The sequence below is a fragment of the Sinohyriopsis cumingii genome, chromosome 1, assembly GCF_028554795.1.
Source record: "Sinohyriopsis cumingii isolate HCF-2022 chromosome 1, ASM2855479v2, whole genome shotgun sequence".
NCBI lineage: Eukaryota > Metazoa > Mollusca > Bivalvia > Unionida > Unionidae > Sinohyriopsis > Sinohyriopsis cumingii.
In genome coordinates, this window is record NC_142961.1 from 72679102 (window position 1) to 72751190 (window position 72089).

Here is a 72089-nt window from a genome sequence, read left to right on the forward strand (position 1 = left end):
CAGCCTGTGCACTGGCGGTACATGTCCCCACTTGGGTTGTAATCCGAAGCCCCCCCCCCCCTTTCCCACTCCTTTGGTATAATTTCATTAAAAAAACATAATTATTGTGCGAGAGCAGAAACTCAAAATTTTGTCATAGTGTTCATTCACATATAACTCTTTTTGTTATAATTTCATACCTAATTTCTTATTACAAATATTTAAATATTAAAATACCGGTACTGACGGTACAAACCCCTAATTCGGTTGTAAACCGAAGCCCTCGTCCCATATCCCTCCCCTTTGGTATACATTTCATAAAAAAAACATAGTTGTTATACTATAGCAGAAACTCAAAATTTATTTTATTACAAACTTGTTTATAGGTCGCGTTTTTCCCTGCATGTATTATTTTATAAATCTTATTACTTGCCCGCAGGCTAACATTGTTGTTATAATGTAATAAATAATTTTTAAAACTACTTTATTTTCATAATTTACATCTACATATAATATATTATTTCTATGGCATTTATACTTTTTGTTTTATCACATTGGGCAATTGTACAGAGTTTTATAAAATTTGCTGCTTTACATAAAGGGCACTTCGGTATTATTCTAATCATACGACGTCTAACAGCTTCATCGTATGTAAGCTAGGGGTTGTGCAGATATTTAAAGATTATGCTATGATTTTAAGAGATCTTTTTTTCCCCCAATTTTTCTAAAAAATTTTCCCAGTTTACACCCCGCCACACCCGTTGTCTTGCTCTACTCTACATCTGATTTTCTTTGCTACATCCTCCCTTATTTAATCATACGTGTTTCCTATATCCAATTGCCGTAACTCTGCTTTATCTCTGTATTTTAAAAGTATGTCCTTAATATATTTGAATTTTCTTGGCACTTTGAGTTTATTCGTCATTTTATTATTTCTATATAAGTAGTAAATGGGGGCGAATCAGGGACAATGGGACTTACCATTAAAAACAGGGTCCCGGCACTTTGGGGACTATGTAAATTTAACATGGGGAAAACTGGCCAGGCACTTTGGGGACAATGGGAATTAACATGGGAATCTATTTTGGGTCAGTCTGGGGACAAGGGAAATTTAACATGGGAGAAAAAAGCAATTCTAGGGACAAGGGGAATTGAACATGGAGTTTTTTTGTTGTTTTTTTTAAAAAAAATGAAAAAAAAAATGAGGTAAGCAATTGAAAGTCGATCTCTTTTCGAGAAATGTGGGTGGCTCTCTAAAGGGCCTTTGGGTTTATGTTAATGTATCCATTAACATAAGGGGCACCGCATTGGTCTTCTTCTTGTCCTTAGGCTGCGTCTCACTGTAGGACCGTAAATCAGGACTCTTTTGAGGCATCCTTGTCCTTCTACGTAGATCCTACGTATCCACAGACTGGTGTCTGTCCTGTGGACAACTGTCCAGTTGGATCGGACATACATGGGTATGTCCGTCCGGAACATCATTGAAGACACAAGCGTAGAAGATTGCACATCTGTCCACATCTTGAGGCGCCGAGAACAGGTGAATCAATGCAGTGAACTGCGCTTATTTATAGGTGGAGGTAGGATTGAAACGGATTGAGTTTGTTGACCAGTCCAAAGACGCGTTACAAAATTCAGTCAGCCCGCATCCAATCCGAAGAGAGCAGTCTGTGACTTCACGTGGTCTATATAGATTCGCTAGCGCCTGTGTGCAGTCAATCTATGCGGCAGTTATTCAACATGACGGAAACTCAGAAACCGATCCATTGGGGTGCACCAGCAGTGACTTACTTTCAGGAGAGGTGAATTGGGATTTTGTGGATTTTCTTACCTCGCAAGAATTTGTTCCGGAACCTTCGTCATTTTCATTACCACACGTGGAGAATTTTAGACAGAGACAGAAAGAAGAATTGGAGAAATTTATACAACGACAAAAGGAAGCGGAACAAGCTTTTCTTTTACAGCAACAACAGCAAGAAGAGGTAAGAAAAAAAAACAACAAGAAGAAGAAGAAGCAGCAGCAAAGAAACAAGAGGGTGAAATTCAAACGGTCACGGTACTGTTAGACATTTTAGCGGAGTTAAGAAGTCTGAAACAAATGTATCAGACTTCTTTATCACGACCGAAGAGAATACGACCTTCCCGAGCTAAACACGCCAACCCTGTGACTAAGCCTACCATACCACCCTTAGTGATTTCAACTCAATCATCATCATCAGAAGTAGGCCTCGGCCGTGGCAAAGGCTTAAAGCAGTTAAAGTTGATTGCTTAAACTCACCCCTACACCAAAAACCAAAGGCCCTTTTCAGGGCCACCCACTTCTCTCCAAAAGAGATAGTTTTTCAATTGCCAATTAATAAAAAAAAAAAAAAAAAAACATTTTACCCCTATAGTACGTGTATATAAGTGCGTGAGTGTAGCTTCTTATTTAAAATCAAAACTCAAAGACACTTACCTTTTTAAACCTAATTTATTCTTTTATAAATAGTTACAATCGAATTCACAATTCACAACAGAGAACTTTAAAAAGTACATACACTTCTTCTGTCTCACTGTTTAGTCTCTCTGTTTTTTAAATTTCTTCACCGTCACAGTCTTTTCCTCCTCTTCCTCCTCACTTTCTTCCCTTCTTCTTTTCTTCTCCTGTTTCTTTTTCTTCACCTGTCTGCTATCTTCCTCCTCTTCTTCCTCTGAAGAATCCCTCTCTTCTTCTGACTCCTCTTGTTTCTTTTTTGGGCAATCTGGAGACCAATGTCCTTTTTCTTGACAATAATAACAGGTATCTTGACTTTTGTCTCTTTTAACCCCTGTTTTTCTTTTTTGACGGTCTGGACACTCTGAAGACCAATGCCCTTTCTTTTGACAGATATAGCAAGTATCTTCACTTTTATCTTGAAAAGAAGGAGAGTAGTCCGAAGGCTGGTCTGAAGAAAATTTTCTAATGACCCCTCGCAAAGCTCTGATGAAATGTTCCATTTGGCTAGTCTCTTCCATCGTTGTGCTCGGTTTGAGAGTGAAATGAATAGTGAAAGGACAAGACACACACCCTTTTATATACGCTGGTCTGCCATGACTATAAATTAGACTATGGTGTTTAAACTTGAGTCATTTGACGTTTTGCACTCAAGATGAAACGATCCAATTCATTTGAGAAGAAAGAAGAAGAAAGTAGGAGGCAGAAACGTGATCTATCGCCTCGTACCAGGGCTGAAGTCTTGGCACAAATTCATGCCAGTGATTTTGAAGAGGACATGAGTGAACCAGAATCCAAACCCCCTAAACAAAGTTCACCACCCTTATTCAACCCTGAAAAATACTATTCCATTCAAGAGACGGAAAAGCGCTCCTCTAGAAAATTTTGAACCACGGCTTACAAATACACGGTGAAGTTTAAAGATTTCAAGTCCGAAGTACCGTTAGAGAAAGCAGAAGGGTTCATCACCGGGGTGTGGGATTCTTCGCTCACCACACTCAAGCGACAATGTCAATCCAAAGAAGACGATCGCTTGAGACTCTCCATACAACACGACGGTTTGAAATCCCCTGTTTGGATCGAGTTTAGCACCCCTGCAGAATTGACCGCTTCCAAAGTCATAGACAAGATTCAACACGTACAACAATCTAATGACCAGTTTGACATCACCGATGGAAAAGCCACACTCGACATGACCCACGTCTCTCCTCCTCAAGGGACCGGACAACGCAATAAGGTGTTATTGGTGAACGACCTTCGCAGCACCAAAAAGAGTCTCGTCCAAATTCACAATTCTCAAGACCAGATGTGTTTAGCCGAGCCATCGTGGTGGGACGAACCTATGCCGACAAGAACGACACGGCAGAATGGAAAAGAGACTGGGAGAACATTCGAAAATCGAACCGAGCCAAACAACGAAGTGAAGCAGAACTCCTGTTGCAACAAGCCGGCCTGTCCAAAGACACACCCTCTGGCATTCCTGAAATGCAAAACTTGCAAGATGTCCTAGCTCCACGCTACACCTTGAAAGTGCACCCTCAAGAAGTGCCCGGGCCTCTGTTGTTTCGAGGGAAAGACTTTAAGGATGGAAAATACATTCATGTCTATTATCACGATGACCATTTCGATACCATTACCAGTATCACTGCATTCCTTGGATACAGTTATTACTGTGAGAAATGTGACTATGGCTATAAAAATCGAGAGCAACACAAACATTGTGGATGGAAATGCTCAGGATGTTTGGCCTCTCAACCCTGTCTGGACGAAGGACAAGAACCAGTGCATTGTCCAGCTTGTCAGCGCACGTTTGTCAGTCCTACCTGTTACCAACAACATTTGAAAACACAAGGTTCACAGAAGAAATGTGCTTGTCAACTGCTGAGATTGTGCCCTACGTGTGGACAAGGCATACGTACCAACAGTGCCAAGGTACACGTATGTTCAGGAAAGAAAAAATGTCACATTTGTCACCACATCGTGGACTTGGAACACCAATGCTACGTGCAAAAATACCAATCCCCACCAGAGAAAGAGGATGGACACAAGAAGAAAGGCAATTTCATCTTTTTCGATTTCGAATGCATGCAAGAGACCGGTATTCACATTCCTAATTTCTGCGTGGCTCATCGAGCGTGCGAGAAGTGTATTCAAGAACCTATCTTCAGTCATTGCCCTCACTGCAGCAAGATTCCCGGAGGGCGTGAAAAAATCTTTCGGGGACCGAACACGCTAGCCGATTTTGCCCAATGGGTCTTAGACCCCATCAACAAGACGTGGAGCCAAGAGGACATCGAACGTTACGGAGATTGTCATCGTCATGCCACAGTGATGTCTCACAATTTCTCCGGATACGATGGACAATTTCTTTTGAGATACTATACGGAACAAGGCACCGAACGTCCTAAAGTGACTTTGAACGGAGCCAAAATCATTTTCATGCAAGTGGGACAAGTGCAGTTTAAAGATTCGATGAGTTACTTAGCCATGCCTTTGAGTCGAATGCCTAAAACATTTGGAATGACAGAAATGGCTAAAGGGTACTTTCCACACTTTTTCAATAAGGAAGCCAATCAACACGCCGTTCTACCCCATTTGCCTGAGGCTCACTTCGACCCTGACAACATGCGTACCGAACAACGAGAAGCTTTCTACCCTTGGTACCAGGCTCACGCCTCGGACCCTTTCGACTTTCAGGAAGAAATGCTAAAGTATTGTCGTTCCTACGTGGACATTTTACGAAGTTGCTGTGGAAAATTTCGAGAACTGTTCATGGAACACGGAGGGGTCGATCCTTTGAAAGAAGCTTGCACCATTGCCAAAGCGTGTTCCTTAGTGTACCGGCAACGATTCATGCCTGAAAACACTGTAGCTGTCATCAGTCCTCAAACGACCAACTATGTCAAACGTCAATACTCGGTCAAAGCCCTACGCTGGTTACATTACTTGTGCGACAAGGAAGACAAATGGATTCAGCATGCCCGCAACGGAGGAGGCGAAAAGACCATCGGAACGCATTCGGTCGATGGTTGGGACTTAGAAAACCTCAAGATCGTGTACGAGTTTAACGGTTGCTTATTTCACGGATGTCCCGTCTGTTATCCTGACCGTGGCACTTAAAATCAGTTTTTACAACGAACCATGGAAGACTTGTACCAGGCCACTTGTCAGCGACGCCTAAAGTTAGAGCAGGAAGGATACCAAGTGGTGGAAATGTGGGAGCACGAATACGATCACCGTTTGAAAACCGATCCCGAGTTTAAACGCCTCGTAAAAAGTTACCAGTTCATGGACCCCTAGAAACTAAGGGATAGTTTGTAAGGAGGAAGGACAAATGCCACATGTTTGCTGTACCAAGCCGACGAAAAGAAAGGAGAAGAAATCAAATACTTGGACGTGTGTTCGCTGTATCCCTACGTGTGCAAATATTGTCGCTTTCCTGCAGGACACCCACAATTGTTCACGGAACACATCGACCTGTAAAACATTCGACAATGCGAAGGTCTGATGAAGTGCAAAGTCTTGCCTCCCACTAACTTGTACCATCCCGTGCTACCTCACCATTGCCAAGGCAAACTGATGTTTCCTTTGTGCCGTACTTGTGCCGAAACGTGCAACCAAGACCAGCCTTGTCAGCACACCCAGAAAGAACGGGCCTTGACGGGGACGTGGGTCAGCGTAGAATTGTTCAAAGCTCTGGACATGGGATACCAACTGTTAGAAGTGTACGAAATTTGTCACTTTCCCAAGACACAACAATACCACAAGGGTGACCCCACGCAGAAAGGCAAGTGTTTCAGTTGCGGTGTGTCACTTCACCACTGGGAACCGCAAGATTCGGCCTACGTAGAACATGCTCGATGGTCATCGAATTTTCATTACTTACCCTTAGTGGGACCGAGACATTGAAGTAACTTACCATGTCGTTGAAGAAGAAGAAACCAGATTGGCTAGGAGTGAAATGTTGAACATCACCGAGACCGGTATTTAAACTTCATTTTAAAAACGATATTGAATCATTACCTAAAGAACTGCAAGAGAAGATTTACAAGGAAGTTTGGCAGGGACTTGCCAGAGTGAAATCTCAATGGGTGACTGTAGAACTTTTGTGCCGAGAAATTCACAAGAGGAAAGTGAAAAAAAGCCAACCAGTGTGTTAGATTTCTTTGGGTCAAGTGTGCATTCGTCTTATTATATCGCTCTAGACCGTTTACATCAAAAGAGTTCAGTGAGATTTTTGGACGTTACCCTGAATGGCAGTGGTCAGAAATTACTCACTATGTGGATTACTTTTGCTCTAGGAGAAGATTGTGAATTGTACGGACTGACCTATTCATGGATACTTTCAAGAGAACATTCGTGCTTTGCCTGTGGAGTTGAGAGAACACATTTACCGAGAGCTGGTCAAAATACAAGTGAAACGTAAAGAACAGTTGCATCCGTTACGTCACCAGATCTTTAACCACTGGTACCTGAATGGTATAAGAGGACTGATTCGTCAGAAATTGTTTCAGTGGTCAGACCTTGTTGAACACTTTCAGTTAGTGAATGAACTAAACGTTCGTAATTTTGGTTACTTCGAGATTCACCTAGTGCAACGTATTGAGGAAGACGAGTTAAAGGATTACCAAAATATTTTACGTGGAATCTGCTTAGCGGAAGACGAAACATCTAGACAAACTCTGACGTTTCGCTTACAGTATGCAAGATTTAGATTCCCTACTGGAGAACGAAGATGTCTAGTTAGAAAGTACCTTTATTCCTTCCGAAACAAAGAGACTATAAAATCAGGCTGTCATGCCACGGCTTATGTCACATGTAATTGAACAGATTCCGTGGAAGGAACTCAATGACCATATTCAAACCGTGGATCATTACCATCAATTATTACAAGAACTGTATCCATTCAATTTGGGTCGACAATTGGTGTGTGTCTTAGTGACATGTTTTCTGGGATTTCGTTTACCAGCCGATTCCTTGTGGACTCTTTACGACGAGTACTTACCACCTCAATGGCCTTAAATGGTCACGAAAGACTCCTTTTGCTCAAAGCCTTGCGTTTTCATCTGAATACTTCTCGACCTCTACGGGAAAAAAAGATTCGTCAACTTTTAGCTACCGAAGACGTGTATGACGATGTGTGTGTCGCTTGTGACTTACACCCCCATTGGACAGATGTTCGTGACTGGAAAAAGGGGGGTTTTGAGGCTTGGACCCAAGAAGTGGCCCAGTATGCACAAGAGTTGCTCAAGGAAAAAAGTTACTTTTCAACCTGTATTAGTGACAGTGCAAGAAGAGCCCGTCACCGAGAACAACCACTCGCTTCAGGACAGGACTGTCATGGACGTTCCTGAAAGGTCATTCCGGGAGGACACTTGTGTGACAATACCTCATGTAGAGACTGTAAGAACATTACACACTGTCCCTTGGACATCTTGGTTACCCAAAACTTGTTGTACAGAGACTTGTTTATATTCCACTTTGATCGTTTTGATCTGTTTTTTATTCCTGTACATAACTGTTTGACTTTTATGTATTTTTGTCTTTCGTGTTGTTCATATTTGAAACATTCAATAAACGTGTCCTGAAAAAAAGTATATAAACTCTCGTCTTGTTTGTTTTCGTGTCACAAGTGATATTCCTCACACTATGGCTACCTCTACTGTCTCTACTCCCTCTTCCTCTACTGTCAAAGTCATCGACGAACAATTAGATCGTGCCAGTTGGGAGGCTTTGTATCTTCGCCATCCCTTTAACATGCTCATTGCTGGACCTAGCGGTTCTGGCAAAACCGAATTCGTCAAACGTTTGATCGAACACAAACATCATTTGATCGATCGTCCACCTCAACGCATCGTGTGGTGTTACAAAGAGTGGCAATCGGCGTACATCCTCTTGCGAGAAAGTCAAGGCGATTCCATCGTGTTTGTGGAAGGCATTCCTAAAGAAGACGATGGCATCGTCTCTGACTCCCGTCAAACCCATTTGGTCATTTTCGAAGACATGTTAGGAGAAGACGAAGAAGAAATTAAACTGTGGTTCACGCGCAAAGGACATCATCGTAATGCTAGTGTCGTTTACATTACTCAAAATTTGTTTCAACAAAGTAAAGCCCATCGCACCATCAGTCTCAATGCGCATTACGTGGTCTTGTTTAAAAGCCCTCGAGATAAATCGCAAGTGCAAGTCTTAGCCAAACAGTTAGGGACGCCTTGGCTGACTCAGGCGTACGACGATGCCACTCAAACTCCACACGACTATTTACTCGTCGATTTGAAACCTACGACCCCCCATGATTTGCGATTTCGTACCCACTTGTTTCACCACTGGTGCCAAGACGGAGGGCCTGTCCTGTACACGTCTCCGTCCTCGACTTAATTTCATTCCACAAACGATGGAGGGAATACCATCGTTGGCAAGAACAACGCACCCCGCATTTACCTCCCAATCCCCATTTGAGCGAGATGTCCCAGTTACAACACGAATTGCAGTCCTTGATGGATCGCCAGGATTTGTCCGAAACAGAAAAATCGCAAAAGTACGGTCAACTCTTGCAACGACTGCAACTCCTTCACCAGAAAGCTTTAGACGAAACAGCTCTACCCACTCTGAAAGATTTTAAGACCTTGATGAAAAGTCCAGCATCATCACCAGTACCACCACCACCACTACCAGTGACCAAGACAGAAAAAGGAGAAGAAGAAGAAGGGTTTCAAACTCCACCAGGAAAAGCACGCAAGTTAACAACACCACCTACCTCCAGAATTGGATGGATTAAAAAGATGATGACCACCCCTTCTTCATCACAAGAGAAAAAGAAAGTGAAGACAGAAGTGATGACAGAAGTGAAACAAGAACCGATATCCCCTGTTCAGACATCCTCCTCTTCTACACCTATTGCTGGTCGCAGACGCAAAGCATTGCAATCCAAGAAAATACCCCAAGAGAAAAAGAGTAGCATCTTCCAAGAGTGGGTGCCTTATTAACACACAAACCAACAAATGGAAAAAGTCTTAGCCAGTATTTACTACGATCCGTGCCATCCTGCAGGTTACGCAGGAGTTCAAAAATTGTATCGTGCTGCCAAAACTCGACTGAAAAGTCTCCGTTTACCTCAAGTGCAACGATGGTTACAAGAACAAGCTACCTACTCTTTACACAAACCCATTCGACGCAAGTTTTCCGGAAGTCGCACCCGAGTGGAAGGCATCGATCATCAATGGCAAGCCGATTTAGCCGATGTCTAACATTTGGCCAGCTACAATCGCGCCTACAAATATTTGTTTTGTGTCATCGACGTCTTTTCCAAATTTGCCTGGGTCGTACCTTTGACTTCCAAATCGAGCAGCGAGTTAGTGTTGAAACAAAGTGGTCGTCACCCTCTTCGATGGCAAACGGACAAAGGCACCGAATTTCTGAACCAAGCTTTCCAAAAAGAATTAAAGAAACGTGACATTCATTTTTTTACCACCGAGAATCCCGAAACCAAAGCCAGCATCGTGGAACGTTTTTAACGCACTTTGAAAGAACTTATGTGGAAATATTTTACGCATCACCACACTCTGAAGTACATCGACATCTTACCGCACCTGGTGCAAGCGTACAACCAATCTTACCATCGAAGCATCGGACGTGCCCCGGAAGAAGTGACTCCCGACAACGAAGTGTTGGTGTTTGAGCGCCTGTTTGGTACGTCCCCGACGAGGGCTGTCCCCAAGAAAAGTGGAGTGTTGGCTGTAGGAGATTGGGTGCGCATTGGCAAAACCAAACGCACTTTCGACAATGGTTACTTACCTAACTGGACGACCGAATTGTTTCGTGTCACTGGACGAGTGCATGGCCGTCATCTTGCCGTCTATAAATTGGAAGACATGAACGGAGAAGTGCTCAAAGGAACGTTTTATTTGCCCGAGTTACAACGTGTCACCAAAAAAGAAGACGACGTGTACGACATCGAAAGCATTTCCCAGTTTTGATTCTTGGATCGACGCTTCGCAAGTCATCGACTATAAAAAGAAGTGACCATCATGCCCTTTCACACAGACGCAGCTACGTCGACCACTCCTTCACCCAGTTCTTCTCTGCAAGATTTACAAAAACAACCCTTGTGGGTGTGGTGTGGAGAACGTGTGCCTAAAACGCAAATCGTCTTTTTCTGCCAAATCTTCGTGGTGTATTGTGTCATCGGGGCAGCCATTGCCAATTTATGTCTGCAACAAGGAGACAAACAATTGTGGACCATTTTATTGAGCAGTTACAGCGGTTACCTGCTTCCCAATCCCTCCCTGAAATTCTCCTCCAAAGGGAACAACGGGAACCTTGTGTCCAGTGCCAGTGTCAGTCACCACTCCAATAACAACAACAACCCTATTTTGGGCGGAGACACGCCTCTGTCGTCCAGTAACCCCTCGGACAGCCACAGAACTCTGGAATTATGAGTCACCAAAACCAATTTTACTTAACCTTACCCAGTGACAGTTCCATGGAGGTGTTTCCCAAGAACACGTTGTGCTGTTACACGGCCAAATTACCTCAGACCATCCCATTAGATCACGAAGCCCATTGGGAAGTGGCTTTAGTAGAAATCATTCACCCGACTCAAGTCCTCAATGTCCTTCCGAATCAAATTTTTTTTTGATGTGGAAGTTCATGACGAACAATTGCAACAGTACTTGGATACCTATGGCAAATATGACAAGAAAACCCCTGGCACAAAAAATCAAAAGTACACCACCTATCACTTGTTCATTCCTCCAGGCTATTATTTTAGTGGTCAACATTTGGTGAGCACCATAACCTCCAGGTTTAATGTCGTGTTTCTGAAGGCTTTGGAGAGTGTCAAAAAAAAGTGTCACCATGGAATACCACAAAGGAGCTCGTCGCTTCTTGATGAAATTTGACGGGAGAAAAATCGTGTCCATTTTATTTTGTCCTGAATTGTTTGACATGTTGGGCGGAGACATGGACATGAGAAAGGCCATGCTCAAGAAAAACGAATTGCCAATCATTTACGACAACGAGTCTTTTAGCAAGTTATTTCGTGCCCCGGTAGAACTGAACCATGGACTGAATTTGATGTTTGTGTACTCCGATGTGGTGGAGTACAACGTGATGGGACACACCTCTGTGCCGTTACTGCGTGTCATTCCTTTCAAAGTGGATTCTGCCACGACCACTGACGAGGAAATTGGAAACACTTACCACGTTCACCGCGAATTTGTACATCCTCACTATTTGCCTGTCAGTAAGTCTTATTTGGACACGGTCAACATTGCTACAAAAGGAGATCTGGGACAAAATATTTCATTCACCAAAGGAAAAGTCACGGTGAAACTCCATTTTCGAAAACGGTTCTCTCACGACTCGTAAGTCATGTATCCAGTGTACCGAGGGGTTGCTCGACAGCGAGGACACGGTTTAGGAGATATGCTGAAATCGGCCTTTCGTTTGGTGGCCCCGGTGTTGAAACCGATGGTGACACGCGGATTGCACGCCTTGAAAGATGCGGCACTGACGCAAGGCAAAGAATTTCTCCAAAATGTCATCATCGACAAACAAAATCCTAAAGAAGCCTTCATGAGGGCAGGCAAAAATGTCTTGCTGCAAAAGGGCAAAGACCTTTTGGGCCGACGAGAAACACCTATAAATGCCCTGCACGCTACCGAGTCAGGCATTCAGCAAGGACAAGGCAGAAAGAGACGACGAAGAAAACACCCTTTCATCAGACTTCACACGTCTAAAGCTAGAAAGGCAAAGAAAAGAAGAACCGTTCGAGACTTAGACGTTTTCGATTATTGAGAAAGAGAAAAAAATGATGCACCGAGAGTCTTGCGTTTGTTCCAAGTCGGAACTGGATCTGTTTGCTATGCCCCCCACCATGATGACGATGCAAGAATCCCAGTGGGAGGAATTTCATCCCGTCTCCTCTTTGACGGATTCCGCTCCCATCGAGTTTGAAATCAAAGGACAACCCGAAGATTACATCGATCTGAATAGCAGTTACCTGTATTTGAAAGTGAAAGTGATCAAAATGGACAACACCAATCCAGGAGGCGATGCTGGAGTAGCTCCTGTCAACAATTTCATGCATTCCTTGTTCAGCGAAGTGGACTTGTACTTGAATAACAAACTGGTCAGCAGGAGCATGGATACTTACCCATATCGTGCCTACCTGGAGAATCTCTTGACGTACGGAAAAGAAGCCAAGAATACTCATCTGGATGCTTGCGTGGCATGGAAACCTGACACGGCAGGTGTAGGCACGTTTAGCGACACAGTCCTGACAGAAGATGACAATCCTCACAATGTGGGGTTTAACGACCGTCGTAAGAAAATTCTGCAAGGGAAAAGTTTAGAACTGATGGATCGTTTGCATTTTTACATGTGGTTACAAGAAAAGTATTTGCTGAACGGGGTGGATATCCGTCTGAGACTGAATCGTAGCAGTGCCGCTTTCCATTTGATGGCCCATGCCAATGAATACAAAACTATCATTCAAGAAGCCCGACTTTACGTGCGTCGTGTGGAAGTGTTACCTAAAGTGGGAAATGACGTCAGTCAGACGTTGAGCAGAACGACCGCCAAGTATCCGATACGACGCGTAGAAGTGAAAATGTTCACCATTCCCGCTGGACAGCGATCCATGATCGAAGATCATCTGTTCCAAGGACAGTTACCCAAGCGTTTGATTGTTGGTATCGTCAGGAATTCAGCCTTCAACGGAACCCGCGATCAAAATCCTTTTGAGTTTCAACATTACAATGTGTCCAAGATCAAAGTCAGTCGCGACGGCAAGACCTTGTGTACCCGACCCTTTGAGCCTAACATTGGTGTCGCGAAGAATTATTTGAGATCGTACTTGTCCCTGTACGAAGCCACCGGACAGTTAGGAACCAACACCAGTCACGGTATTTCGTACGACGATTATGCAGGAGACTATGCTTTGTGGGGTTTTGATTTCTCTCCAGACCAAGGCAGCGACGAGGGACATTTCCACCCTATAAAATCGGGTCAGGTTCGTGTGGAACTTCAGTTTGCAAATCCACCTCCAGATCACACAGTGAACATCCTCCTGTATGCAGAATTTGACAACACAATATAAATCAACAGTTTGAGAGAAGTCATTCTAGACTATTAGAAGCCATGGAAGACTGTTATCCCTCTTTACCTAGTGGAGAAACTTTGGAGATGGAATGTGAGGAGACCGGGGAAGAAGAAGAAGAATCCCAAGACGAAGAAGTTATCATGATGAAGTCAAGATGGCCAGAACAAGAAGCCCATTTAGTCTCCTGTTTTGCCAAACACTTGGTCGAAAAAATGACGGAATTGATCAAAAAAGAGTGCTATGAATGTCAAAACGATCATCTCAGTCAAATTCAACACGATAAATGCCTGATGCTGAGTCAAGAAGAAAAATTGAACGAGTATCTGGACGAAGCTTGGAGTCTCATCTCGGACGAAGTCGTGTTGCATCAGTGGTATAAAGACTTGCGTGAACATTCTTGTCCACCATTAACCACTCAAGAGATCCATCGTATCGAAGCTCTTCTGAATCAGAGTGGGGAGACGAAGCTAAACGCCTTTTACTTGTCAGACATTTTCAAGCAAAAAGTCAGGATTGAATTGGTCACTTATCATTACCTGTGAAGAAGAAAACCACACAAATCAATGGATACCTGGGAACTTTATTACCTTTTGAACCACAGTTCGAATACGTCTTCTTGGAATCCTGTCGTCTGTGCTAAAGATGAACTCCCTCACCGCAAACCTCAAGACCATCTAGCTTATGTGATCAACACGGACGACAGTCATCTCCCAGGAACCCACTGGGTAGCCGTTTACTTTCCTCAAGAAGGATGTGTGGAATATTTCGATTCCTATGGATTGCCCCCTTTGGAAGACGATATCATCGACTTTATGAGAAGAAATGCTCAGACCACCCGATTCAATAATGTGAAATTACAAGGCACAGATTCCTTGGTGTGTGGACAATATTGTGTGTATTTTCCGCATCATCGCAGCCTGGGCTATTCCTTAGAACATTTAGTGACTCATTTTGATCCTCGTTCTTCTTCTAGAAATGATGTGAAAGTAGATCGATGGTTTTGTGACCATTATGCTTATCTTTTGTCTCAAGCTAGGAAACGTAGTGTCTATCAATGGCCTAATGACTTCCAACAGCGGAAATCACAATTTCATTCACAACGTTGTCAGCCCTGTTTAAAGTAGAGTGTTAATTGAAAAAAATGTTTGATGTTATATTGTTGAGTTATTAGAGTTGTTTGTTAGTGTTAAGTGATTTTGAATAAAAATGTTGTGTTTTGAAAAAAATGCCTTTGTCTTTTGTTTGGCTATAAGAATTTTGATTCATGCTCTTTGACTTCTTACTATCCCTCTCATGGCACTCATTGAACGTTCCGGCTCGAAAACCGTGGAGGGATGTTTTCCTTCACGTCCGCGCTTTGACTTTAAAGCCGGGGTAGCCTCCAGTCTAACCATCCATTGTCGACTCATCCTCCTACGAAGATGTGCTTCAAACTAGCTAAGCTAAACGAAGCCTACGTGAATTTGCATAGGGTCAGACACAGTCTGATACCGAAGCCTGAAGAGATAGAGAATGTGAGAATGCTAAAAGTCACTGAAGACCTGATAGAAGAGCTCTTCAGAGAAGAAGTGAACAGGGAGAAAGAAGAATGGACAGAGAAGTACAGACTTCAGAAACAGCAGAGAGAGCAGCAACAGCACCAACAACAGCAGCAGCAGAAACCTGAACCTGACAGAGGCTTTGTCGATTGTCGTATCGACACCAAAGAGTTCTTCTTCTCTTTCCGAAGAAGCAGACCTATCGTCAGAAAGTCTATCGTCAGAGGACGTCGCATTCTTAGAAACTAAAAGATTGAAATAGCAAACAAACAAACAGCCCTTTTCAGGGCTACCCAATACTCTAGAAAAGAAATAACAATCCATTTGCCAATGTGTGTATGTAGAGTAGTGTGAATATAAACACTGACTCTTTTTTATAGTGTGAGTGTATGTGTTTGTGTATATGATTGTGTGTTTGTAAGTGCTCACGTACGTTTGTGTGGATAGTAGATTAAGATCATGTTTTTGCTGTTTGACGTGTGGGGAGAGTAGATTTGGGGTTTGATTTGATTGCTTTGCGTATGTGGATAGTATATTATTGATTAAATGAAAATTGTTTAGAATAGTGATGGGTAGTATAAAAAAGTCAGTGACTGTTTCTTTTAAGTCCGCGCTTTGTTTGGTCATGATCTAGGTAAGATCAATTTTGTTTTAGGGGATGTTTTCCTTCACGTCCGCGCTTTTAGTATAAATTGAAAATCGCTCGGCAGTCTAGCTACCCTTGTTGATTGATCAAGAGAATGAACACCAGAAATGTAAAGCTTCTAGAACTCCAGATGCACCTGGAATATGCCAGGCGCATACTAAATGAACTGGCCGCGGAGGCCATTGTCGAAGAGGGAAGGATGAAAGAGGAGGAGGAAAGAAGAAAAAAAGAAGAGGAGGAAAAGGAGAGAGGAAATTTCAGAATCCCAGAGACAGAAAATTGGGATTCTGAAGCCACTTATCCCGCCTCTGCTCTCCCCCAAAAAAGAGTGAAAAGAGACTGGGGAAGAAGATGTGTGTGTGGTGCCAGGCCAGGAAGGTGCCAGCATTAGATAGGTGCATCTGGAGTTAAAAACAAACAGCCCTTTTCAGGGCTACCCAAACCTTTAGAAAAGAAATAGTAATCGATTTGCCAATGTGTGTATGTATAGTAGTGTGAATATAAACACTGACTCTTTTTTTTCCTTGTGTGTGTGTGTGTGTGTGTGTGTGTGTGTGTGTGTGTGTGTGTTTGTGTGTGTGTGTAAGCGCTCACGTACGTTTGTGTGGATAGTAGATTATTGGGTTTCATTATAATGCTTTGCGTGTGTGGATAGTAGATTTGGGGTTTGTTAATTGCTGCTTCACTTATGTGGATAGTAGATCATATGAAATGAGAAAAGTAGGGGATGTTTTCCTTCACGTCCGCACGTTTTAAGTGATGATCTAGGTAATATAACTTTTGGGCTTTAGGGGGATGGTTTCCATCACGTCCGCGCTTTTCGTATAAGAACCCACAGTATTCGTCGTTCAAACCATTCTATGGAATACACAAAGAAGATGGAGGTGACAAAATTATTTAACGATTTGAGACATAGCTATTTTTGGATCATGGATGGGACTTATGTAGTAGAAAGATTGACTAAGGAAGGAAGATTTGAAGGTAGCCTGAACAATGTGAAGAGTCTTGGAGTAGCAAAAGATCTAATAGGGGGAATGATTGAGGAAGAAGTAGAAAGAATCAGAGGATTCATTCACCCACCTTACGTGAGAGTAGGTACTTTAAAGGAAGCCTTGGATCATGTCATAGAAGTCAGGAGCTTCCTAGAAAATAGCTTTTATTGGACTGAATGGTGGTACGTAAAGTGGGGTTTTAACCAGTTGATTAAAGCAGAAGAACTAATTAGAGAGGTAATGAAAGTAGAAGTGATGAAGATAAAAGAAAAATGGAGCAAAGAGAGAAAGGAAGAAGAAAATAAGAAGAAGAAATTAGAGTTTGAAAGATTGAATAACAACTGGATGCAGATCCAACAGAAATTCAGAGCGATGGGTCATCCTGACTGGATAACAGAAACTGAAAAGAGGAAGAAGAAAGGAATAATGGAAAAAGTGAGAAGATGGTGGAAGAAGTGGAGGTGTTAGAAGAAGAAGAAGAAACCCAAAGGCCCTTTTCAGGGCCACCCACATTTCTCGAAAAGAGATCGACTTTCAATTGCATACCCCATTTGTTTTATTTATTTTTTTTTTATTTAAAAAAAAAAAAATAATAATCCCATGTTCAATTCCCCTTGTCCCTAGAATTGCTTTTTTCTCCCATGTTAAATTTCCCTTGTCCTTAGTCTGACCCAGAATAGATTCCCATGTTAATTCCCATTGTCCCCAAAGTGCCGGGCCAGTTTTCCCCATGTCAAATTTACATAGTCCCCAAAGTGCCGGGACCCTGTTTTTAATGGTAAGTCCCAATGTCCCTGAATCGCCCCCATTTAATACTTATATATCTCTGGTCGGCTTCTCACAGTGACGCCGAACCAGTAGATATATAGTGCTTCCCCCGCTGTCCCAGGTTCAGGTTGCACTTTTTTCAGCCTATTTATTATATTAGATACTTTTAGCAGTAGGGGGCTTGGCATTCCCAATCCGCCTCTACTTTTAGGGTCTCTTTGATGATATAGTGAGTTTTATAATTCCATATATAGTCTATGATTTCATTATCCAACCATTTATAATTTTATTTTCCATGTCCATTGATCTACTTATATCATTAAGATATTTTGGCCACTTGGGCCCGCTCCATTATGCATAGTGGCGTTAGGTCCCAGATTTTTGCGTTTTCTCTTTTTTTTAATAAATTACATTATATGTTTGTAGTTTTGTTTTGTAGTTTTCTACAGTGTCTTCCCCCCCACCCCCAAATATACTCCTAACGCTTTCACTGTATCTCTCAGTACGTGATGAGGAGCCCAGGCTGGTTCCTTCTTTAGCTGCCTATTTTAAGGATTTCGGTCTTGTCATGGTTTATTTTTTAACCTGACGCTTTCCCGATTTCTTTAAATTCTTTCTCTAGCTGTTTATATGATTTTGCATCACTTATAAAGTTTGTGCAATTATCTGCATGCTGGAGAATTTAAAATATCCATGCGATATTCCGATCATTGGCTCCTTGTAAAAAAGAATACAAAGTTGAGAACAGTCAGGGAACCAGACTAGGAATCGCTGACATCATTTTGCATCTCCACAAATTTATTTTTGTCTGGCAGAAATAGCCGAAGACATTCCGATTGACCAAGCAATGGGTAAGTGGAGATATTTCGAAGGCACGAGAGATACTATTAAATTTTGATAATTTAAAACTGAAATAGATTATAACTTTTGGTTAGAATATCTAAGTAATTTCACTTACTCGAAGGGCAATCAAAGTGGATACTTGACGCTTAACTGAAAAGGTTTCGAGTTCAATCTACTTTCGATTTCAGAAATATGATTCAAAACGGAAATATATATAAGTTTCAATGTTATCAATTTTACGTACGCACTCTGCCTCTGAATGGTTGGTATCGGTTTTGTAAGGTAACCTTTTGTATCTCTACGGTTTAGTCCTACAATGTAAGACGTATCACATGTTATTTATGTTTTAGTGCTACATAGAATATCAGCGTCGAGGTCTAGTCCTACAATGTATGACATAGCACATGTTATTTTTGTTTTAGTGCTATAAATATCATCGTCGATGTCTTTCATGTATGGAGGGGGTATCTACTGAATATGCATGTACGCATAGGAAACGTATGTGTGTTTGTGAAACCGGGAGAATAATTTGTCTAATGCGTAACCTGTTCGACTGAGGTTCAGTCGGCGTTTGAATTTTAGCAGACACTAGACAGACTTTTTAAAGTTACGTTGCTTATTTTTTTGATGCAGCCAGACATTCAATGTCGGTGGACTATCTGTTTTATTAAACATTGATTGTTTCTGAGTGGAATCAATAGAGGACGTTCTATAGAATTCAGGGGGTGGAGTGCATCAAGGGGTGAGTGTAAAAAAGTATGCATGTGTACAGGGAGGGGGGAGAGGTCAAGCTTTGCCAGATTTTTACATACAACCTAAATGGATGGCCTCAAGGACGTCATTTCAATTTTTTTCGGGTGGGGTGGGCAAAATATGATGGGCTTGTTAATTTTCGTATATAGGCTACAATAGTTTTACAGCACATGCAAATGCCCCCCTCCCAGTGACTTCCCTGGATGGCCCCTAATTGTCATCAAAAAATTTCCAGATGAAAATTATCTATCACTTAGGACTTATGCAGTGGCATTTTGGCATTAGGCTGGGTCAAGAAAGTTCATATTGGATTGTACTATTACTAGTGCAGAGGGGAATCAATGTATGATTGCGTGAACAAGAAGTCGTGCACATTTTCATTCATCTACTGTATGGATGTTCAGCTATGAATGGGAAAGAGGAGTAACATACAATAAGTTTTATTCTTAAATTGTACTCATGACATTTCTTCAAAATGATAATTAGAATGATGTAAAAATTTAACTAAAATAAATCTGAATTTACAACCATGTTTCTACTGTTTTTTAAGTGTTTGAAGGAATGTATTTGTACGGGGAAAACAGTTATTAGATAAGAATTTAAATAAAAGACCATACAGAAGATATTTACAAAGTGACATAATTTTCCCCTGCCATAGTTTTGTCAAGGTTTGTTCATAAATGACGACATTGTTGCATCTCTGTTTTTGTTTGTAGTAAAACTTCTTCCCATCCGCAGGCGCATTCCCTCTTACATCAAAGCATGCAACAAAAACCAGTTTAAATAGGATCACCCCACTTGCTTGACTATTCCTAAAAATGTTGAAGTATGTTATTGAATTTGCTGTTTTGCATTTTTCGAGGAATTCATACAATCATCTTTAATGGAAGTTGTATGGACAAGGTGTGAAATACAGTAAATAAATTTAAAGGTATGTTTAATCAAATTCTCCAAAATGACACCTAAAGCTGCAAAAAGTAACTCGGGGCATAGATGAACAATGCGAGTTGTACTATAGTTATATAATTCTCCCCCAAAAGAATTTGCTTAGATGGTCCACGGATTACACCTGGTTTGAATAAGTTGTTACCAGGAAAATAGACAGTGTCAATATTTTGTCACCAACTTTAAAAAAGTTTCACCGTTTTTAGAATACAGTACTAGTTTATATTGTTATCCTCAGGACCAAGGTAATAATATCCACATTGTAGTTTTTATGTTAATCCCTGTTTGTGTATACCCCCTACCAATTTCAATAAAGAAAATCTTTAATGTGATAAAAAGGCACAGAACTTATTTCATTCATTGGTTTATAATTTCTAACCTGACTACTGTGACCAGGGTGGCCCTAACACTGTCATCGTCTGCATGTTACATCTTTAACAGAGTTTCCATACTAACATGGTGCCATATTGCATACACTATGGGCAAGTATTGACTGAACACCCACACTGGTAAAATAGCTTCAAAGATGTGCAGTTATACCTCGATTTACACTCCAAGCTGAAAGATGTGTAGGGGGTGCTCACCAGTTACTATGTACTTTTGAGAGAGTGACATGTAAGGTGAAGTTGTTCGCATTTAAAACATGCACAGTGGAGAGAATGTTGGCATACCTCTATGCTACATTAATGTAATGTGGATTATATTTCTTTGGATATTGTCCCTTTGGAAATTGTACATGATTTAAGCACACTGCTAACTAAAATGACTGCTCCCTTGTGCTAAAAAAATCAGCCTGAATTAGTCTAAAGTACACTATCCATAGCAGCTATTAAAATAGGGAAAATGAATTTTGCCAGACTAGACAGTACCAGCTTCTGAAAGTGCAATGAATGAATTACCAAATATATAAAATGTAATAAAAGTTACGGGCTCTTTTTTATACAATTTAACTCTGAAGTTCAGGAAGTGAAAATGACCAAGTAAAGCTAGCACTTTTTTGAAAGGTGCACATCTGGAGTAAGGCCAAGCTGTTTACTCTGTAACCCATATTACACCCATCAATCATACATGAAAAGAAAGGGAATTAAAGGTTTTTTGAATTATACCTAAGATATACAAGGTCTTTTTTAAATAGCCAGTATAACCAGCGAGGAAAGCCAGCAAAATTCCCTATGCAAAATACGATACTTTAGAGTGCCACTATAACTCCTTTATCCCTTTACTGCTGCAATAACAAGAAGTCACCAGATTGATTGCAAAAAGAATGAGAAGAATCAAACAGGTGGTTTGTGAAACAACATGAAGAAATGAACAGGTGGCTAGCAAAACATACAAAGCAATGTAGGAAAGGCTTTGGTGGGTCATGTGACCTCCACGACCTTGTGGATAAGTTGGAAATGCTCATGGGGTTGATTTGTGTAGGCAACAATGTGCCAGAAGTCATCAATGAAGGCTTATCAATGTGTCAGTGGTTGCTCACCAACGACATTATGGACCTAGAGATGTTTTGCATGTTGAAACACAAACTCCTTGAGGACAGATGATGTATATAACACTGATGATGAATTCTGAACGGGTACTTGACAACTTCAATGCTTCAATGCAGTGTGCCATGACAAGTGTTACCTTGATTACAATCCCATTAACAAATCAAATACACCTCCAAGTGTTACCTTGATTACAATCCCATTAACAAATCATATACACCCTAAGTGTTACCTTGATTACTATCTCATTAACAAATCATATACACCGCCATGTGTTACCTTTATTTCAATCTCATTAACAAATCATATACATCCCCAAGTGTTACCTTGACTACAGTCTCATTAACAATACCAAAATTGAATGCAGTTTTCTCTATACCAATTATCACAGTTGTCATTTATTGGGGCAAGCTTAAATCTGCCATGGGCAATTTCAGATTTGGCAAGCTGATATAGACAGTTCTGTGGCTAGTGATTATTATTTATAATACAAATACAAACTTTGTGTTTAGTTATGAAATGAAAATGAAAGGAACAATGAACTCACTGCCCTTAGGCTTACAAGCATTTGATTTCTTGGATGTAATCGTGTATATACTTGCTTATAAGTTGAATCCAGCTACAGACACAAGATTTTGATCTACCACTGCATAATGCAACTAATTCTTAAAAAGAAGATATATAGACCTAGCTCTACCAGAGCATTATGTGATGGTAGATCTCAGTCATCTGTGCTAAGCTTGTTTATCACCATTAAGAATTAAAAATTTATACCAGTTATTAATGTGGAATAAAGAAAATGTACATATATTAAATTATTCCTGGCTCAACTGAATAAAAGTGAATGCATATAAATGAAAAGTATTCAGATTGTATTTTACATTGAATCTAATGATCTGATGAAACTACAGGATTGTAATTTACCTTGAATCTTATGATCTGATGAAGGCATAGGACTGTAATTATCTTGACACCTTTGATTGTAATCTAATAATTGTCAAGTCATATCTCTACAATGTCTGCCGTGTGGCAGTTTTATAATGATGTCAAGCACTGGGTCATCATGCCGCAGACATGTAGCATGATGTCCCACCCAGTCACATCATCCTGACACCAGGCCAACCAGTCCTAACACTAACCTTTTAATGCTGAGCGCCAAGCGAGGCAGCTGCTGGTACAATTTTGGTAAGTCTTTGGTATGACTCAGCCTGGGTTTGAACCCATTTTAACCAATGAGGCCACCAGATTGGTTCCAGCAGTGGCAGTTGCAGGCAGTCCCACATACCTTCTTCCCCTCCATTTTTTTTTTATTTTACCTCAGAAAGCTGACTACAGTACATATTCATATTTTGGCAGCTTTTAAGTAATTTTAAAGCCATGTCAGATGCAGTCCTTATGGATTTTATGAAATGTGGCTAGAAATACTGCTGTTAGCTGCATGTCACTCTGATGGTGGTTCTTTTGGCTACATGTAGTGTATCTGGACACTAATTTGGGAACAGAACTATTTTAGTTATAGGTGTGTTTCTCTCTGCAGATACAATTAAACTTCATACTCCTTGTTTTAACTGCATTAGTATGAAGCTTTAGTTTTGAGCATACATTTTAATTCGAATGGAGAATACTTTATTTTATTATTGCTTTTCTTTTGAAAATTACGCTTGTAGGGGATCCCTCTTTACCCATGAAGTGGAATAGTCTACTGCAAACTTGCTTGAAGTAGAGAACTAGTCAGGTTACATTGTACCAGAGGCAATTATATACCTGTTCCAGTCTACATCTTATTATAAGATAATGAAAATAGATATACATGATTGTACCATTCACTATAGCCCTTGGCAGTGTATCCCCAAGGGGTGCAAGATTGAAAGTATAAAATCCCCTTGGTGTCAGAACTGGGGTCAGACTGTGCAAAAAAGAAACTTTGGTATCAAAAGTGGGGGATAAATGAAAGATTTGGAGGTCTCTGATGCACATATAAGGGTAAAGAAAACACTGCAGGGGCAATTTTGTTCCTGTTACAATGGACATTTGATTATAATATAATGTAAATATCCATGCATGATTGTGCCATTTACTGTAACCCAGGGCCAGTAGAGTGCCAGTTACAAATTCACCTTGTTGCTATAAATAGATTTTGATGTCATTTACCCAGAAAACCTGGTATGCACCACTATATTTGCTTTCAGACAAATGGAACAAAATTGGAGTGTACGCAACGTGATGTTTCAGTTGAACTATATCATACACTTGGAACTATGTTGCTCTGCTCCTATTACTGTGTGAGGAATAACACTGAAAGATAAAATATTAACCTGATTTAGTAGGTGAGACAAAATCAAGACTATAATTCTGTAATATTGGGAGAGTGTTGATTTATCAACTAAGAAGACAATTGCTTTATTCATGATCCCTTGCTCAGAGCATAAATATCTTCAGAGTTTGAAATCTTTGGCAATGAAGTCACCACAGAAGGCAGTGTGATATTGTCAAAAATATAAAAATCTTAAGATATTTATTCTCGGAGCAGGAGAAATTACTAATGATCACGAATTATCCTGAGCATAAAAACAACTTTTTCAGTTGTGTTATTGTACAGTCTTAATAAAAGCAGCAAAATAAAATATTATGTATAATATCTATATTTTGTTTTACTCCTGATAAATTATTTTATCTAATTTTTGTAATTTTATTCATGGCTGTAAATTGTAGTAATTTTTCATTATCTTTAGTTGGATTTTGCCTACATGACTAGGGTCTGTTATAAGCATAACATTACATAGGATCTATAAATAGATGCTTATGCATGTGTTGACAATTACTATTAATAGTCTTAATGATGACTTTGGATTAATTTCACATTGGCTGATAGGTTTGGACAGTTCTAGAACTTAAGAATTAAGTAATTTCCCATTGGTTGAGTTAATCCACATAAATAGGCAATTTTAAAATAAATTGAGTAGTATGATCTGTCATGTGGGGGTGCATTGTGAAATATAGTCTTAATAGAAGCTTAGATAAGGAGAAAACTGAGCAATCAGACTTATTCCTAATTTGGAGTCATTCTTATTTCTTGTGTAAATCTGCAGATATGATTTGTGTTTTACTTAGATATTATTTGAGAAGAAAAACATTAGTTTGGACTGTTCAGTGGAAATAGAAAGTGCTCATTATTTGGACTCTAATATTATTCTGGTACTGTTTTGAATCATTCAAAGGAATTCATGGACAATGCCATTTTGAAAATTTCATGATTCTTGGCAGACCAGAACATTTCCGGATTTGAAATTTATACGGAACTTTTCATTCCTTTGGACTTTAATAGAACTTAATCCAGATTACTTTGGATTCACTTCATAATGCTGTAAATTCTTCTCACATTTTCATTTATAACTTTGATAATTAAACTATTTGTTAAGTTTTTACAAAATTTGTTGGTTTGCTTCTTTCTGTTACTTGTTTGTGACTATTGAGTCATAACAAAAATCCCCATTAAATTGTAAGCTCTGTTCATCTAATTCTGGTTTTAGCAAAATAATAATAATAATAATAATAATAATGAGGTCTTTGTATAGCACCTAATCTTTAGAAGCTCAAAGTGCTTTATAACATTAGACAACACCTATTACATAAAAAAACATACATAATGATATGATTACAAAAAACATACACCATGAAATTAGAAAACAAAAAAAAACATGCTGAAAATATTTAAGGTAGGAAACATGATTAGGTCTTTAAGTTTGTTCTTGCAGTCGAAATAAGTGAGTTTTAAGGGCACTCTTGAATGGGATCACTGAGCCGTTGTTTCTAAGTTCACTGGGCAGTTCATTCCATGTTATAATGTCCACTTTGTAAAATGTTACGGCCATTCGTTATCCTCTTATTTATTCTCATTGAAAACTAAATAAACTAGATTATTAATAGCAATCTTAATAATAATTATTTAGAAGAATTATATTGTCAGAAAAATCTTATGGCACATAGTTATAATTAAATCATACAGCCGTGGACGGTGGTTGAGGAATTCTAAAACATTATTTGAACTTCTGTCTAGTGAAAAAATATGCATGCAAAAAACTTTTCAAGCATTAACTTTATCAGACGTTTAAAAGATTGTTCTTGTCCAAATTGGCGTGAAAATGCAGATTAGTCAAAAAAAAATTGTTTTAAAGAATACAAGTCATTATGGAATGTTGAGAAATATCTGTATGGAGGAATATGCCTTTATATTCATTTGGACTTTTCTATATTCTATTCTAGCCATAAACTTAATATTGAGGCAGGTAGATATGAAGGTGACATTGCTTTAGAGTGATTTTTGTAATTTACTATTAGTTCAGACAATCACTGCATTTTTTAAATTTTCTGAGACATCAGAGAAAGACAGTGTTCAGATAAATGTTGGTGTGCCATCTTAATAATTTCTATAGCTTGGTTTGTCTCAAAGTCCACAGTTTTTTTGTATTATTTATTAGCTAGACACAAACCTAAACTTAATGTCTAACAGTTATACTGTAAGAACTGCATCGTGATCTTTTTAGTAAGTATTATTGGATGGCAGCCTAAATTACTGAAATAAAAATGATAAATTTACACTTGTAGGGAGAGGACATAGTAACAACCCTTTCAATTGTATAAATGAATGACTTTCTGTTAATTGGTAATTTATCCCTGGGAAAATCGTCTTCATTTAACTCTACATATTGAAGCTTAGCAGCCAGGTTACCAAGTTTTCCATTGGGTAACCTGGTTTAAGACACTGTTCCCGTGGTCCTTTTTTTAGGAATGAGATCATTACTTGTGGTATACATCCACTTAATTTGTAACCTGACCTATTGTATACCTGTCACAATGTATAAGATAATTTAAATACCCACACATGATTTTCAGTTATACCAGCTTTTGATCAAGTGTGAAGAGGAGTTTTTTAGTGGAAGCTCCCAGTGGCTAATACAGGCATTTCATAGTAAAAAGTTCACTGACTCTTTTGTAAGGCATGTCTGACCTATGGAACCAAATCTGGAGGGATGATTTGCACCTATCTAATAACAAGAAATATTTAGTCGTCAGAACTCGTAAATTTGACATCAAACTACAAATGAAAGAATAGTTTCTGTGTTTAAATTAATGAACACAATTCTATGAAATAAAGTTTAATAAACAGCTTCAAAATTTAACTTTGATATATAAATAGTAATTTTCTTTCCTGTTTCAGCCCAACCAACAGATGATACACCAAGGGAGTAAGTATGAATGGACTTCATAGCTTAATATATTTGTTTAAATTCTACCAATTAGATATTCAGTTTTTTAGGGCAGAAGCTGTTCCCTATGCATGTGACTCACAAATGAGTGATGTCATGAAAATGGTTTGAAATATATCCCAGAATGAGTGATGTCATGAAAATGGTTTGAAATGTATCCCAGAAAGAGTGATGTCCAGAAAATTGTTTGAAATGTGTCCCAGGGTGATTGTTTTCCTGAAAACAGTTTGAAATGTATCCCAGAATGAGTGATGTCCTGAAAATAGTTTGAAGTGTATCCCAGGATGAGTGATGCCGTGAAAATGGTTTGAAGTGTATCTCAGGATTAATGATGTCCTGAAAATAGTTTGAAGTGTATCCCAGGATGAGTGATGCCCTGAAAATGGTTTGAAGTGTATCCCAGGATAAGTAGTGATATGAAAATGGTTTTAAAAAAAGTGTATCCCAGAACAAGTGGTGATGTGAATATGGTTAAAAATGTAGCCCAAGATGAGTGATGACCAGAAAATGGTTAGAAATGTATCCCAGGATAAGTGATGTCATAAAATTGGTTTGAAATGTATCCAGGATGAGTGCTGCCCTGAAAATGGTTTGAAATGTATCCCAGGATGAGTGCTGCCCTGAAAACGGTTTGAAATGCATCCCAGGATAAGTGGTGATATGAAAATGGTTAGAAATGTATCCCAAGATGAGTGATGTCAGAAAATTGGTTATGAATGTAGCCCAGATGAGGGATATCATGAAAATGGTTATAAATATAGCCTAGATTAGAGATATCATGAAAATGGTTATAAATATCTCCCAGATGAGTGATGCCATGCAAATTGTTATAAATGTAGCCCAGATGACTGATGTCATGCAAATTGTTATAAATGTAGCCCAGATGACTGATGTCATGCAAATGGTTATAAATGTAGCCCATATGACTGATGTCATGAAAATTGTTATAAATATAACCCAGGATGAAAGATGTCATGCAAATGGTTAACAATGTAGCCCAGGATGTGTGATGCCCTGAAAATGGTTAGGAATGTATCCCAGGATGAGTGATGTCATTAAAATGGTTATAAATGTAGCCCTGGTTAGAGATGTCATGAAAATGGTTATAAATATAGCCCAGATGAGTGATGCCATGCGAATTGTTATAAATATAGCCCAGATGAGTGATGTCATGCAAATTGTTATAAATGTAGCCCAGATGAGTGATGTCGTGCAAATTGTTATAAATGTAGCCCAGATGACTGATGTCATGCAAATTGTTATAAATGTAGCCCAGACGACTGATGTCATGCAAATGGTTATAAATGTAGCCCAGATGAGTGATGTCATGAAAATGGTTATAAATATAGCCCAGATGAGTGATGCCATGCGAATGGTTATAAATGTAGCCCAGATGAGTGATCTCATGCAAATTGTTATAAATGTAGCCCAGACGACTGATGTCATGCAAATGGTTAACAATGTAGCCCAGGATGTGTGATGTCCTGAAATTGGTTAGGAATGTATCCCAGAATGAGTGATCTGTGTAATGGTGTAAGTTTGTACGCCAGATACTGATGATGATGCTGTCTGGCAACTGGGATTATGGGATGGCAAGGAACATCAGTTGTTCAAAGCAAACATTTTGTTTTGGCAGTTGCTTCTTTTCTTTGCCCCATGCACTTTAAAACAATGGGGGTTGATGTTTTTTTAAATGTTGCAATGACAGCTTTAATGCTGTGTATTACTATGTCCTCATGTCTGTACAGTCATACTGTTATCCATTTGTACACTCTATGCTAGTACATCAATCCTGCTGTATGTCTGCATGACTGCCCTGCCATCCTGCTGTCCATTGCTATGCCTGCATGTCTGCCCATCAATCCTGAATCTGTCTTAGCTTAAAAGCATATTAGCTATTAAACTCAGATCCATTAAATTTTACACATCTTATCATACTCCTAAATAGATGACACAATTACATTTTCCAGCTATAACATTTTGTCAAGTTTTGACAAATTTTTGAAAATTTTTTAAAACTTGACTTTTTAGACAAAATCCTTATCAGCATAGTTTAGAAAAAAAGAACACTTGAAGCTGGTAGAAAAAACTTGGAAGGCATGTTTGTTTGCATATATCTAGATTGCTTAACTGGATTTTGAATGCCATTATTGCACATGTTCACATTTTTTGCAGTTTTGACTTTTTGTACTTTTTTATTGATCTTAGTCTCAGTCTATATTAGAAACACAGATTTAGTTGTGGCCTTCACTTCAAGCATAAACAAATGCCCAGAAAATATGGTAACTTTAAAAGAAAGCACTGTGACAGGAACAAAAATTTGCAAAACAGTAAAGAACTTGTTTCCACCTTGAAATCAATAGAACTCTAGAACTCTCTATCTTTTATATTCTGCTCTTGAAATTCCTGTATGTTAAAGTCAAATTAATTTTTTTCTCAGTTATATATATATATATATATATATATATATATATATATATATATATATATATATATATAATAAATCTTTTTATACATTACATCATTGCAGTAAAGTGGCAATGTGCAAAGTAATTTTAACATAGTAACATGTTGCATTATGAAACCAGAACATTTATTCTTTATTAACATTCAAAATAGTTTGTGTGAAATTAGTACATTAGTCTCTGGTAGATTTTATAGTTTTGAAACTTGAATTTTCAAAGAGTTGATTTTTTTAAATTAATGGAACATTATTTCTTGCACATTGTCGTATATATCCATCTGAAGAGCATCCATCATGTTGATGTAAAAGTGCTTGTAGGAATAAAGGGTGGACATAACTGATATTCTGTTGAATTTACCAGTGTATTTCTGTACACGAACCTTCAACCAACTGGTGAGGAAAAAAAATAGGAGTCCACTAACGGAAAAATATACATCAACAGGAATTGCACATTCAATGAATTGTGGTCAAAGACCAGTCATTAACAGCCGATAGGATGAATTTTGAGAGTCCAGGACTAGCTGTTAACAGACCATAGGATGAAATTTGAGAGTCCAGGGCCAGTTGTTAACAGATCATAGGATGAATTTAGTCCAGGGCCATTTGTTAATGGACCATAGGATGATATTTTAGAGTCCAGGGTCAATTGTGAACAGATTATAGGATGAAATCTGAGAGTCCAGGGCCAGTTATTAACAGCCCAATGGATGCATTTTGAGAGTACAATATTTTAGGACTACCATATGAACATCCAACATGTATGGGAAATGCTCACAGAAAGCACTTGTAATTCTCTTTAATGCCAATGGTTTTATATTTCTCCTTTTTTATTGTAGGAAGTCTATATTTTATTAAGTAAAAATTAAGAATATCATACTACCGGCAAGAAATTTATATATATGTATACATATTCTTTCAGGTCTGCAACACCATATATTACTAAGGAACAGCACGAAAGTGAAGATTACACATGGAACAAGGAGAAGAAAAGCAAGGTTTTGTTGTTTCAGTTTAATGACTGCAGAAATAAGGAAGGAAAAAAATATGAACGCAGGCCATCAGAGTGGGAGGAGCATGATTTGAAAAAATGTTTCAAGAAGCTTGTTGGTGATGTGGATTTCAAGGCATATAGGAACCGTAAAGTGATAGAGTTACCAGCTATATTTGATAAAGGTATACTGGCCTGAAAAAATATATCACTTTTGCTGAATAAATCCAATGATACTTTTATGTTTAACAAATGTTGTTTTTGATATCAGGTTTGACGCCATTTTTCAGCACACGATAGGCTATACATGGCAGCCATTATTAATGGAGGAGGAAGAACCTGGGAAAACCCTGGAAAGAACCACTGACCCATGAGAAGCTACTGGCAAGCTTTCTCACATACCCACATTGGCTGAATCCAAGACTCAAATCCACACAGACAGAGGTGAGATGGCAGTGATCCGTAACGGAGAGCACTTTAGACCACTCAGCCATTTGGGGCCCCCAATTAATGTTGCACATATATTGAGTTTCTAATTGTTCCTTCTTGCCTTATAAAACTTTGATTAATTAACCAAATTATTTGATTTGTATAAAATACAACTGTGGAGAAAAGGTTGCTGTCAAGTACATTACACTCATTGATTCCCATATTCAGTGTTAAACAACAAAAGAGGTTCTGATTTTGCTAAGATACTTTTATTGACATACAACTTCTCTTCAGTAGTGCCACCATAGCACTTGCCTTATCAGTGTAACCTAAACCTAGTGTCACATTAAACATCTGCTTCTGTCAATGTAACCTAAACCAGTTCAGTTCAGTAATGCCACCTAAATCCCTGCTCTTTCACTGTAACATAAACCCAGCTTCAGTTGTGCCACCACAACACCTGCCTTGTCAGTGTAACTTAAACCAAGCTTCAGTAGTGTCATCACAACACCTGCCTTTTCAATCTAAACCCAGTGCCACCATCATTGCTGCCTTGTCACTGCGACCTAAATCCAGCATCAGTAGTGCCACCACAACACCTGCCTTATCACTCTTACTTAACCCTAGATTCATTAGTACCACCACAACCCCTGCTTTGTTACTGTACCCCAAGCCAAGCTTCAGTAGTGCCACCACAAAATTTGCCTTGTCATTGTAACCTAAACCCAGCGTCAGTAGTGCCACCACAAACTCTTCCTTATCAGTGTAACCTAAATCCAATTTCCAGCACAACTCCTGCCTTATCAGTGTAAACTAAACCTAGCTTGTTTAGTGCCACCACAACACCTGCCTTATCAAACCCAGCTTCCATATCACTTGCTCTGAAAAGTACTCAATATTGTTTTAACTCGAACAAAGTTATTTTGCAGGAAGAGTACAGGTCTCGTGTTGAATTGTTTATGTAAATATTTGAAAAAGCTATTCTTTTGTCAGACTGTGACATTATTGGAACCAAGAAAGCAGAGAAAGTAAACATATTTTAAGAATGTATTGTTTTTATTTCATAGCCAGTACATATATATTACCATGAAATGGCTCTGCTTTTTCTGTGTCAGAACATGGTGTAAGCCTGCATGATTGTGCACTTCATAACATAATTGACCTAGAATCTGAGTATAGCTTACATTCACTAAAGTTTTGGATTGTGGCATGATTGAAGAGAAATTACATTTGAATAAATGTATCATATTAGGATCATAATTTCATCATTTGGGATTGAAAACTCCCTGAGCGATTGCCATTTACTCAATGTGTGACATTGTCTTATGAGTGAATGCCATTTACTCAGTGTGAAACCTTTTCTCAGTAGTAGGGCATAGGGCCTTCTTTCTATCATTGATTTTGTTTCATAAAAAATGAAACAGGTGACCTATGATTTAATGAACAAGAATTCAAACAATTTAACAGTGTGATGACTGAAATGGGGGGGGGGGGATTTCTTCAGAATCTTGTATTTGTACTTTCTAACTCACTTGGCCATAAGACCAAGTGAACCTATGGTATGCTCTGTGTCTGTTGTATGTCATCTATTACACTTCCATCAACATTTGTCATATATGTCATCAGACTGTGATCAAACTTGGAATATGGGCTTATAACATCAAGATCTCAGAAAGGTTTAATAATGATCAAGATCTACCCATAGTAAAGAGGTGATCATGCATCTGATTAACTGAGCTTATTAGAACTCTGGAGACCATATTTCCAATTTGGTTATGATCAGACTTAGAATATGGGGTTCTATCATCGGAATTTCAGACTAGTTCATTAGCAAGGGAATTCAGTACTTAATAATATAGTAATCTTGAATCCTGTTGGATGAGCTCGCTACCACTGTGGAGACAATATTTCTGATCTGATTTTGATTATTATTGGAATATGCACTTGTGAAACCATGATTGTGGATAAATTCAGTACTGAGCAAGATCCACTTGTGTTAATGAAGTGATATTTGGAGGCCCACAGAATGTGTACATGTCCAGTCGGTTGACCATCCCTGTTTTTTGTTGCTGACCCTAGCACTTTTCCCTCCCTGGGGTTTAACAAAAAAAAAATCCAAAAATAAGAAAATTTTCCAAAGGTTGTGCATCTGAGCTGGTTTAGCCCAACACTTGAATTACTTGATGTTTGAAAAAAAATACAACAAAACCCCACTACCTACCTACCCTAATTTTAAAAACAGTGCAGTAGGGAACACATATTTGTTTGGGACCTGATTGGCTGAGTGTTATGACTTAAGAGACTATATATGATTGGCTGAGTTTATTATGACTTGAGAGATTATATTTTTGAATGGTTGAATTTGTTATAACTCAGAAGACTGTATTTCTGATTGGCTGAGCATCTCATGACTCAAGAGACTGTATTTCTGATTGGTGAGCTTGTTGTGACTTGTGAATCAAGAGACTGTATTTCTGATTGGTGAGCTTGTTGTGACTTGTGACTCAAGAGACTGTATTTCTGATTGGCTGAGCTTGTTGTGACTCAAGAAACTGTATTTATAATCATATTTTGATCAGACTTGGTAATTAGTCTCAGATCTTGTATCAAGGCCATGTATGAATATCATATTAGCAAAATCCATGAGTTCAGGTCAACAAAAGTTGAATTGGTCCCTGTGGGCAGCTCAAAATGTTAAAAGCTTGTAAAAAGCAGATCTACAGGACCAGTAAATGGCCTTGATGATGAGTCACTTTTCAAAGTGGCTGACCTTTCACTCCAGAGAGAAATTTAGGGAAAAGGTGTATAATGGCTACATTAAAACCTTATGCTCAAATATACATGAGCTATTATTTTACTGCCCATGTCAGTATGATGGAGTAACATGCACACATGCTACATTTATGATATTGAAAGTGCATGAGCACTAACAGTCTGATAATGTTTCCAAATCAGTACAATTAACTAATTATTGTTTTTTATTTCCAAGTGTTTGTGGACTAAATTAAATAACTAGTTTTTTTTATTTCATTGTTTTACATGTGACCTGTTGATAAGCATTGTGTTATTTTGTTCTGCAGAATTCCAAGACGATGAAAGCAACATGGACTACAACTGTTTCATTTTCATTCTGTTGTCAGTTGGTGAGAATGACAGGATTTTCTGCTATGACAATGAAATTACTATTACAAACTTCATTGAACCAATCAAGAAAAAGCAATCTATGGCATTGAAACCAAAGCTGTTCTTTATACAGGTATTTCCACCATTCATCTCAGGAGTTTTAAATAAAATGTCAATTGTACATCAGTTTATAAAAGTACATATACAATTGATGACCTAAATTTTGGGCATCAGGTGGTCCTTTTGTTGGAGAATAATACAATCTGTTATGTATACTGTATTATCTACTTGTTTAGTAGTCAAGTTCAGCTTCAAACTGCACTGATCCAGATCTGCAGTTGCATAATGTGCTGGCAGTCATTAGCAGTGCACTAATTAAAATACTTGTTAGACATAATTAGGATACAGATTTACTGCATGGGCATTCCCCTTGGAAAAAATATCCAGATTGGGGAGGTATGAAATATGGAGAACAAAATGGAACCACTTGCCTTGGATGGATGTTCAGGTTCTATTCTAGGATGTGCATCTAAAGGAGTTAGTACTGATTTCGCAAAAATTGCATAAAAAATAAATTGTCTGAACAAGAAGTTTATTCACACAGAAATGTGTTTTAAATATTTACTACCTTAAATGCTGATTATATCAAAATAGTATTTACTTGGGTGTAAAACACTGCTTAATGTGTACATAGTATTTACTTGGGTGTATAACACTTCTTAATGTGTACATAGTATTTACTTGGGTGTATAACACTGCTTAATGTGTACATAGTGTTTATTTAGGTGTGAAACACTGCATAATGTGTACATAGTATTTATTTAGGTGTAAAACACTGCTTAATGTGTACATAGTATTTACTTGGGTGTAAAACACTGCATACAGCATACATAGTATTTACTTGGGTGTAAAACACTGTTAATGTGTACATACATATTATTTACTTGGGTGTAAAACACTGCCTAATGCATACATAGTATTACTTGGGTGTAAAACACTGCCTAATGTGTACATAGTATTTCCTTGGGTGTATAACACTGCTTAATGTGTACATAGTATTTAATTACTTGTATACACTGCTGAATATGTACATAATATTTACTTGGGTGTAAAACACTTCCTAATGCATACATAGTATTTACTTGGGTGTAAAACACTGCCTAATGCATACATAGTATTTACTTGGGTGTATAACACTGCTTAATGTGTACATAGTATTTAATTGCTTGTATACACTGCTGAATATATACATAATATTTACTTGGGTGTAAAACGCTGCCTAATGCATAAATAGTATTTACTTGGGTATAACACATTGATACCGTGTACGTACATAGTATTTACTTGGGTGTAAAACACTGCCTAATGCATGCATAGTATTTACTTGGGTGTAAAACACTGCCTAATGCATACATATTATTTACTTGGGTGTAAAACACTGCCTAATGCATACATAATATTGGGTGTAAGACACTGCCTAATGTGTACATAGTATTTACTTAGGTGTTAAACACTGTTAATGTGTGCAACCCGTATGAAAAGGTTCAATCTGGCATGAGGATAGAACAACCTTGTTATAGCAAGAAATGTATGCTTTCAGTTTTATTTTTCAAGATTATTAAAGTTAATGTTTGTAAATTAATTTGTATCATAGCTTTAATTACTTTATGCAAGTGGTAGTCAACATTCAGTAACTGCAGTGGATAAATATAGACCCTAACTGTGCAAATGAAAATGGTATGAAAATGACTTGTTTACATTTGAAAAAAATTTATTTTTAAGAATGGAGATGAGCGTTTTATAGGCCCTGTCAAAGGAGAGATAGTGAAAGGTGCCCCTGTTACATTTGAACTTAGGAGAGTCCCACAGGAGGCAGATTTCTTTATCATGCAGAGCATCATTCCAGGTATACATGTGTCATGTTTAATATTTCAGGCTAATCAGTGAAAATATTTATATATTTTAAAACTGTTTCCTTATGAAATATTCTTAAATTAAAATAATGGATTAACATAATTTTGTTGCTTTCACAAGGAAGAATAATAAAATGTACACTTGACCAAAAAAAGTTTTGTAAAATTCAACAAATAATTTCTTTCCCTAGAATACAAAGTGAAAATTTAAAATGAACTTGCATTAATGCGAATTAATTCCCAAAATAGACAGAACTTTCGGTCACCAGTCCTAATGAATGAAGTTTTAATTAAATTCCAGTGGTGTTTGAAATAAGAGCCAAATCTGAAGGTGCTGATGTGCCTGTTGTGGCCCATGACATGGTGGTGTGATAAGTCTTTCGATGAATCACAATAATATAACCCAAGATGTCCTTATTTTTGAATTCACTATAATTCCCAGTTAATATTTCTGTCCAAGAATATTACATAAGAGCACTTTGTATTTCTAGTGATAAATAATTTGAATAAATAATTTCTCTCAGACCAGATACTGAACACAACAAATACAAATGATTCTGCCTCAAGATCTTGCAGCACAAATAAATAATTTCTACATAAGCAAGATTAGAAAGTCCTCCCCACCTGGCCTAGGTCACAATTAGCATTCTGAAAATACTATGACTTTGTGGAATTTTTCCATTCTACAACAATCTGTTACTAAAATTATAGCATAGAATATGGTAAACATCAGGTAGACAAGGTATTTTTATGGGGGAATTCCAATAACTGTAACCCAGACCATAATAAATATATTCTATTGATAATGATCCTAATATTAAACCCTACACTTCTATGAAAATATTAGCTATGAATTATTTGTTTCACTAATTAAGAATTATTGGTCAGGTAGAAAGTGAACTTGATTTGGACAAGGTCAAGTACAAAATATGATTATAACTTATAATCATGGAGAAAAACTAACAAATATAAATTAAATATACATAATAGAAGACAGATTTGTGGGTTGGAGGGGTCCTTGCTTTGGGTTCCCATGTGGGTCTGAAATTCTGGAAAAGGTATAAAATTTTGAAAACTGCTTTTCCAGGTCTTGAAAATCGACAAAAAAGTCTTGAAAAAGTCTTAAATTTTTGTTCTTATGGAAACCAGAAACATGACTGCTCATTTACTTTTTGGGGAAGTTTAGTTTACAAATTCTGAGTTCTTTGGGTTTTTATAGTAGAACCACAACCTCTCAAGGTGTGTATACTGATAAATACATGGGAGAAGTCCACACCATCATTCTGACTGGACTTTGTGCCAATATGTTGAGAATTAATCAGCATTTACGATTTCACAGATTATTTATATTAAGTTTTGTTTTGTGCTAGTGATGTTGAATTTGATTTGATTTGCCATTCATGGACTGATCCTTTTGTGTCTGTGTGGATGTAATATTATTATTTAAAGAATGCTTGGACATTGTGTTTATAACCCTTTGTACAAAGAAATTGATGATACCAAAAACTAGGATTCAGACCAAAGCTTCATGTTGGCTATGCGCAAGTTATTGATATTTCCATCATGGGGCTTTCAGCTGTGAAAATCCATATGAAAATAATGAAACATATCAAAGCGCCATCAAGATCAGGTTCCAGTATATCCAAGATTCTGCTAAGATAAATAAAATCTTGTAGTTTAGATTATACAATTTCGTCTCTTCACATTTTACTTGCAATTTTTAAGAATTTTAGCCTCATTAGGTCAATAAACTTGTCACATTGCTTGGTCTGGAATTTTTGTTTAAAATTTGTGGCATGAACCCTGCTTGCTGTCTGGTTGATGAGATATCATGTCTGTATGAGGAGTGGATTTTCAGTACATAGTTCCTCATGCATACCTATCACAGTGTACACAAACCATCGGAAAGGTCAACATGTTACATGCAACTGTACACAACCCACCAATGACAGACTCAAGGATTCACAAAATCAAATGTTGAACATTGCCCCCATATATTTATGCTTTTGCCATACGTAAAATCTGTTCTTAGAAAAAAGGGAATTAGACTCAATTCAAAAGAAGACAGTTATCTGATACTGTCCATGATAAACTTTGCATTTGCAGTGAAGTGACTTCTGTCTCCAGCCAGAAGGGAAAAGTGGGCAGTTAGAAAAATGGGTGAAGAGAGCTTAACATTTGGACTGTTCAAAGCATTTCATTGTAAATAGTTGGGTTTTTTTGCTAAGCCTTGGAGCCATTTATATAAAAACAAAAGAAATGTTTAATAAAATTAACACTATTGAAGTATTACAATTTTCCAAGTTTGAATTGCTTTACTAGCAGTCAGCCTCTAATCCCACACAAAGGAATAATTTGCTTTAGTAGGAATCAGAAGAGTTGATATTGTACCTGGTGGCCAAATGGAGGGGCAGAGTGACATCAGTTTGAGAAAATGCTGTGTGAGCATTGTATTCTCTGTGCATTTCGGTTGGAGCAACTTTCAAGCTGATTTTCCCCTTAGCATGGATCCTGTTCTGAAAGCAGTGCATCATTGCAGTATGGAGAAAGAAAGACACCTAAAAAATTTCGTTTTTTGAAAATGACATATTAATTGAAGGAAAGAAAAAGAAGTGAGATTTAATTACTCTAGGAATTACTTATTGATTTATTAATACCTTAAACAGTGCTATTGTCTTCAGGATGTAGCTGTAGGCTTATATCATCAGGTAGTCACCTGTATTGTTGTATTTTTCTCTTGCAGAACTGCATCATATATTGAAATTGCATCATATATTGAAATTGCAGTATATACTGTACTTATGCTGGTCAAATACTGTATCTATGCTGCAATATTGCATTATATTTCCAGCATGGACACTAACCCACACTCATTTCTGGAATTGACACTCATTTACAGTCATTTCCTGCATGGACACTCACCTACACTCATTTCCAGCATGGACACTCACCTACACATTTCCAGCATGGACACTCACCTACACTCATTTCCAAAGTACACATTTCTAGCATGGACTGCTATCATAACTGAATATGCAGCTGCAGTTATACTAAATTGATTTAGAAAATCACAACAATTCTGCTTTCCTGGATGAATTGCTGTTATACTGAATTTGCAATCTGCAGTCATGTGAACTGATTTTAATGATTTTACAACAGTTCAGTATCCCGTATGCATACTGTTCTAATGCTTAAAGTAGATGCTGCATTTATGCTAAATTTACATGCATTTACTTGCATATGCATCGCATGGAAGAATTAAGCAATAATTGTGCTGCAGTTATGCTGTGAAACTTTATCAGTTAAATCTGGAAGAAAATATTATTTGCAATGGGCTTTGATTGTTTTCCCTTTGAGATAAATTTCAATGATGCTACAGCTGTAAAGTAAAAACAATAATTATACAAAAATGGCTGATAAAGTTAAACATAAATTACTTTAGAACTATCAAATTCTGTGTCTTTAAAGTGATAAGTCCCTACACAAATATATCTTTAGGCAGCTGTATGTCCTTTTTGTGCAATCCTGTGACATCCTGACAAAATAGTTTTCAGTTTAGTATCTTTTGAATGATTCTGATATGAACTCAGGATGAAAACATTTTATCATGAAGTGTCAAGACATAAACATTCTTTCATTCAGCTGTGATGATCTCTCATGACTATTTCTTCTTTAAATATGTTACCCAATCAAAATGCCTTAGGAGAACTACTATAATCTTGCATATCCAGCCCTCCTTTTAGCTAAAAATAGCTAAAAGTTGTCTGCCCACTAGTTTCTCCGGGGTAAGTGGATGTATCGCCCTCCACTTCTTATCAGTTCTTCTTGTAAGGTTTTATGATTGGGTAATGTATTTGACGAAGAAGCCAATTTTTTCTTGTAAAATATGTTTCTTTGATCATATTTACCCAGTCATGATACACCTATAGCCTCCCCACAGTTATGTCCATATAGAGAGCATAGTAACTGACAAATTTATATTGTTGTTGTTGTTGTGGGGTTTAACGCCATTTTTCAGCACGATAGGCTATACATGGCGGCAAGTATTAATGGTGGAGGAAGAACCCGGAAAACCCCGGAAAGAACCACCGACCCACGAGAAGCTACTGGCAAGCTTTCTCACATGCCCACATTGGCTGAATCTTAGACTCGAACCGCCGCAGACAGAGGTGAGATGGCAGTGATCCGTAACGAAGAGCGCTTTAGACCACTCGGCCACTCGGGGCCCCCGACAAATTTATAGGATTTGGTGCTAATCCAGCTATCAAGGGGAGATAACTCTAACTGCCACCTAGATATTCAGATACCTGTTAGCTTTTTAGCTAAAAGTTTTAACCTGGAAGGACTGGATTTGCAAGGTAGTGGTAGTTCTAAGGTATTGTGATTGTGTAAGTATTAAGCAAACAAACATTTTAGTGGAAAAGAAATTGGTCTCCAATGGAAATATATTTGTTTTTGTTAAATTTAATGATTAATGTGACTGTGTTGAGAATGATGTTTTTTTTCTCAACTTTTTAATGAAATGATTCCTTGATGGCGATCAGTTACATGGGTCTAGTTTTATTTTTTACTGATAGAATGGACTTAAATGGATAGCTAATGAATTAGGAATTTATAAAGTTTGTTAAGTAATCTGTGACATCTTTTAGCATCAGAAAGTACACAAAAAAAACAAAAATTAAACTCAGTAAGTGCATCTTTATAATTAAACACTTTAAAGACACAAATTGCATCTACAATTCATTATTCATCTCTTTTATAAAACATGTAAATCACTGGCAACCCAGATTAGGTTTGTGTTAGCCTTGCTGCCAATCAAATCCTATATAAAAAACCCTGGGTAGGAAATTTCATATTATTACGGTTGACATCAGCAACCCATTGAAAACAGCATATCAGTCCAATTTTGGGTCACAACCTATGGGTTAAGATCCACTGATGTAATGATTTTCATGTGTATGATAGTTCTTTTGTTACTAGCTTGCTTTCGTGTTTGTCCTAATCATGGTCTTCTATATCTTCCTTCACAGATTTCATCTTTTGAAAATGAAATATATGTGAATATATAATTTTTAACAAATGAAATACATGTAAGTATATAATTGATAACAAATGAAATACATGTGAATATATAATTAATAACAAATGAAATACATGTGAATATATAATTAATAACAAATGAAATACATGTGAATATATAATTTATAACAAATGAAATACATGTAAATATATAATTTATAACAAATGAAATAGATGTGAAAATATAATTTATAACATACATGTGAATGTATAATTTATAACGAATGAAATACATGTGAATATATAATTTAAAACAAAATCATGTCAATAAGTCAGGACTAACCTAAACATTTTTTTCACATTTCAGAATCTTTATTTCCTGATGAAAAGTCAGACGTACATGAATGTATATTCATGAAATACTTGATTGAGACTGTCAGTAATGTACAACAAGAACCAGGAAAGATACCCTTTGATATTCATAAACTGAGTCTACGAATCAATGCCAAAGTGAATGCAAGACTTATGGAAGCCCCAAAGTCAAACCCAGCCAGGCCAATGTATTTTGACAGACTGCCCATCCCAGAAGTAACCTCAACTCTGACAAAAGCTCTGTATTTTCCATGCATATCTTAAAATAAAAAGTTAATCATTAAAGCAGCATGAAATATCATTTATGAGATAACAGTTTTGTATTTGAAGTTTAAGGATATTGATGTTGGTTAAAGTTGTAAATTGAATTAAGGATACACAGCCAGTTAAATGGACATTTGAAATAGTGAAGCTCTTGCAATTTCAAATGAAATTGCTATCCTTTTTTTACAGACATCTAAAGATTTTGTTGAAAACTTGTCAGAAATGTAATATTTCCACTCTGTCATAAGAATGGTAAACATGCCACATTGACTTTGTTTTTCTGGTGGTCTAGCACAGATTTAATTTTCACAGATGTTTATACTTGACATAAAAAAATGCTTTGCATTAACAGGTGTGTTAAAATACTTGACATGAAAATGTTTTAAATTAACATGTATGTTAAAATACTTGACATAAAAATGCTTTACATTAATAGGTGTATTAAAATACTTGACATAAAGAATGCTTTACACTAACAGGTGTGTTAAAATACTTGATATAAAAAATGCTTTACATTAACAGGTGTGTTAAAATACTTGACATAAAGAATGCTTTACACTAACAGGTGTGTTAAAATACTTGATATAAAAAATGCTTTACATTAACAGGTGTGTTAAAATACTTGACATAAAGAATGCTTTACATTAACAGGTATGTTATAATACAATAATGTTATGATCCTCTTTGTCATTAGATGAAGAAACCAAAATAATCTTACATAATAAATAACTAAAGGTAATTATACTTGAGTCTCACAATATATAGTCCCCATTATTCATAAAAATTGTATTGTAATATTTTATTTGGGTAGGAATTACAGCTGTTCCAGTAAAACATACTTAGAACCCAGGAAGGGCACTTTCTTCATAGAGTAGTCACCAAAGATGCATTTTGAAGTTTGTATTATTTTCATATGAATTCTTTGAGTAATTAGAGCACCCTGGCATATATTTGTAAAATACTGCCTTTCCTGGATACCATGAATGTTTAAATTGAAAACCTCTTTGTTAATATACTTGATTTATGTATGAAAAATTGTTTTGTCTTTGATCATTGTAACAGGATGGTACAGGTTGGGAGTAGATTATAATGAAGACAATAGAAGCAAACTTTGAAGGATGAACTGAGGCTATGCAAGTATTGTGATGTGCAACATGCAAACTGCAGCTATGCAAGTATCATCCTTTGCAACATGCAAACTGCAGCTATGCACATATTGTAACCTGCAACATGCAAACTGTGGCTAAGCAAGTATCATGACTTAAAACTTCACAGTCGGTGAATCAGCATAGCAGTCTTTTGTTAACAGTTATATACCGGTTGAGTTGATCTGGCTCAAACACATTGTAACAGGATGATCCGGGTTGGAATTAGATTTTATTGACACTAAAATCGATTTCAATGAATGTGATATTTATTTAGAATGTGATTGAAAAATGATTGAATCAGACACCAAACTTGTGCACATAAAATCCAACAATGGATTGAACAAATGATGCATGCTGAGTTAAACAACTGATATAAGGAAAATTATACCTTTTGTAACTGGAACTAATCATAACATGAAACTTAAGTAATCAACAAGAACTAATGAATATAAATTATAAACAAATGAGATGGACATATGGATTGATCTCCATGGATGATCAGTCTTTAAAAATAAACAAAAATGAAGTGTTAAGTCTACCACATGGGCATCAGAGAATGAATTTACATAACTATGAATGAGTTAGGATTATTCACCAAGGTGAATAAAGTATGGAATTTGTGCAACTGCAAAAAATATTTCATCTACAAGTAGGACATATATATATTTGTTTTCACTCAGATAGTGATACTGAATACATTTCGGATTTTCACTCTAATAGTGATACTGTTAAATTAAAAAAAACAGAACATATTACTCATGGTGTCAAGTTGATGACCACGAATTATCTTCAGTCCCACCACTGTCAGATGATCAAGGAGCCACCATGCATGGCCTGCCCCTCCCAGTGTGCCAAAGGATCCCTCAAGACCCCCTTTGTTAACTGCAAATCCATTGGTCCCAAAGCTTTGGTCCCTTACCACAAGAAAATAACTATCTACCTTCGAACCAATATCACCAAGTTTTTCGAAACCCCACTGAGTCCTACAACTCTGCATCCAAAATATCAGCCCTACAGCCAGATTCATGCCTCCAATTCAGACAGCAAAAATCAGACATTCTAATCCAGACAGCAAAAATCCAGACAAACGGATCCTATACATCCTAATCCAGACTCAGGTAGCTCTTCAGCTGAAGATTGCTCCAATAGAGTGAACAGCTTCCTGAAAAAAACTTTTTTTGTTGTGATGTTACTAACACAAGTCAGTAAGTACCATGACTATAGTGTAATCTTTTACTAGAGACCTTAAGGTTATTGGTTTTCTCATTGCAAGCACTTTGCTCATGCAGCATGGGTAGACTGAACACAGTATTTTGAAATAATACAAGATGTAAATAAACCACATCCGAGTAATGCTGTACTTTGAAATGAAACATTATTACATTTTAGTTCAGGTATAATACATAAACAGAAAGTACACACAATTCCATGACAATCAATACACAAGTAGTATGACTATAAATTGATGGCAGTATAAAATGGTTTGATCTCATTTTATAGATTTAGAAATCACTCAGATTGACATCATTTTACTTTTTCTTTTCGTGTACTGTTTGTCTACCTGCACACCCATTTCAAAACGTAAAAATGCCAATCATTTCACCAAATTTATCATTTTGTTTCCACAATTGGAATGTGTTTGCCCCAGCCTAGTTTACTGTATTCATAAACTGTGTATTTCATCCTTTGCTGTTTATTTTTGCCAAAACAAAACGCTAATGTCATAACATTTTATTTTCAGATCAAATGCAAAATTGATGATTTATAGACATTTCCCTACAATTAATGATCCAGTGAAAACAGTTAGCTCAGTGCTTAATAAATTTTCTGTATGTGACAGGTTTTGTGTGTGTCAATTGAAGGATATATAATTTCTATCCACACCTAGTTGCACACAAATAGCATTTTCCACTTAATTCCTTTGACATTAAATCAGTATTGTCAGCACAATTTTAAAGAAAGGGTTTTTAAACTGCTGCAAGGTCTGTACCAAAGCCAGGGCTGTTAATCAGTCAATTAGACACATAACTAACCAATTCGATGCTTTGTTTGAAGTCTGTTTACCAATCACTGTCTCATGGAAAATTACAGCTTACCTAATATTCCTTATATATCTCTTATCCTCTCTTGTACATGTTTAGATATTGACAGGTTTTGATTGTTTTCAGACATTTTTAGTGGGTTTATATAATTACACCACCTACAGAATGGCTTTACATATATTACACCTACCTGTTTCTCTCAAGAATGAGATCATATATATATATGTGTGTGAAGTCCGTCATATAAATTCAGTAAAGTTGTGCAACATTGAGAATCCTGACAGCAGAGTGTTTTATGTTAGTTTAAGTTGATATCTATTATCTATGCAAATTGTATATAGTTGTTCACAGAACAGTTATGATATATCTTTCATAAAGACCATACGTTGATCATTTCATGTGTTTGACTTGTTTATTTATGTAATCCAAAATTAGGCTAACCCTATACCAAGGGCCTGACTAGATCTTACACATGCATGTCTTCTACGTATCCAAAGGGCTATCTGATTAAGAATGTGCCAAAATTTATCAGGGCAAGTTGATTGTCTGCATAGGGCTAGTTATTTTGCAGTAGTGAATTTGTTTTGGCCTGTGTGTGAGAAAATGTTTTCTGGAACATTGTTATCCCAAATCTATGCAAATATCTTGTTAGTCATTTTGTTAGCTTTTTCCATAGGAATTTATTATGTTTACTTACATTAGTTTGTTGTGGTGCATACCTCTCTGTCTCTGTCTCTCTTTATCTCTCTCCCCCTCTCTCTCTTTCTTTATATATATATATATATATATATATATATATATATATATATATTGTCAAGATGGCATTGTCCAGAATTCTTTTGATTAATATATAATAGTTCCAGAATAATATTATTGTCAAAAATAATGAGTACTTTCTATCACCACTGAACAGTACAAACAAATGTTTTTCCTCCAGAAAAATATCTAAGTACAACAGAAAATATGTCTGCAGACTTACATCAGGAATACAAAAAGTGTGAATGACTCCATGAACTGGAATGAAACTGAATGCTTAACTTTCTCCTTATATACACCATAAATTGCTGCTGTATTTCACAATGGAGACCATATAGCAACACACACTAGTGATTTACGGCGTACTTAGTCACGACGTACTATATTCACATGACCTCACGCAAATAATGGTTTAGCCACAGAATTCTTCTCGAAACTTTCATATCCCATCAGTCACTGAGATTACTACGCCATATGTGCCATTTAAGTCTTATTATTACGAATATTATTATTGTCGAAACGTATGTAAAAAAACTAGATCCTACATGATTTGTTTTCAGTAGAGCCAAGTTACGCACACAGTATATAACAAAAGATATTCTATACAGTTTACAACCATGAATAAAAATTAAAATTAAAATCATTTACCAGAAATTACAAAAATATAGATATACATAACACTCTAAGTTGTTGCCATTTAAATATCAGAATGGGTGATTATGCCGAAGTACAACTTTAGGGAAAATACACTTTGTGTGTTTATTGTAACAAGCAGAAAAAGATGCAAACTGCTAAATACGCTTTTGAAGAAATCCATGTTATTCCAAGTAAAAAGAAAAGAGAAATTTGTAGAAATGTCAACCATAACTAAATAACAAGCTTTTAAGAAGACTTTAACATCCCATTTCTTTCCTATCTGCAATGATGACACCTTAGACCATCAATATTGTTTACTTGCATGTCGTTAGCTTAATGTACGTGTATTCACACTGTTAAGAAATACTGTTATATTTTATGATAGTATAATATGACTAAATTCAATGACTGGCAATTTTCCATTTGGTTTTGCAGTTATTATATGTACATTTAGCATTTCACATTTAATTTTGATTAAAGGAAACTCAAGAGAAATGCGAAGATGAAGCAAAAACAGCCATCTTAGAAAATATTCAAAAATTGACATACAAAATGTGCAAGAGCACATTCAAAAGAATTTTTGTTTCTTCTGTAAAATGAGCCAATAAAATTTGCTTCCAAATTCAACATTTTTAATATGAAGAGGGAGGATGGGAGCATTCTCTTTCTTTTCAGTGCCCAGGGTTGGAGACGTGTCCAAGGTGCATGCTGTACAGTGTGTGTGTGTGTACACATTGCCTACATTAGGAGGAAAACCCCATGTTTCCCCATGTTTACACACCAACATTAGGATGACCACCGACATTAGGAGGATATCTTTCTAATGCTTCCTCCTAATGTCTGTAGAGTAACATGTAAAAATATTTAAATATTGGAATTTGTGTGATTTTTGAAGTTAGATCGTAATAAAGTTTGGTCATATTGGTTGGGCCGAAATCTTGGATGGATATGATAATAGGTAAAGAAAGTGTGTAAAACAATATTTCCCTATGTTATCTGACATACCTTGGGAGGACCTGTTTGAAATGTGTACCAATTATCACTGGAAAGACTTGCTAACGATATCCCTAATAGCAAAAAAATATCTATTTATTAATTTTCTAAGATTCATACTAATTGATTTATAAATGAGAGAATACACCCCTGATTTGTGCAGTCCTCTCAACGTTGGTGTTTAAACATATCGCATGATAAGTCCTCGCAATGTCTCTGTGTAAACAAAGTAACTATTGAAATATCTCGTGTTGATGTTAATACCAATGATACGATCTCTCAACATTGATGGGCAGTCAGTTCAGCACGTTATATTTTACACATATAGCCAGTCGTGTGCTGACATGCCATTAAACCATACATACATACATGCATGCATATCACCCTGCAGGTATGTAATATTTGTGGGTGTCATCTACCTTTAATAAAGTGTGAAGTTACAAGTTACAAGTCTGAGTTCGCAGACTCATATATTTAGTTATGTAGATGTTGTTTTAAAATGTTTTGAAAGTCCTTATAAATGTTTCGGAAGCTTATGGACCTGGGCAAGATGGACTGAAGTAATCTTAAATAGTATTAGAGTCCGTGATAATAGACCGACCAGCCTGCTAATGTCAATGTTTTGACGATGAATACAATTTGCTAACCAAGTGCAAAATAGTCATTGTAAATGTCTGTTATTTTTAACAGACAGCATGGATACTTTTCTCTAGAATGAGAGTGGCAGTACAATTATTGACAAAATAACAGAATTTCAAGAAAATCGTTCTTCAATACGCTGATCAAACCGCTACACATACCGATGCAAACTGACAGACTGTTTAAGAACAATTAAATGCACCATAACCGCCTTGTTGCTCGGTTTTATTGCAATTACATTACTGTGTAGAATAATACCTGGGCAGATCTTCGCAGATATCCAGAGTAAACCTACTAAAGTAGAAGACTGTATTTCACAGCAAAATTCCAATCGGTTTTTATTAGAACCACATAAAATATATTCTTTCATGCCAATAATAATGATATTGTCGGTCATCCTTTTGTATATACGTTCATATTTTGAGCTGATACTTGACCAAACAGCATCAAATCTTGCCATGAATTTGGTTTTTAAATGTAAGCAACAATCACATTCTTTGTTTCTTTAGGCTTTATGATAGTTTCGATGACAGTAGTATTAACAGAAGCAAGTACGTATGGCTGTGATAATAGTGACATGCGCACACAATTCATTTAAATGTTAAAGTAGGACAAGTCTTCAGTGGCCTACACGTCACTTTAAGTAGATGTATAAAAAACATTTTAAGACTAGTGCTGAAACATTGTCTTTACAGAAACATTTTCATTTCTTTGGCAAGGTTATGGGCATTTATTTTGTATCAAAAGGGTAAATGAACGAGTTACCTTAAGGTACATGGAGTTCATACAATCATATGCAACTACATTCGTGGTGAGAAATTGTACACATGCTGTAAATGAGACCTAACATTATTAGAATCTGCCTTAAAGGTCACTAACATTATGCAAGTACCTTTCTTCAACAGTTACATGTTTAAGAGTTTTGCATCAAACATGTAGAAGAAATTACCCTCTTTAAGATGAACACTTGTTTTCAGAGGCTCTTTGTTTAAATTGCCAGAGGTGGTTGTTTAAGAGGGGTTCTACATTATTAATCTATTTTGACATAATACATAATCAAAACCAGTATGGAAACAAACTTATTTTATGCAATAGAAACAAAGTTTAGACTACATATACATTAAGCACATTACCATTTTCAGTGCAGCCAACAAAGGCCGAGCAAACATTTACCTGGCATATGTCGGTTTATTAAGTAAAAAGAACCTAAATCATATTGCAAAAATATCTCATGTATTAGCTGACAACTCTATTTCGCACTGCAATTTTTCACTACAGGTAAGTTTTACAATAGAAATTGTGCAGATCACATTTTACCGAATTTTAATATTGAGTGTATTATTTTAAGGTATTGAATTTGGAGGCCTCTATACATATTAAGTTATTCTTCATCACATCAGACATGAACTCGATATTATATAAAAGGTTTTGTAAAACTTACAGTGTTTTATATTTACCCGTATTTCTTGAATAAATAGCATTTTCACCACACCAAGAAAACAAATATTCTTGAGTTCCTGGATATAGATTAATATATTGTGTTATTATGCCCCTTCCTGGATATAGATTAATATATCGTGTTATTATGCCCCTTCCTGGATATAGATTAATATATCGTGTTATTATGCCCCTTCTAAAATAGCATAAGGAGAGCATATTTTGTTGCGAACCATGACATCTGCAACTTTATTACCTGTAAGTCATAAATAGATGACATTTTCCATTTTCACACAATTACAGCAATCACACATTTTAAAAAGTTTGGTTTTAAATTTTTGACCAAAACCCGCTAAGGAAGACATGAAATTTTGTAGGCATACAGGTATGTAAATCTCCATGACTTGCTTCTGGTTTCAGCTCTTTGCATTAATTTCTTTTCAAATGTTTGTTATTTGTGGAGTGGAATAGAAACGGTTTAGACATTTATTTGGTAGAAACATTTAGTACAGTTGAAAAAGCAAGTTAGACATAACATTTCTCAGGTGTATTGTTATGCAGATGTAGATGAATTGATTATATGTTTAGGCTGATACATCAATTTTACCTTTTGTTTTACACATTCTTCAACGGTCGCGATTTAGACCTTTCTCACATAAACAACTCTAGCATTTTTGAGCAATAGTTACTGGAGGTAGTGAAATTTTGAATTTTAGTATTACTATTTGTGGTTATATGTCGATGTCTTGAATAGATTGCGATGTAATGATACGAAAATTGTATTAGTTGTGGACATATGAATGGATTGGACATATATTTCTTTGGTCTGCAGTGGGTTTATGCTTGTTTTGTAAGCTCAAATCTATATAATTAGATGTAGTGCTGAAAAGAAATCTTCTGTAAACTAACATGACATTGGATTCATTGTCAGATTCGTTTCATTGTTGTGACAAAAATATTTTCTACTTTAGCTCCTTTATTGCAAGCACGTTTTCCACTTGAAAACAAATAACAAGACATCACCAGCTTCGGCCTGCCAATTTGTGAAATATTATCATGACATCCTGACACTCTTTCTTTCGAGGCACTCTCTCTGCCAGGAAACATATTTCAAATGATGTCAAGAATGCATCTTCTCTTCTTTTGTCCACTTTTTCTTGGTTTTGCTTTCTCTGGAGGGAGAAAGTAAATAGAGATAAAAAAAGATATATAACGATAACTATATTATAATTTAATGGGAATAATAAAATCTCCATTATAAGAGTTCACAACATCATTAAATAAGGGCTTCTCAAAAGTACAGGCACCATATTCCCCAAAACTGTGAATTAGAAATTTTAGTCTTAACGTCATAGCATATGCTGGCCGCAGTATTGTTTTCTTCTCTTTAGCATATTCCATCTCCATGGAATTCCTTTCTGAACGTTATACCTGGCATTTTACTTTTCTTCTATGGTTTACAAATGTTTTCTGTGGTACGTTAGTTCAATAATGAAGATGTAAAATACACTGTTGGATTAACTTGACTGATATTCAGAACTAAACTATTTTATTATTATTATTATTATTATTATTATTATTATCATCATCAGAATCGTGATGCTGCTAGTTTATTGCCATGGGTAAACTAGTCATTGATAGACTTGCTCCAAGCGTGCATTTTTTTGTTGTTTGTTGTTGAATTTAATTATAGTAGCGTGCGCACAAGTGTGCATGGGCCACTCCAAACGTGCATAATTTGGTTAGGAATGATGGTTTACATCACAGCAACACAAATAGTCTATGATATAATGGCAGGATTCTAATCTCCACAGTTATACTTATAAATTCAGGAATAGTTACATATGTTACGGTTGTATATATAGTGGTAGTAAAACTGATTTTAGAAATAAAGTGAATATTAGCTTCAAAATCTACGAGGTACAGTGAAATATCTCGGTTTAAACATTCATCGGAGGCAGCTTCTGTTGAGTTCATGAAAACCCATTGGACTCTTTTGTTAAAACTAAATTAAACCTTCAATTGTCTGATTATGTAGATACAATTTATTCACATTTACTTACATATTTGGTTTCAGAAAAATCATATGCTATACCTATTGATTATATCCAAAGTAAATGAAAATAAATGTATCACATGCATTTTTTTCTTTATAAATTTCCTTAAAATTGAAATTTCACATATGCGGCATATACAAATCAGTAAAAGGCATTGCGCATGCATTACGTTCCATTCCCTCACAAACAGGATGAAGTCAGTTATTTAACAATAGTCCCAGGTGGGCCTGAGAGGTCTAGTCTGACTGGAAAACTATATAAAAAAGCCAAATGCACTGGTAATTGGCAGTGCAGATTATGTCAGAATGATCCTTTATGACATTTAAAGTTTCCCTATTTTTAGTAATGGTAGCCTTATTCAATGGCAGGTTAGCATCATTTGTACAATATTGAAACGGTTTCATTCGACCTCACTGAAATAAAGATTGATCTTACCGGCTGTTTGAGCCTGGTCTCTATCATTACTTGTGCTGATGCTGCATATTGCACTTGGAGTGCCTATGCTGAAAAAGTTTCATTAGCAAGTGACAAAATAGGATCCTGTTTGGTCAAAATTTTGATTTATTTTAAAGATGAAAAGCTTATATAAATTCTAACATTTAAATATTTTCACATGTTATTCCACATACATTAGGAGAAAGTATTAGTAGGATATCCCCGTAATGTCAGAGGTCCTCCTAACGTTGGTGTGTAAACTTGGGGTTGTTCTCCTAATGTAGGTAATGTGTATAATCTGTTATCTTCTTCCATTAAATGAGTGAAAGCAATTTCATGATCAGTTTCGATTATATAATCAACATTATTTTGAAGACAGCCATATTTAAGAAATATAAATGTATTTCATGAGGATAAATATCTCTATAGTTGTGCATATGAAAACTGATATAAAAGAGGTATTCTTGCATAGATAATATTCCAAATACATTTGGTCTACTGTGATGTTGAACTTACCCATTCATACATTCTTCAGTTGAAACTTCATCTTACTTAAGTCGGAAACATCGTACTGCCGTAAATTATTTTAATGCCCACAGTTATGTCTGGGATAAACCATTTCATTGTGAAAAGAAAGTTTCATAATGTTCGTGTATACGTTGACGTTTTATAATTTGCTTTATTTAATGCATCAGAATAAGGAATGAATTAATGTTTTAGTTCTGTCTTCATTTACATGACCGCTCCGGTGGCCTAGTGGTTAGAGCGTCCGCCTCGGATGCGGGAGGTCGTGGGTTCGATCCCCGGCCGAGTCATACCAAAGACTTACAAAAAATGGTACTAACAGCTACCTCGCTTGGCACTCAGCATTAAGAGGTTAGTGTTAGGACTGGTCGGCCCGGTGTCAGAATAATGTGACTGGGTGGGACATCATGCTATATGTCTGCGGCATGATGCCCCAGTGCTAGACATCACTATAAACTGCCACATTGCAGACATCGTAGCGATATGACTGAAAAATTGTTAAAGCTACGTTAAAAATCCAAATCACATCACGTCTTCATTTACATCTTTTAGAACCTATGACGACTATATTTCGCAATATACCCCGCATGACTGACCTTACTATTCCAGCTAATGTTTCACAACGCTTGCTCATGTACACAACCACTTCACTTTACCTAGCCATCCATAAATAGCTCCAAACTTGTAAATATGTTGATTATTAGAAACTTGACAACACCTATTTACAGATCCTATGCAATTTATGTGACAGAATTTAAACCAAAAAGTAAATACAGTCATGCACCAAAAAGTAGAAAGAACATATATATATACATAACGTCTCCCCTCCTAACGGAGAAGAAAGACACTTCATGAATGACACAAAATATATAAAGCAAAGCACTATAGTACAAAGCTACGTGAGAGTGCATCTGTAATCATATTCCCATTTTCTTTGATGTGCCTAATTCCGAAGTTATATTACTGCAAGATCAAACCTTAACCTTGATAGGTTGACCTTGACCATGTTCTACATTATTTCCTACAAATTTAACACAAGCTCGGCGAAAACTTATTTTTAGTCCAATTAATTGTCAAATTTGTCTCATGCAATCTAAGAAAGAATTTCCGGGTAGTTTTCAGGTGGTCTTTCAAGGCGTCACTGTGTTTAATGATCTCTTCGATGTATGCATCAAAGTAATCTACATGAGGTGTACCATGTTCATTAAACGCTCGAATGTTGAGAGAGAATTTTTCATATCGAAAGGCATCACTTTATATTGGTAAAGTCTACCCGGAAATGCAAATGACGACATTTCGTTTGCTCTTCCGTAAGTGGAATTTGCCAAAATGTTTTCTACACGTAGAAATTGGTGACATATTTTTTCATTTCAAATTTTCTCAATGCGATTTTTGTTTGTTGTATTGCAAATGAATCTTTTTTTGTGTCACTGTTCAATGTTTTGTAGTCAGTGCACATAGGTAAAGTATTATATGGTTTTGGTACTAGTATACATGGCGAACTCCAATTACTTTGCTTGGTTCAATAAAATCGTTCTGAAATATATATTCAATTTCCTTTTTTCAAATATTTCTGCTTGCGAAGATTCATCCTGTAGAGTTGCCGTTTCACATGCGTAGAATCTACAATTACATTATCATGGTAGATTGTATTAGTTCGTGTTGGAACATTTGGAAATAAGCGCACATATTCACAACTCAGCTGTTTTAACCCATACCTTTCTTGTGTAGCGTCTGGCCCAGATTATTTCAAATATCGGAATTCTGAAGACTGGTAACGCCAAAGTCACTACAGTCTGATTTCAAGAACTTATGGTAATGCGAATTAAATCCCAAATAATTCTAATAGCGTTATCACAAGTTCAAATGTATGATGTTCCAACTAAATTCCAGTGGTATTCCAAATAATTTCCAATATTGAATGCGTTGACGTGCGTGTAATCTAAAATATACTAATATGCCAGTGGTCTTTAGCGTGACGATGTGCTAACATTGTTTTTGATGTATCACAATAATATAATCCAAAAGTCTTCTTGTCTGAATTCCCCAAAATTCCAAATTAATGTTCCAGTCCAAGACTATTATTGATGAGCACTTTGTATTTCTGGTGAATAATAATTTGAATGAATAATTCTGCCCAAATGGAATACTGAACATAACAATAATACTTATTCTGCATCAGATATTAACTGCAGGAAAGAGTAATTTCTCAAGTAAACAAGATTATATTTAAAACAGCTAAGACAAATAAAAGAACCAGGATGAGGGTCAAAAGTTCAATTCTAGAAGATTTTTAAGTTGTCCACAAGATAAGACCTGTCTCTAAATTATAATAAAGAACATGGGAAACACCAAGTAGACCATGTTTTTATGGGGGAATTCCAGTGCCATAGACCCAGAGAAAAAATAAATATGTTTACCTAATAATTATCTGACTAATTAATCCACAATCATAGGAAAATATTAGCTATGTATTATGTTGTTTACAAAATAAATGTTACTGAGCAGGTACAACATGGATTTGATATTCGACAAGGTCAGGTTCCTTATACTAATGTATATTCCATATAATCATTAAGAGAACCAACAAACAATTCAAATTAAATATACGGAAAATATAGTACTGACCACTCGTCATAGGCACCAGCAGGTACAAAACTTACCACACACCCCTAGACGACATTGTGAAATCTGGTTGGTTTCACCAGGGACAAAGAGATTCCGAAACAAAAGAAGTTAAATTTCAGAAATAAATTTTAACTTATCTGAAATTCATATCCTGAAGGTTCCCACAATTACTGTTACGACTATATGGTCATAAACTGAGTAACAGAAAAAAGCGAAACAAAGAAGTTTTGTAAAACTGAACAAAAAATTTAATTACGGAAGCTGTAAAAAAAAACGAAGAGGAAAGTACAGTATTACGAATTAAATCCAAAATAATTCAAGTCCTAAAAATCGAATATTCTGAGTGAATTCCAGATCCTCAAATGTACTGGTCTGCTAACAGTCACGATGTATCACAATGACATTGTCCAGACCTCCTTTAAATAAATACACAATAGTCCCAGAATAATATTTTAGTCCAATGAGCATTGTGAGTTCCAATGAATAATCCAACAAATGTCTCCTCTCAAGCTATACCTAAACATTTCATTAAACACATCTGCAGACTGATATTAATACAAGAATAAATGAAATAAGAATCAGATATAGGAATAAATTTGAATCAGGAATTAATTAATTGCTCATTCATCTCCATATATTCATCTCCAAGAGTCTATTATGACTATATTTCGCAATATACCCCCGCTACTGAATGTAATATTTTACAATGTTACATTTAGTACATAAACATTTTACAACTATACAACAGCTTCGAACTTCTATTTGTAGACCCTATGCTATTAGCGTGCAAAAGTTAAAACATGCAAAATGGATAAAGTCGCACTGCAAACGTTACAAAAAGTATGGATATACATAACAACTGATATTGGATGTACAAAACAACAGGTATAAATATAACAACGAAATGCACACCACATATTGTGAGCGTTGTTGTATTTGAATTCGTTGATGATAGTATCATCTTTCGCTAACACTCTTCAGTAACATGCTCTTCGCATTCTCACAGATAATTTCAATTTCTATACGACCGTGTCGTAAATACTCCCCTTCCCATAAGAAATGCAGTGAAAATTTCAACAACGGTTGGAGCAATAAACAGAGCTAGAATATACCTGGACAAAAGAATAAGTTACCACTGCTAAAGCAAACGCTAGACTTTAAAGCGGTTGTGCCAAAACATACCTGTCTTAGAAGGTAGACATAGTGATACTTACAGACAGGATTCCCTGTCCAATATAAGTTCGCGTGTTCTCTTATTATTAATAAACGCCGAGCTCAGTATCATTTTTTTCCCCTTAGCTTATATCAGCTGACTATAATGTATGTCGCCATTATTTCTATTCTAACTTATTCGAAAAAGAATAATTTTTCTGGTGGATTCTGTTTTGTCTCTTCTGTATTTAGCGGCCTTCTGGTGCTGTTTCTGATACAATACTGTACTTCTGCAATAACGCTACTACTTATCATGTGCAAATATTACAAGCAACGATTACAGTAACGATTCATGTGTGGAAACATTTAATGTAATTTTTACGACTCTATTGTTTTAAAGACAAACAAACAAAAAGAGCGAAACCAACAAGTTTTGTAAAACTTGGAACTTTGTTTTCGTTCCTTGAAATACACAGTCACAGTATGGTAAATGAAATTCTTAACAGTCCTGAATGTTCTATCAAGTCCAAAAGTATCGAGTAATCGAGATGAGTTCCATTCGTATTCCAAATGATGTTTGCTAATGTACTGGTATATCAAAAGTATTCGCGAAATCACTATGATAGAATCCGAAAATGTCTTTAAATAAATTGCACAGTAATTCCGGAACAGTTATAATGCCTAATATACTGAACTGTTCGAGCACATTATGTGATTATGTGAATGATTGGATTAAATACATGACTTGTTTTTGCTACGAAGAATGCCTAATTTTCAATTAAACATCTCTTAATAGATTACCAAGACGCAATACCAGTAGCGTCGCATATTTAAAAATATCTCAACCAAGCATTGGAACTTATGAATGAATTTTAGGCACCATATAAGAATGAGTCATTTTTAAAGTGAAAATGTACAACCATAGAGAAAATTAGTATTTAAAATGTTATTAAATGAATGACCATTACAATCATCATGAAAAATAATTCATTTAATATAGATATACATAACAGTAATATTTTGGCATCACGAGAAGGTTTGCAATGGCAATATAAACAAGTATATTTTGCATGAAAGAAATGAGCTGATTGTGAAAATGCATTCTCTAAGTGCAATTATATATAAGATTTTCTTTGATTCTATTCGTGGCTATTACATGGTTACTTTAAACAAACACTGCATGTTCCATCCTGTGAAATTAAGTGACGTGTAACTATACTAGCATGATTGTTATTTCTATTTACAAACAAAACATATTATTTCTTAAAAGGACAAAAAGTCGTTTTCAGAAATACTGATAATATGACATCTCATTGTCCATATAGGTCAAATGTCAATATATCAATTGGAAGACAAATGCACATGCTCTCCTAATCTTGTTTTAATTTGGTTTCCGGAGTTTTACAAGAAACATTACCCCATCGCAACTGTTATATTTATTAATAGTATGTGTACAGAAACGCTAATGTGTGTCACGTGACACCAGGTAAACTGATGCTATGATGTGAGATCTGTCTGCTGTCCTATCATGTGATAAGACTACAAATTTCAAAGATTGCCACTACGTGTATTGCCACTACCATAATGTTTTATGATACAACTATAACACGAAGAAAATGAATACACATTTTCTGCTGGGACTTTTTTACGGCATCAAAATGTATGTGTCAAATGTTTGAGATTTCTCAGCAGATGATATTAGGAATTATAATTATTATTATCCGTGTAAAATGATGTATTCTGTAATAACACTCACTTCCTATATAAATTTAGTAATTTAGAAAACCATATACAAATATTCTTTCTGAAAATAGAAAACAGTATAAGAATAATATATTTTCTACATATGTTGAAATCTTTACTTTAAACACCAAAGAAACTTTAAAGAGTGTATACGTTCTCTCAAAGTAAATACTGATCAAGGCCTTCACAGCTAACTCTGCGAAAGCTGATATATTATATTGTTAAAGTAGCTTGCATATTTCCATGTCGCCAAGTAATTTTTGGACAATGTAGCATACACTTTTTCTAAGATTTGCAGGCACGACTGACCATTACACAATATGATTAGATGTATTTTCAGAACAACTTACACTGTAAGAATGTGTAAGTCCTCTCAATGCAAGTGCAGTTCAGGGTGTCGTATCTAAATTGTAGAACCCACTCAGTAGGGTCTTGAAACTTAACCTATAAATCCTGTTTAATCTCTATTTGTGACATTCATCAGTCTGTCCTGAAAATGTGGATAAGTATGAAATCATCTAGAAATTAAATCATCTAGAAATGTTAACAATTATTTCTCATATACAAAAAGAGTAATATCGACATTTAAAGTCTTTTAGTGTTAAAACAGATCAAAGAATTCAAATGAATCATGTCCGTGTTTCCTGTGATAACACATCATGACTCTTGTTTTGATACAGTTGTATTTAATTAACTAAATTGTTTTGTTTATCCTCACTTGCAGTCACAGATAAATATTGTATTATATGCCAAAGAGCCGTATTAGAAACGATAATTATATGTAAGTGCGCGTCCTTTTTATGTCCATATATATATATATATATATATATATATATATATATATATATATATATATATATATATATATATAACGTTTTCTCTATGTAAAATGAAGTTGGTTTTAACTGCCACTTACGCTTTATAATTATTTTGGCAATCCTAAAACTCAACTGAATGTACCAAGCAACAATTCGTCAACTATAATGCATTATTACCATACTTTTACGGTTACGTTAGACATATTACAAAGTCGACTCCATACATGAAGACAATATTAGTAATCAACGCTTCTAAGTATCAGTGCCTATACTAGATCAAGAGAATTGTATATAATAGAAAGTATGGTACGCGGGTTTCCTAAGATATGTTTTATTATATTATTCCCATTAAAATTATGGAAGGATCTGCTATGAATGCGAGGTGCACCTCTGGTCAAGATATTATCAAGATCAAAATATACCTTAACCAGGACACTGCTCGTTATTTTTTAATAATTTTTTTTTTATGCTGTAGATCAAAGAGTATGCATACTATTGAGCCTCAACTATATATATGCTTAAATAAAGTTTAGAAATGGGCAGATGAAAATGGATTCAAACCGTACAGAAGCAGGAAAACTAAATATTGCAAAATTTTGGAAAATTAGGTGTGCCAAATCACCTATACGTTATAAAATCCTCCTCAGTTTGATTTTATCAAATATTTTGCAACAATCCTCTCGTTCTTCAGAATAAGCTCAATTAAATCAAAGCATCCAATCGTGACTATGCGCCCCTACATTCAGAAGGTTTGAAAGCCGGAAACAAGTGCAAAACCCCCAGGAAGCATCTCGAGTTTGTTGAGAAAAATATCCTCTATTCGGTATATCTTTGCAAGCAGAAAGCCTTGCAAAACTTTGGCAAGCCTGTAATATCCAAAATCTTACACAAACATGATTCAATCTGGACAAAACTAGTATATACTATTGGTTCACAGAAGTATTAAAGATAATTATAGGGCAGATAAAGCAAAGTTTCCGTGCAACCACCCATTTCGGAATGGAAGGTTCCATATTCTGATTTCAAATATTATATAATTATTCTTCATTACTGGTTAAACAGAGAATGGAAATTCCACAAACAAGTGTCAGAACATTCAATTTATCAACGGAGAGTGACATGACATGTATAACAAGTCACAGATATGAAGTGGTATGTATTGTGCCGATCGCATATAGGTCACACATACCTGACTCGTGCATGCCTTCTAGACGGTTAACTTCGACCATATTGCATAATCTGTTAGTATCCACTGATAGTGGAGTACATTCTTATGGAGTATGTCTACCTCGTCCGTGTGAGACAGAATTATTTTTAAAAAGTTCATACATGGACTCGATGAAGAAACTTTATGATGTTGTACCACATAAGACAATAACTTGGACTTTGAGGGAAAGTGGTTTATATACAAAATTATTTTAAGGACTACTTACTTCATAAACGCTTTACATAATTAGTTTATATTTACCTTTTAACTTCCATTGTTAAATACTTTATTTTAAGTGCTTTAAAAGGCTTTTTGTGATTTCTCAAACAAATTATAGTATTTTGTTGGTGTAATTCGCTATAGTAACATTTGCAGAACTATACCTTTAATTGGTACCATATTGCGGGTATTGTGTTGACGTGCTTTTAAACCTACTGCAAATACTACATTACCAAAGATGAATGGCCGATGAATACCAAATTGATTAAACTTATTTCCTACCCAGAAAAGGAGTAATGAACTGTTTTAGTACTCACATTTTAAAATGATAGGGCCATTTGTGTGACTGATAATATTAAACAAGGAACTGATAATAGAGATTACGTATATTTTATACATTTTGCAGACAAAATACATTCTAGTTATTTCAGAAATAATAATAATAATAATAATAAGAAGAAGAAGAAGAAGAAGAAGAAGCAGAAGAAGAAGAAGAAGAAATGTGCTAGTCTTGTCATTCACAGTGTTGATAAGGGTGTCTCATCACAGTAGTCATGATAGACGTTCGAACTATACAGCAAAAAGTCGCTTCCAGAGACTGCAGAAACATGAGTGTTTAAGTGTGTAAGACCACTCAATGACAATATAGACCAAGGGTACTGTGTGTGTTAAATTCAAGTTTGATGTGTACGATAAAATATCGGATATATGTAGCGATTCGATAATTCACGGTTTTACTGCAGTCATGATGGATGTTCTAACAAAACCACGAACAGTCACTTCCAACGGAGATTGCGACTATATAAATATGTAAGACCTGGCAATGTCAATATGGTCAAGTGTACTGTATATGACAAAAAGTCGGATATACCTGCCTCCTTCACTAGGTCTCATGCTTTTTTCTTATTCGTCCAAATTTATAAATGAAAGCTTTATTACAATCACACCATGTGCATTAATAAACGACTTTTCTGTATAAGTAATTAGGTGTGTTAGTAGAAACATATTTTAACAGATGGCGCTCCCAGCAATGTTTATTTATCTTATTATCCCGAGGGAAAAAAAAGTATTAGAAACCATACGAACCGAATTTAGAACAAAAGTTACAAATAAACGATAAAACTTTAAATTTTAGATCATGATTTTAGTCACGTGTGTATCTACTCTCGATGTAAATACAGATCAGATTAGGGCTTTCGCATCTAACTTAGAAGATGAATTACCTTTGTTCCTAGTGATAGGACTGTATGTCCATTATTCTGATTCGAGGTGAGGTGGTAGTTTCTAAAACATATGTCAAATGTTACTTTTATTTATATGTAGAGGCTATAAATGAAATTATGGAGAAAAAATGATTTGTCAACATTTTAGATTTCTTAGTAGCCAGCTTAAATGGATTGTAAATAACTTAATGTTATCTTTACTGTTATAACAGCCTGGCAAAGAGCACAGGTTGTGATATTATACCTTTTTGGAATTATTTTTTATTAAACGGTCGTGTATAAAAAATATCACGCTGGATTTAAATAAACCAAGACAAAATATTTATCTATATTCTAACTAAACGAATTGTTATCACTTGAAATGGCATGGGGTGGGTGGGTGGGTCTTCTTAATAGAAATCCAGAAACACTTGATTACTACGCTATTTGTTGTCATTAGTTCAGTGTAATTATTCTTTGGCATCTACCTTCTTGGTCAGATATTGGACGATACGGGGAAGCATTTACTTTAAACGTTTGTGTTCTCTTAGCTGTAGTTGTAATATGGACTGTAAACATCTATGAATAGAACATATTTAGAACACTGTACGGTGAGCGTGGAGCGCTTCCTTTAGCACCCTTTCCTGTATTTCAACCCTGTCTTAATTTTTATAATAAAAGTACTACTCACCGATTTCGTCATTAATTATTTTTATTTCCAAAGAATCGGGTTGCATTCGCTCCCTGATAAGAACTTTGGCAAATTCTTGAGGGGATACTCTTTTTCGTTTTATAAGTGGTTCGTCTGCCTGAAAAGGAAGTGTTATATGTTTTGTAAATACTAGTTCTTGCCATTATTATTAATAAACTGGAAAACAGTTTTAAGTAACTCTTCAGGAAAGTTGTGGAAACTGACGCGTACTGTAGATCTGTAAAGTCAAGGTTTCTCAGCACTTTGAGCTGTTGTTGCATTCTGTCATAGTCCCTAAGAAAGTACTTAGTACTTTTACTCTAATTTTTCATTCAGATTTCATCAAATTTGTGGATATATAAGAAACATAATCATTTCAGTGATACCTAAAATACTCATACAGTATACCATGCAGTGCACTGCTTCTGGAATGCGGTCATGTGACTTGTCATTTAAAGCATAAGTGTTGGCAGATGCACAAGGAACTAATGTTAACTCGGCAGAGAAAAGTATAATTATTTGTTGACGCTATTAAACTTGGTATTTTATTTGTTTAATATATTAATTCAATATTTACTGCAATAAATTAGGTGATGATGCCATACTATTTTCATTACTTGCAAAATTTATGAACATTATAAGTTAAAGCTCTCATCAACTCGTCGTGTGATGGCACTAGGACAAAATTTGTTTGTAAAATATATTACTCATATTCTACTCACTATGTACTGCGTCTCTTGAATTAGTTCAATGTAATTATTCTTCGGCATCTACCAAAGTCTATTAAATTAAGTACTGGTTAGGAAAGGTGTATGTAGGTTTAGGGAACTAAACGATTCAATTAGGAGATCAGCTATGCTAAAATATGTTAGCATTTAAAACGATTTACATTTTATTTGCATGCGTAGAAGGCATGACAAATGTAAGAGCAATCCAGTTGCAAAACGTCATAGAAGTTTTACCTACCGGAGATAAACCAAGTCATTCGATATTGTTTTGCAAATTTACAACGTTTTGACAACATTGAAATATATAAGCCAGTCCCCCGCCGCCCCTCCATTTGCTCCCGGGTCCACAAATACGAACATGATTCAGGTTCTTAACGATTAAATTATTAGAGGCAATATGTACTGCCAGAAATCAAAGTAAACTTACCTTAAATTTGGTATAAGAGCCTGAGCCAGGGAGGATCGCCACCAGTAACGTCAACGTCAAACTCGAGGAAAAATTTAAAGTCTACCGAAAACGGAACATGACACAAAATGGTTGAGCAAATCGGGTTCAATCAACCAAAATCGTTCAACCCAGTCTTTAGAGAATATTTTAACAAATGCACAAAACAGCCAAAATTACTATCTGCTAACCATCCAAAGGATAATAACGCTGCGGATATCCGGTAGGAAAATGAGTTAGGATTTTCTTTAGAATAAGAAAGTAGGCATGTGATTCGTGTAACACTTACAGGGCCACATCATGCCAAAATGTGTCTCAAATCTGTATATTATAAGTTGATTAAAAGTGTATTTTTTTTTTAAAAAAAAAAAGTTATTTAATGGTTAGTATGGCACAGAAATCATGTGCACGAGACAACAATTACAGTCTGGGGCCCCGAGTGGCCGAATGGTCTAAAGCGCTCACCATTCCGGATCACTACCGTCTCACCTCTGTCTGCGTGGGTTCGAGTCTCAGGCTCGGCTAACGTGGGTACGTGAGGAAAGCTTGCCAGTAGCTTCTCGTGGGTCGGTGGTTCTTCCCGGGGTTTTCTAGGGTTATTCCTCCACCAGTTATACTGGTCGCCATGTAAAGCCTATCTTCTGCTGAAAAATGGCGTTAAACCTTACAACAAGAACAAGAACAACAACAATTACAGTCTCATTAAAATGGTCTTTGAGAAGTATAAAAAATGCAATCATCAGGCCGAATGGTTGGTCCGAATGTCATATCACAATATAATGATAGTATATATTCTGACACTAATGCGAACTAAAGGCCTTCGTTCCATAGAAAAACGTTTATTTTTTTAACTTTAGGAAAGAATCGAAAACACAATACGGTTTATTTTTTCTTGGACATTTAATGTATGTGGTCAAAAATTCATGGTGCAGCCTCCCTCAATATTCAATGGCAGTTTTGTTGACTGTAATGTGTGTGTGATGAGGATTTTTAACGTAGCTTTTAACAATTTTTCAGTCATATCGCTACGATGTCTGCAATGTGGCAGTTTATAGTGATGTCTAGCACTGTGACATCATGCCGCAGACACGTAGCATGATGTCCCACCCAATCACATTATCCTGACACCAGGCCGACCAGTCCTAGCACTAACCTCCTAATGCTGAGCGCCAAGCGAGGCAGCTGTTAGTACCATTTTTGTAAGTCTTTGGTATGACTCGGCCTGGGTTCGAACCCACGACCTCCCGCTTCCGAGGCGGACGCTCTGACCACTAGGCCACCGGAGCGGTCGTTGACTGTAATAACCAGATATTAAAATATTTATCGTTGAAACATCTTACTTAGCATAAAGCTTGTCAACGTTTTTTAATTTGACAGCATATGTAATACAGTAAACTAAAACTATTACGATATTCTTGGCGTCAGATACGGATTTTCGTGTTATACTAATTAGTTTTTCAATCCACTCAAGGGCTCTAATCGGTTAGATTTTAAATTATTAATTGCTTGCTTTCGTCTATCAAAGGCAAGAAACAAGGCTGGAGTTGGAATTTGTGTATGTCAGAAGTCATGTATTCACCGGTCTAGTGTATATTTTACCCTTGGATCATACATGTTTTATTGCAATAATCTGTTTTTCTTTATTAACCTACATCGCAAGGAGATTAGTTGTCTCTTTCGTAACCCTTTTCGTGTTTCTTTCATTTTGTTCAAAGTTTTCATTTTACAATAATGCATATACTTTTCCCTTTCATAAAGTTCGCGTTACGTGTGCATATTGTTACTTAGCCAGCACATAATCTTCTATAGCATTTCACCATGTCTACGTTGTGTAACTTACTAAATACCTTTCATATGCATTTTGTACAAATGAAGACTTCATTCATGGTGATCACTCTCCTGAAATGACCACTTTGACTGAACGGAACTCCCTAGTTGAACTATCTGATGCGCAGACTCAGAACAAACTGACTAAATGAATCTTTCTGACTTTATTTACAACTTTATATTTCAAAATTCATGTTTCGTATTAAGCATTCAATCATTGACAGATTGATACTTCATAATAATAATATTAATAATTTTGGTTTGGTGGGGTACTTTACAGCAAAGTAACACAAATGTGTTATTTAATGACGAGTCAATTGTCTTGCTCGAAGGCGCACATCGGTAAATGACACAAGCTAGTCCAAAGGTAGGAGTCGGGCATATTTACCACTGAACCACCGCGAGTAGTTAAGTGGGCCACTATACGTACAATGGAAATTAGCATTACGGAGACCCCTGGGCGAATATACGTACAATGGAAATTTAACATGGCGAAAAATCGTGGGTTAATATACGTACAAGGGGAATTAACATGGGAAAAAAATTGTGGGCCGATATACGTACAAGGGGAATTTAACATGGGGAATAGAGTTTGGGGGTTGTTTAGGGACAAAGGGGAATTGAATATGGGATTATTTTTTTTTAAATTTTTTTTAAAAAGGGGTAGGCAATGGAAAGGCTATCTCTTTTCGAGAAATATGGCTGGCCCTGAAAAGGGCCTTTGGGTTTATGTTAATGTATTCATTAACATAAAGGACACCGCATTGGTCTTCTTCTTGTCCTTAGGCTGCGTCTCACTGTTATCCCGTAAATCAGCACTCTTTTCAGGCATCCTTGTCTTTCAACGTAGATCCTACGTATCCACAGGCTGGTGTTTGTCCTGTGGACAACGGTCCACTTGGATCGGACATACATGAGCATGTCCGTCCGGAACATCATGGAAGACACAAGCGTAGAAGATTGCACATCGGTCCACATCTTGAAGCGACGAGAACAAGTGAATCAATGCAGTGAACTGCGCTTATTTATAGGTACAGGAAGGATTGAAACGGATTGAGTTCATTCACCAATCCAAACACGCGTTACAAAATTCAGTCAGCCCGCATCCAATCCGAAGAGAGTAGTCTGTGACGTCAGTTGGTCTATATAGATTCGCTAGCGCTTGTGTGCAGTCAATCTATGCGACAGTGATTCAACATGACGGAAACTCAGAAAACGATCCATTGGGGTGCACCAGCAGGGGAGACTGCCCAAGGGAACCCGGACTTACTTTCAGAAGAGGTGAAATGGGATTTTGTGGATTTTCTTACCTCGCAAGAATTTGTTCCGGAACCTTCGTTACCTTCTTCATTACCGCAAGTGGAGAATTTTAGACAGAGACAGAAAGAAGAATTGGAGAAATTTATGCAACGACAAAAGGAAGCGGAACAAGCTTTTCTCCTACAGCAACAGCAACAGCAACAAGAAGAGGTAAGAAAAAAACAACAGCAACAACAGCAAGAAGAAGTAGCAGCAAAGAAACAAGAGGGTGAAAATCAAACGGCTACGGTACTGTTGGACATTTTAGCGGAGTTAAGAAGTCTGAAACAAATGTATCAGACTTCTCTATCACGACCGAAGAGAATACGACCTTCCCGAGCTAAACACGCCAACCCTGTGACTAAGCCTGTCGTACCACCCTTAGTGATTTCAACCCAATCATCAGAAGTAGGCCTTGGCCGTGGCAAAGGCTTAAGGCAGTTAAAGTTGATTGGTTAAACTCACCCCCTACACCAAAATAAAAAGGCCCTTTTCAGGGCCACCCACATTTCTCGAAAAGAAATACAATTTCAATTTGCCAATAACTCAAAAATAAACCCCACCCATTTTACCCTTATAGTACGTGTCTGTGTATGAGTGCGTGAGTGTAGCTTCTTATTTTAAAATCAAAACTCAAAGACACTTACCTTATATCATTCATGTATTATTTTATCCACTTTTTTACAGTCCAATTCACAATTCACCACAGAACACTTCAATTAAAAGTTCATTGACTTCTTCTTTCTCCTTGTTTAGTCTCTCTGTTTTTTGAATTTCTTCACCGTTTTTTCCTCATTTTCTTCCCTTCTTCTTTTTTTCTCCTGTTTCTTTGCTTCTTTTAAATAGAATTGTCTTCTTTCTTCCTCTTCTTCCTCTGAAGAATCCCTCTCTTCTTCCGAAGAATCCCTCTCTTCTTCTGAAGAATCCTTCTTTTCTTCTGACTCCTCTTGTTTCTTTTTTGGGCAATCTGGAGACCAATGTCCTTTTTCTTTACAATAATAACAGGTATCTTGACTTTTGTCTCTTTTAGTCCCTGTTTTTGTTCTTTTTTGACGGTCTGGACACTCTGAAGACCAATGCCCTTTCTTCTGACAGATATAGCAAGTATCTTGACTTTTATCTCGAAAGGAAGGAGAGTAGTCCGTCGGCTGGTCTGAAGAGAATTTTCTAATGACCCCTCGCAAAGCTCTGACGAAACGTTCCATCTGGTTAGTCTCTTCCATCGTTGTGCTCGGCTTGAGAGTGAAATGAATAGTGAAAGGACAAGACACACACCCTTTTTATATACGCTGGTTTGCCAAGACTATAAATTAGTCTATGGTGTTTAAACTTGAGTCATTTGACGTTTTGCACTCAAGATGAAACGATCCCATTCATTCGAGAAGAAAGAAGAAGAAAGTAAGAGGCAGAAACGTGATCTATCGCCTCGTACCAGGGCTGAAATCTTGGCACAAATTCATGCCAGTGATTTTGAAGAGGACATGAGTGAACCAGAATTTGAAACCTCTAAACCAAGTTCGTCACCCTTAGTCAACCCTGAAAAATACTATTCCATTAGAGAGACGGAAAAGCGCTCCTCTAGAAAATTTAGAACCACGGCTTACACCTACACGGTGAAGTTTAAAGATTTCAAGGCCGACGTACCCTTGGAGAAAGCAGAAGGGTTCATCACCGAGATGTGGGATTCTTTGCTCACCGCACTCAAGCGACAATGTCAACCCAAAGAAGACGATCGCTTGACACTATCCATAGATCACGACGGTTTGAAATCCCTTGTTTGGATCGAGTTTAGCAGAACTGCAGAACTAACCCCTTCCAAAATCATGGACAAGATTCAACACGTACAACAATCTAATGACCAGTTTGACATCACCGATGGTAAAGCCACACTGAAAATGGCCCATGTCTCTCTTCCTCAAGGGACAGGACGCAAAAAGATGTTATTGGTGAACGAGCTTCGCAGCATTAAGCGTAGTCTTGTCCAAATTCACAATCCTCATGACCAGATGTGTTTAGCCCGTGCCATCGTGGTGGGACGAACCTATGCCAACAAGAACGACACGACAGAATGGAAAAGAACCTGGAACACTATTCAACGATCCGATCGAGCCAAACAACGAAACGAAGCAGAACTCCTGTTGCAACAAGCTGGCCTGTCCAAAGACACACCCTGTGGCATTCCTGAGATGCAAAAATTGCAAGATGCCCTAGCTCCACGCTACACCTTGAAAGTGCACCCTCAAGAAATGCGCGGGTCTCTGTTGTTTCGAGGCCAAGACTTTAAGGACGGAAAATACATCCATGTTTATCATCACGATGACCATTTCGATACCATTACCAGTATCACCGGATTCCTGGGATACAGATATTACTGTGAGAAATGTGACTATGGTTATAATAATCGAGAGCAACACAAGCATTGTGGATGGAAATGCCCAGGATGTTTGGCCTCTCCACCCTGTCTGAGCGAAGAACCAGTGCCTTGTTCGATTTGTCTGCGCACGTTTGTCAGCCCTACCTGTTACCAACAACATTTGAAAACACAAGGTTCACAGAAGAAATGTGCTTGTCAACTCCTGAGATTGTGCCCTACGTGTAGACAAGGCATACGTACCAACAATGCCAAGGCACACGTATGTCGAGGAAAGAAAAAATGTCACATTTGTCACCACATCGTGGACTTGGAACACCAATGCTACGTGCAAAAATACCAACCCCCACCAGAGAAAGAGGACGGTCACAAGAAGAAAGGCAATTTCATCTTTTTCGATTTCGAATGCATGCAAGAGACCGGCATTCACATTCCTAATTTCTGCGTGGCTCATCGAGCGTGCGAGAAGTGCATTCAAGAACCTATCTTCAGTCATTGCCCTCACTGCAGCAAGATTCCTGGAGGGCGTGAAAAAATCTTTCGGGGACCGAACACGTTAGCCGATTTTGCCCGATCGGTCTTAGACCCCATCGACAAGACGTGGAGCCAAGAGGACATCGAACGTTACGGAGATTGTCATCGTCATGCCACGGTGATGGCTCACAATTTCTCCGGATACGATGGACAGTTTCTTTTGAGGTACTATACGGAACATGGCACCGAACGTCCTAAAGTGATTTTGAACGGAGCCAAAATCATTTTCATGCAAGTGGGACAAGTGCAGTTTAAAGATTCGATGAGTTACTTGGCCATGCCTTTGAGTCGAATGCCTAAAACGTTTGGAATGACAGAAATCGCTAAAGGGTACTTTCCACACTTTTTCAATACGGAAGCCAATCAACATGCCGTTCTACCCCATTTGCCTGAGGCTCACTATTACGACCCCGACAACATGCGTACCGAACAACGAGAAGCTTTCTACGCTTGGCACCAGGCTCATGCCTCTGACCCCTTCGACTTTCAGGAAGAAATGTTAAAGTATTGTCGTTCCGACGTGGACATTTTACGGCGTTGCTGTGGAAAATTTCGAGAACTGTTCATGGAACACGGAGGGGTCGATCCTTTGAAAGAAGCTTGCACCATTGCCAAAGCGTGTTCCTTAGTGTACCGCCAATGATTCATGCCTGAAAACACCGTGGCTGTCATCAGTCCTCAAACGACCCACTATGTCAAGCGTCAATACTCGGTCAAAGCCCTACGTTGGTTACATTACTTGTGCGACAAGGAAGACAAATGGATTCAGCATGCCCGCAACGGAGGAGGCGAAAAGACCATCGGAACGTATTCGGTCGATGGCTGGGACTTAGAAAACCCCAAGATCGTGTACGAGTTTAACGGTTGCTTATTTCACGGATGTCCCGTCTGCTACCCTGACCGTGACACTAAAAATCAGTTTTTGCAACGAACCATGGAAGACTTGTACCAGGACACTTGTCAGCGACGCCTAAAGTTAGAACAGCACGGATACCAAGTGGTGGAAATGTGGGAACACGAGTACGATCACCGTTTGAAAACCGATCCCGAGTTTAAACGCCTCGTGGAAAGTTACCAGTTCATGGACCCGCTGAACCCGAGGGATAGTTTGTACGGAGGAAGGACCAATGCCACCTGTTTGCTGTACCAAGCCGACGAAGAGAAAGGAGAAGAAATCAAATACTTGGACGTGTGTTCGCTGTATCCCTACGTGTGCAAATATTGTCGCTTTCCTGTAGGGCACCCGCAATTGTTGACGGAACACATCGACCTGAAAAACATTCGACAATACGAAGGCTTGATCAAGTGTAAAGTTTTGCCTCCCACGAACCTATACCATCCCGTCTTACCTCACCATTGTCAAGGCAAACTGATGTTTCCCTTGTGCCGTACTTGTGCCGAAACGTGCAACCAGGACCAACCTTGCCATCACAGCCAGGAAGAACGTGCCTTGACGGGAACCTGGGTCAGCGTGGAATTGTTCAAAGCTCTGGACATGGGATACCAACTGTTAGAAGTGTACGAAATTTGCCACTTTCCCAAGACACAACAGTACCACAAGGGTGACCGTACTCAGAAAGGCATTTTCGCCGACTACGTGGATGCCTTTTGAAACTGAAACAAGAAGCTAGCGGCTATCCTTCCTGGTGTCACACTCCCGAAGACCAAATACAATTCAAAGAGAAATACTATGCACAAGAAGGCATCTCTTTAGACCACATCGAAAAAAACGAAGGCAGGCGATCGTTTGCCAAAGTGATGTTAAATTGCTTGTGGGGTAAAATGGCACAACGACCGTGTTTACCCAAGACGGAATATTTGACAGAACCTTCCCGCTACTTCCAGATGATTCACGACAAAACCAAATACATGAAACACGTGGACGTCGTTCGAGAGGATTTGATCTTGGTCAATTACGAAGAAGATCTGGACTTTGTACAAGACGACCCTTTTGGAAATGTCATCATTGCGGCTTACGTGACAGCTCATGCTCGCTTAAAATTGTACGAAGCTTTAGAACTGTTAGAAGAACGCGTCCTGTACTTTGACACGGACAGTTGCATTTACATCCATCAGCCGATTCAACAGCACCCTGACATCGAAGGAGACCGTTTAGGAGCCTGGACAGACGAGCATCCCGACGACAAGATTCTAAGTTTCGTCAGTGGTGGTCCCAAAAATTACGGCTACGAATACCGGGACAAACAAGGAGAAGTGCACACGACGTGCAAAGTGAAATAACTGACTCTGAATCATCGTACCAGTCGAGTGGTCAACTTTGGGGTATTGAAAGAAGCCTTGCAATCGGGAGAGGATGGAAACTTTAAAGTGACCACCTATCAACCGAACAAGATTGTACGTTTACCCACTCACCACATCGTCAGTCGACCCTTGGAAAAAGTCTATCAAATTGTATACCAGAAGCGAGTGCGACTTCCCAATCACTTCACCTTACCGTACGGTCACGTCGGTATTGGTCTGTATATAAAAAGGAACCCTAGGCAAGATCGATAGTTCATTGTTCATTGAAGTAACTTACCATGTCGTTGACGAAGAAGAAACCAGATTGGTTAGGAGTCAAATGTTGGACATCACCGAGACCAGGGTTTTGAGGCTTGGACACAAGAGGTGGCCCAGTATGCACGAGAGTTATTCAAGGAAACAAGTTACTTTTCAACCTGTGTTAGTGACGGTGCCAGAAGAACCCGTCACCCAGGACAGGACTGTCGTGGACAGGCCTGAAAGACCCTTTCGGGAGGACACTTGTGTGACCTTACCCTACTATAGAACTGGTTAGAACTTTACCCAAAACATGTTGTACAGACACTTGTGTTTATTCCACGTTCATGGTTATCATGTGCCTTTTATTCTTGTACTTAAGCCTTTGGCTTTTATGTATTTTTGTCTTTCGTATTCATGTTTGAAAAAAACATTCAATAAACGTGTTCTGAAAAAGTATATAAACTCTTGTCTTGTTTGTTTTTCGTGTCACAAGTGACATTTCTCACACCATGGCTACCTCTGCTGTCTCTGCTCCCTCTTCCTCTACTGTCAAAGTCATCGACGAACACTTAGATCGTGCCAGTTGGGAGGCTTTGTATCTTCGCCATCCCTTTAACATGCTCATTGCTGGACCTAGCGGTTCAGGCAAAACCGAATTCGTCAAACGTTTGATCGAACATAAACATCA

The 72089-nt window shown here is 37.1% G+C and overlaps 1 protein-coding gene across 3 annotated transcripts; it reads left to right on the top strand.

Annotated features, from left to right (window-relative positions):
* Positions 1–18276: 18276 nt before the first annotated feature.
* LOC149807113 (caspase-7-like) lies at positions 18277–44950 on the top strand. 3 transcript variants are annotated; one of them, XM_089962161.1, is made up of 7 exons: positions 18277–18351; positions 26747–26774; positions 30179–30432; positions 33757–33932; positions 35582–35705; positions 38379–38420; positions 41099–44950. In XM_089962161.1, exons 1-7 carry the CDS (start codon positions 18348–18350, stop codon positions 41365–41367), a joined length of 897 nt encoding a protein of 298 aa, XP_089818287.1. In that variant the 5' UTR covers positions 18277–18347; the 3' UTR covers positions 41368–44950. The 3 variants fall into 3 exon arrangements, with proteins under 3 accessions (XP_089818287.1, XP_089818296.1, XP_089818304.1); XM_089962170.1 differs by lacking the exon at positions 38379–38420; XM_089962178.1 differs by lacking the exons at positions 38379–38420; positions 41099–44950 and adding an exon at positions 37819–38364.
* The last annotated feature ends 27139 nt before the right edge of the window (positions 44951–72089 follow it).

What these genes read in the sequence shown, in the direction of transcription:
- LOC149807113 (XM_089962161.1), top strand. An exon ending in CATGCAGAGCATCATTCCAG is followed by an intron (nt 35,706 to 38,378) that starts GTATACATGTGT and finishes TACCTTAAACAG; the next exon opens with TGCTATTGTCTTCAGGATGT. An exon ending in CTGTAGGCTTATATCATCAG is followed by an intron (nt 38,421 to 41,098) that starts GTAGTCACCTGT and finishes TTCACATTTCAG; the next exon opens with AATCTTTATTTCCTGATGAA.